This window comes from Oncorhynchus keta, chromosome 15 (genome assembly GCF_023373465.1).
Source record: "Oncorhynchus keta strain PuntledgeMale-10-30-2019 chromosome 15, Oket_V2, whole genome shotgun sequence".
NCBI lineage: Eukaryota > Metazoa > Chordata > Actinopteri > Salmoniformes > Salmonidae > Oncorhynchus > Oncorhynchus keta.
This window is the reverse complement of record NC_068435.1, coordinates 7,509,064-7,581,152: the sequence shown is the minus strand read 5'-3', so window position 1 is coordinate 7,581,152 and position 72,089 is coordinate 7,509,064. Positions and strand designations below refer to the sequence as shown.

General features: G+C 43.5%; 1 protein-coding gene and 1 pseudogene across 1 annotated transcript; both read right to left on the bottom strand.

The window, feature by feature from the left end:
- Nucleotides 1-4,149: 4,149 nt before the first annotated feature.
- On the bottom strand, nucleotides 4,150-21,045 carry LOC118376964 (inhibin beta A chain-like). Its single transcript, XM_035763770.2, has 2 exons — nucleotides 19,873-21,045; nucleotides 4,150-5,916 (listed from the first exon to the last, which is right to left on the bottom strand). The coding sequence occupies exons 1-2, from the start codon at nucleotides 20,378-20,380 to the stop codon at nucleotides 5,084-5,086; spliced, it is 1,341 nt and encodes a 446-aa protein (XP_035619663.1). The 5' UTR covers nucleotides 20,381-21,045; the 3' UTR covers nucleotides 4,150-5,083.
- Nucleotides 21,046-44,812: 23,767 nt separating this feature from the next.
- Nucleotides 44,813-66,598, bottom strand: LOC118376965 (myosin heavy chain, fast skeletal muscle-like; annotated as a pseudogene).
- Nucleotides 66,599-72,089: the final 5,491 nt, after the last annotated feature.

The window sequence follows — 72,089 nt, the reverse complement described above, 5'->3', positions numbered from 1 at the left end:
AGGCCCGAGAAAACGAGAATAAATCCCCCCCGTTATGTGTAGGCCTAAGGCCCGAGAAAAGGCCCGTAGGCCTAAAGAAAACGAGAATAAATAGGCCTAAGGCCCGAGAAAACGAGTTATGTGTAGGCCTAAGGCCCGAGAAAACGAGAATAAATCCCCCCGTTATGTGTAGGCCTAAGGCCCGAGAAAACGAGAATAAATCCCCCCGTTATGTGTAGGCCTAAGGCCCGAGAAAACGAGAATAAATCCCCCCGTTATGTGTAGGCCTAAGGCCCGAGAAAACTAGAATAAATCCCCCCGTTATGTATAGGCCTAAGGCCCGAGAAAACGAGAATAAATCCCCCCGTTATGTGTGGGCCTAAGGCCCGAGAAAACGAGAATAAATTCCCCCGTTATGTGTAGGCCTAAGGCCGAGAAAACAAGAAAAAATTCCCCCGATATGTGTAGGCCTAAGGCCCAAGAAAACTGGAATAAATTCAACCACACCTTTGTTTCATCACAAAACCCGAGAGCAACATCTGTCCGGTGGAGTCCACAAAGCACATTGCATGTTACAAACAGTTACATGACCTACAACACTGTCAATCAAGTTAATGTTTCCTACATTATCTTACTACTAAACAAATATTGACTTAGAAGACCAGAGAGTTACCGCAAGTCACAAAGATAACAGGCGCTGCCTCCACTATTCCAGCACCATTTCAATTTCAACATATCAATATCATCAAATCACCTATGCTTAGTCTAATAGTTACAACTATTTATTTCAATCAACGTAAGTTAAATATCATGTGTCTGTCCATGGTTGTCCATGGTCCATGGTTGTCCATGGTCCATGGCTGTCCATGGTCCATGGCTGTCCATGGTCCATGGCTGTCCATGGTCCATGGCTGTCCATGGTCCATGGTTGTCCATGGTCCATGGCTGTCCATGGTCCATGGCTGTCCATGGTCCATGGCTGTCCATGGTCCATGGCTGTCCATGGTCCATGGCTGTCCATGGTCCATGGCTGTCCATGGTCCATGGCTGTCCATGGTCCATGGCTGTCCATGGTCCATGGCTGTCCATGGTCCATGGCTGTCCATGGTTCTGATTTATGTGTGTGTTGACTCATCCTAGAGAAACGTCAATGACATCCTATTCTTTCTATTGGTTAAACAGTCTATGAGTCTGTCATACAGTACACCCTTTTAGTTTTTGTTATCCTCGGCTACCTGGCTAAAATACTTGCTCGCTAGCCTACCTTCCTTTCATAGGCAACGATGAGCCAGCTCGTTAATATTAACCTTCTCCATCTAGCTACATATTAAACGTCCATCCTCTCAGGCCAGGGGAACAATTTCTGAATTTATGGTTGGATCAGAATCCCCTTTATAATCATTGGCCAGTATGGAGAATGAAGTAAAACATCCAAATCCCTATCTCCATCCATGGCTAATTTAAAAAAGGGAACATTTTAGCTAGCTAGCTAGCCACGGGAGAACACCAACACAATGAGATGCAGAAGTTCAAGTTCTTTCTGTCAATGATGTCATGTGATTGGTGTGAAGCCTTTTAAACTTTTTTTTTTTGGTGCACAAGGACCCTTCAGTTATTTTTTAAATGTTTTAAACAAGGGAGGCCAAATGCTCACTGGCTTCCCTTACATTCAGTGCTACAGGTGGCAACAATGTAATACTTAATTTCACCAGACAGCATCAGATACATGGGCTACACATACAGAGACAGATGGGCGCTGTTTCCCTTTCTCGGATGCTTTCTCTGTTGAGATACATTATGAAACACAGAGAGACGAAAGATAAATGATTTTACATGTTTTTTTCTTGGTATTTCTTTGTGGAGGGGGGCTATCTTCCTTTGATATCCATGAATACACCCCACTTCTTACTAGGCTTCACCTGTGTTTCGGTACCTGGCTTTATGAGTACAGCCCAGGACCTCCACATCCGGCTTCATCACCTGCGGGATCGTCTGAGACCGGTCACCTGGACAGCTGATGAAACTGTGGGTTTGCACAACTGAAGAATTTCTGCACAAACTGTCAGAAACCATCTCAGAAGCTCAACTGCATGCTAGTTGTCTTCACCAGAGTCTTGACCTGACTGCAGTTCAGCGTCATAACCGACATCAGAGGGCCAATTCTCACCTTCGATGGTCACTGGCCTCGTCATGGATGAATCCCAGTTTCAACTGTACTGGACAGATGGCAGACAGTGTGTATGGTGTTGTGTGGGCAAGCGGTCTACTGATCTCAATGTTGTGAACAGAGTGCACCATGGTGGCGGTGGGGTTATGATATGGGCAGGCATAAGCTACGGACAACAAACACAATAGCATTTTATGGCAATTTGAACACAAAGAGATACCGTGACGAGATCCTAAGGCCCATTGTCGCGCCATTCATCCGCCACCATCACCTCATGTTTCAGCATAATGCACGGCCCCATGTCGCAAGGATCTGCACACAATTCCTGGAAACTGAAAATGTCCCCGTTCTTCCATGACCTGCATACTCACCAGACATGTTACACATTGAGCAGGTTTGGGATGCTCTGGATTTATGTGTACGACAGCATGTTCCAATTCCGGCCAATATCCAGTAACTTTGCATAGCTTGAAGAGGAGTGGGACAACATTCCCCAGGCCACAACAGCCTGATCAACTCTATGCGAAGGAGATGTGTCGCGCTGCGTAAGGCAAATGGTTTGTCACGCCAGATACTGACTGGTTTTCTGATCCACACACCTACCTTTTTAGTTGATTTTTTAAAACTTCTGTGACCAACTGATGCATATCTGCATTCCCAGTCATGATGAAATCCATAGATTAGGCCCTAATGAATTTATTTATCAATGTATTGATTTCCTTGTATGAACTGTAACTCAGTAAAATCTTTGAAATTGTTGTTATATTTTTTTTGTTAGAACCATTTAAAAAACGAAAGCATTCTGGTGTTTCCATGACTGCGTTATAGATCCATTTCCGGGATGCTTGAAGTAAAGTGTTACTGAAAATGTAAATTAAACACAATACAGAACTTGTACAACTCATTGTGTTTAATAATGAAGCAACAATTTCTGCCAAATAAATTATATAAAAACATATCCACAAGTGACATTTGTGGTTTGTACAACAAAGTAAAATAACACCTTATGTTCAGTAACTTAAGAGTATGTAAAGTTGTCCAAATGTTTTCAGAGTCTTCTCTTTTGTCAATGGAAGAATAATTCACCAAATTAAAACACATTCAATGATCTTTATATATTTGTTATTTATGACATTTCATGTTATACAGTATGTTTATTATCATATTTGTGACATGTCTACAACTACACTGTTCTCCAATTTCAATTTTGTCATTTAGAACAAGAAAATGGCAGTGAAAGAATTGTTGAAGAAAGAAAATTATGGGGAAAAATAATAATTTAACCGTCGGATTTTTAAATTTTTTAAAAAACGTTTAAGTGTAAGTTTCATGGTGTTCCTACATCAAAGTGTTGTTTGTCTTTGTCATCACTAGTTGTTAGGAATATTAATCGAGACGCTTCAGTAGAGATTGTCCTTCTGGTAAACTGCTCAACTTGAAAGCTAATGGTGCTCCTATCTTTGGTGTTACTTTGATTGAGAGACTATGATCCGTAACTGTAGTGTGTATATGAAGAGTTTATTTCCCCCCAAAAAATGTCCACCAATTTTTTCACATTTGTGTTTTTTTTTTCATCAGAAATGATTGTTTATGGGTACCTTCACGTGTGTGTAAAACAATAACTGTTCTCAGATGTTTCATTAAAATATTTTAAGTGTTTATGAATATATATATATATATATATATATATATATATATATATATATATATATATATATCCATTGTTCAGCTGGAATGGAACTTCCAGATCCTGTATATTTGACTGTGATATGTGGTTGTCTCACCTAGATATCTTAAGATGAAGGATGAAAGTATCTAAAAGGTCAAATGTAAATGTTTTACATCTCATATTACTCTACTGATTTGTATTGTTTCATATATTTAAGTATTGATGTCATACGTAACATGTGTACAGTTCATTATATATATATATATATATATATATATATATATATATATATATATATATATATATATATATATATATAAACATAGTTATTTGTTCCATTTGACTGTGTAAAACCTAGCAATACTACTTTTAGCTAAACTACATGATTATTTGTCACTGAAATAAATCATCAAGTGATAGATTTCTGTCATGGAACTCCATGCCATGATTAGGATAGACTCAACCGCATTTCTTTCAGAAGTTCTTTCAAATATACAACTTTTTTTTTACAGTGTTGGAAAAAAAACTCTTCTTGAGAAGTTCGTAGCGGTTCTTTTCATCTGTTTGGTGTTTTACCGTCAATGTGATCAAGTTGGCAAGAATGTTGGTATAGTGCAAATTTCACCATTAATAATTGTTTTTCATGTAAAAAGACAAAATAGTTCAGAAATATTAATAATAATTAAAAAAAACTTGTTATTAATTATAAAAGTGTTTGGCTCCAGTAGCTGGTCAAACCTATTTCTTTCAAGTATCTCTCAACAGTAACAATACAAAACAACTGAAACATAGACGCGCATTTGAACAAAAACAACAACAAAATTAGCAAAAAAAAAAAGTCTTCCTTTTATACAAATGAAAAAATAAATCAAAACACCAATAATGTGTAAAGAGACATTAAAAAGACCACACGGTAATACTTGATCAGTTGCATAGTTTTTTCTTTCAGGGAAAATTGTTCCCAAGTTCATTGTAGTGCAGAGAAGCAGGAATCACATAAGTAGTCCCACTCTTGCTCTCCATTCAACAAAAATATATTCTGTATTCCCTTTTTTTAAATCTGAAAGAGAAGTTCACAATTTCCCATCCGATAATCAGACAAAACGGACAGATCAGTCAGTCAACACATTTTTTACATGACTCCCCCAAAAAATGTATTGTTTTTGTTTGAAGGGATAAACGGCCCAACGGGTGTCTTCTTGTTATTGGTGAGTCTATAAAGATATATATATATATATATATATATATCTGCTCTCTATCACTGTCTCTTATGAGCAGCCACACCCGTCCACAATCATGTTCTGGATATCCCTCTTGATGATCTTCTGCTCCTCGTTGTAGTAGAGCATAGACATGGCGCGTAGCCGCGTGGGCACGCAGCACGACTGGGTGTTCTGGAAGGGCGCGTAGCCCCGCATTCGGTAGTGGTTGATGACAGTGGAGTGGAAGGACATCGAGGAGCCCGTGATGCTGGCCACGTGGCTGGGGCAGTCGCCCTCGCAGTAGTTGGCGTGGTAGCCCGGCGGCGCGATGATCCAGTCGTTCCAGCCGATGTCCTTGAAGTTGACATAGAACTGCCGCTTGCAACAGATGTGCATCTTTCCATCGCACTCCAGGCCGCGTTTGACGCGTCGGCGAGCGTGTTCCTCCATGCCGGGCCGCAATACGACCATGAGGAAAGGCCGGTGGGATTGGTCCCTCTCCCGTCCCGGTTGCTCGCCCTCGGTGTGGACCAAGATGGGTGTGGCCCCCGCCTCGGTGCACTGCGGGCAGGAGACTCGCAGATCGATGACGCTGCCACCGGTGTCCAGGAGGGACTGGATGCTGTGTGACACGGGGAGCGTGTGCCAGCCGCTGCGCCTCGTATCCACCATCTTCTCAGACACCAACTCCTCCTCCTCGCCCTGGGTCTCGTTGAAGGCAAAGCCTGGTGCTTTGGTCTTCTGCTGGCGGTGCTGCAGAAGCTGTATGTTCACCTTGCCCCTGCCTCGCCCTTGCCCCTTGGCCAGCTTGAGGAAGAGCCACATGTTGGCCTGCTCCACCACTGAGAGCTCACTGCCCTCCTTGGAAATGTCAAAGGTCACAGCGGATGTAGTGTCGCCTAGAGGAGAAGAGGGAAAAGGTTGTTTATTCATCACAATGAGAGCAATGCTTCAAATGTGCATAATCATTTTTGGTTAGACGACGCAGGTTTTTCTTTGCTCTTCTACAATAAAATCTAGTATGTTTAAAAGAGGCTGTACAGGAATGTAATTGCTGACTGGAGGTGTGCCCCTCTTTGTCCAAAAATGTAATTTCTGGACGAATCTGTGTGTCTGTCCATTTAGGGGACTTCTTTTGGCTTAAGAGCACCCCTAGAGGCAAAAGCCCCATAGCCTCCTTAAATATATTCAAATGCTTACTCTAAGTTTCAAATAGAGCTATAGACTGAAGGAGAGATATTGCACATGCTTTTGACCATGGACAGTCCATTCTATTCCAAATCCATACTCTGTTTGTACAAGAATGCATTTGTTCAAGGTCTGCCGTGTCTGACTAGGTTTGGCTCGGCTTTATCTTCCCCAGTCACTCTGTTTAGTTAGGAAAGCAACGGGCATCAGGTTACACTTTATAATAACCTCCTCGTGACTTTCATTAATACGTCTTTACAAATACTTGTGTAGAATTGAGTCCTGGAGATGCAGTGATTGGACTAGTGTATGATGTTCATATTAGGACATCCTCATGGATACCAGACATTTATTGTCTGATATTGTACACAGTTGCCCCTAATAAAAAATTAAAAAACTTTTTTTTTTATATCGGTTATAATAAATGTTTCCAAAAAATATATAATATAGAGAGCTACCATGAAGTCTCTCTGGCCAATGGTCAATGTTGTGCAATCCATCACCTAATAACACACATCTCCAACACACCCTCATTGCTCATTAAGCTCATTAAGAAACGCTAGCGGCCATGACTGAAGTCAAACGAGAGTTGTCTTGGGGGTGTGGTTTGATGTGGGTGTGTTATTTGCACATATCGTACCCTGGCGGAGACTGTTGTTTGTCCCCCCCTGAGTCACCGTAGCAACAACATAGCCACCTCCTCAAAATAGTCACTTCCATAAAATAGTCTGAATTAATTTAGGATAAATTAAGAAGTCTGTAATTACAATAATTTTGACGCTTTTGCACTTTTGCAGTGGTCTTAGTCTCGCAATTTTACACTTAACTAAGGTGTTTGGTTTCGTATTTATCATGCTAAAAAATATGCATGCAGTCTAGTCAAGTCTGGAAAGTCGGGAAAATCTGTCTGCGCTCTCAGGACTGATTTCTGAGAACAATAACACATCTACAACTTCCTCATCAGCTGTCCAACTATCGTAAATAAGCACAAGCTTCAGGCCGTTTATCAGTGCCCAAAATCACTAGCTCGCTAGCTAAGTTCCAACTCAATAAAGCTAGCAAGTAGTAGTTACTGTAGCAGACACATTGAACAGCCAGGCCACGATCAGTTTATCAAGTCACTGGCGAGTAACGACGTGTGTGCTGAGGTGACGTTTTTTAAATATATTTTTTTACAACTTTTTCACTATCTATTACCAAAGTGTGCGTCTGTCTGGCAGTGTTCGTGCATAGCTGGTTCTCTGTGGTTTTTGTCGGTTTTGGAGAAACATGTCCTGGGAATCTCATTGAATTCAATCACAAACAAACAGGAGTGTAGTGTAACACCTAGTGTAACTAAACAAAGACAAACAGTCTGTCAAGGTTGGTCGGAATTATTCATTACTTTTGGGGGCTTTATCTGTTAATTAGGCATCATAAACCATAAATATATTGAAATGGGAGCAACTCATATCGCATATGCATATGCATGTACAGAAAAGCCCACCAACACTAAATTACATTCATACAATTCATTCACACGCTACCCTCTCTATCTCTTCTCCTCCTCTATCTCTTCTCCTCCTCTATCTCTTTTTCTCCTCCTCTATCTCTTCTCCTCCTCTATCTCTTCTCCTCCGCTATCTCTTCTCCTCCTCTATCTCTTCTCCTCCTCTATCTCTTCTCCTCCGCTATCTCTTCTCCTCCTCTATCTCTTCTCCTCCTCTATCTCTTCTCCTCCTCTATCTCTTCTCCTCCTCTATCTCTTCTCCTCCGCTATCTCTTCTCCTCCTCTATCTCTTCTCCTCCTCTATCTCTTCTCCTCCTCTATCTCTTCTCCTCCTCTATCTCTTCTCCTCCTCTATCTCTTCTCCTCCTCTATCTCTTCTCCTCCTCTATCTCTTCTCCTCCTCTATCTCTTCTCCTCCTCTATCTCTTCTCCTCCGCTATCTCTTCTCCTCCTCTATCTCTTCTCCTCCGCTATCTCTTCTCCTCCTCTATCTCTTCTCCTCCTCTATCTCTTCTCCTCCTCTATCTCTTCTCTTCCTCTATCTCTTCTCCTCCTCTATCTCTTCTCCTCCTCTATCTCTTCTCCTCCTCTATCTCTTCTCCTCCGCTATCTCTTCTCCTCCGCTATCTCTTCTCCTCCTCTATCTCTTTTTCTCCTCTATCTCTTCTCCTCCTCTATCTCTTCTCCTCCTCTATCTCTTCTCCTCCTCTATCTCTTCTCCTCCTCTATCTCTTCTCCTCCTCTATCTCTTCTCCTCCTCTATCTCTTCTCCTCCTCTATCTCTTTTTCTCCCCTCTATCTCTTCTCCTCCTCTATCTCTTTTTCTCCTCCTCTATCTCTTCTCTTCCTCTATCTCTTCTCCTCCTCTATCTCTTCTCCTCCTCTATCTCTTTTTCTCCTCTATCTCTTCTCCTCCTCTATCTCTTTTTTTCCTCCTCTATCTCTTCTCTTCCTCTATCTCTTCTCCTCCGCTATCTCTTCTCCTCCTCTATCTCTTCTCCTCCTCTATCTCTTCTCCTCCTCTATCTCTTCTCCTCCGCTATCTCTTCTCCTCCGCTATCTCTTCTCCTCCTCTATCTCTTCTCCTCTGCTATCTCTTCTCCTCCTCTATCTCTTCTCCTCCTCTATCTCTTTTTCTCCTCTATCTCTTCTCTTCCTCTATCTCTTCTCCTCTGCTATCTCTTCTCCTCCTCTATCTCTTCTCCTCCTCTATCTCTTCTCCTCCTCTATCTCTTCTCCTCCTCTATCTCTTCTCCTCCTCTATCTCTTCTCCTCCGCTATCTCTTCTCCTCCGCTATCTCTTCTCCTCCTCTATCTCTTCTCCTCTGCTATCTCTTCTCCTCCTCTATCTCTTCTCCTCCCCTATCTCTTTTTTCTCCTCTATCTCTTCTCTTCCTCTATCTCTTCTCCTCTGCTATCTCTTCTCCTCCTCTATCTCTTCTCCTCCTCTATCTCTTCTCCTCCTCTATCTCTTCTCCTCTATCTCTTCTCCTCCTCTATCTCTTCTCCCTCTATCTCTTCTCCTCCTCTATCTCTTCTCCTCCTCTATCTCTTCTCCTCCTCTATCTCTTCTCCTCCTCTATCTCTTCTCCTCCTCTATCTCTTCTCCTCCTCTATCTCTTCTCCTCCTCTATCTCTCTTCTCCTCCTCTATCTCTTCTCCTCCTCTATCTCTTCTCCTCCGCTATCTCTTCTCCTCCTCTATCTCTTCTCCTCTGCTATCTCTTCTCCTCCTCTATCTCTTCTCCTCCTCTATCTCTTTTTCTCCTCTATCTCTTCTCTTCCTCTATCTCTTCTCCTCTGCTATCTCTTCTCCTCCTCTATCTCTTCTCCTCCTCTATCTCTTCTCCTCCTCTATCTCTTCTCCTCTGCTATCTCTTCTCCTCCGCTATCTCTTCTCCTCCTCTATCTCTTCTCCTCCTCTATCTCTTCTCCTCCTCTATCTCTTCTCCTCCTCTATCTCTTCTCCTCCTCTATCTCTTCTCCTCTCTATCTCTTCTCCTCCTCTATCTCTTCTCCTCCTCTATCTCTTCTCCTCCTCTATCTCTTCTCCTCCTCTATCTCTTCTCCTCCTCTATCTCTTCTCCTCCTCTATCTCTTCTCCTCCTCTATCTCTTCTCCTCCTCTATCTCTTCTCCTCCTCTATCTCTTCTCCTCCTCTATCTCTTCTCCTCCTCTATCTCTTCTCCTCCTCTATCTCTTCTCCTCTGCTATCTCTTCTCCTCCTCTATCTCTTCTCCTCCTCTATCTCTTCTCCTCCTCTATCTCTTCTCCTCCTCCTAATGAACAAATTAATAAACAAAGCGGGGAACAAACAATAGTTTGAATGAAAAGCGCTTCAAAATATATTCGGCTAGATCTAAAATAAAAATAAGAAAATAAGTCTCTTTCCCTCTCTGTCTCTCTGTTCTTTCCCTCTCTAGTCCTCTCTGTTCTTTCCCTCTCTAGTCCTCTCTGTTCTTTCCCTCTCTAGTCCTCTATGTTCTTCCCTCTCTAGTCCTCTCTGTTCTTTCCCTCTCTAGTCCTCTCTGTTCTTTCCCTCTCTAGTCCTCTCTGTTCTTTCCCTCTCTAGTCCTCTCTGTTCTTTCCCTCTCTAGTCCTCTCTGTTCTTTCCCTCTCTAGTCCTCTATGTTCTTCCATCTCTAGTCCTCTCTGTTCTTTCCCTCTCTAGTCCTCTCTGTTCTTTCCCTCTCTAGTCCTCTATGTTCTTCCCTCTCTAGTCCTCTCTGTTCTTTCCCTCTCTAGTCCTCTATGTTCTTCCCTCTCTAGTCCTCTCTGTTCTTTCCCTCTCTAGTCCTCTCTGTTCTTTCCCTCTCTAGTCCTCTCTGTTCTTTCCCTCTCTAGTCCTCTATGTTCTTCCCTCTCTAGTCCTCTCTGTTCTTTCCCTCTCTAGTCCTCTCTGTTCTTTCCCTCTCTAGTCCTCTCTGTTCTTTCCCTCTCTAGTCCTCTCTGTTCTTTCCCTCTCTAGTCCTCTCTGTTCTTTCCCTCTCTAGTCCTCTCTGTTCTTTCCCTCTCTAGTCCTCTCTGTTCTTTCCTCTCTAGTCCTCTCTGTTCTTTCCCTCTCTAGTCCTCTCTGTTCTTTCCCTCTCTAGTCCTCTCTGTTCTTTCCGTCTCTAGTCCTCTATGTTCTTTCCCTCTCTAGTCCTCTCTGTTCTTTCCCTCTCTAGTCCTCTCTGTTCTTCACCTCTCTAGTCCTCTCTGTTCTTCCCTCTCTAGTCCTCTCTGTTCTCTCCCTCTCTAGTCCTCTCTGTTCTTTCCCTCTCTAGTCCTCTCTGTTCTTCCCTCTCTAGTCCTCTCTGTTCTTTCACTCTCTAGTCCTCTAGCTCTCTGTTCTTTCCCTCTCTAGTCCTCTCTGTTCTTCCCTCTCTAGTCCTCTCTGTTCTTTCCCTCTCTAGTCCTCTATGTTCTTCCCTCTCTAGTCCTCTCTGTTCACTCCCTCTCGAGTCCTCTCTGTTCTTTCCCTCTCTAGTCCTCTCTGTTCTTTCCCTCTCTAGTCCTCTCTGTTCTTTCCCTCTCTAGTCCTCTCTGTTCTTTCCCTCTCTAGTCCTCTCTGTTCTTTCCCTCTCTAGTCCTCTCTGTTCTTTCCCTCTCTAGTCCTCTCTGTTCTTTCCCTCTCTAGTCCTCTCTGTTCTTTCCCTCTCTAGTCCTCTCTGTTCTTTCCCTCTCTAGTCCTCTCTGTTCTTTCCTCTCTAGTCCTCTCTGTTCTTTCCCTCTCTAGTCCTCTCTGTTCTTTCCCTCTCTAGTCCTCTCTGTTCTTTCACCGTTCTAATCCTCTCTGTTCTTTCCCTCTCTAGTCCTCTCTGTTCTTTCCCTCTCTAGTCCTCTCTGTTCTTTCCCTCTCTAGTCCTCTCTGTTCTTTCCCTCTCTAGTCCTCTCTGTTCTTTCACCGTTCTAATCCTCTCTGTTCTTTCCCTCTCTAGTCCTCTCTGTTCTTTCCCTCTCTAGTCCTCTCTGTTCTTTCCCTCTCTAGTCCTCTCTGTTCTTTCCCTCTCTAGTCCTCTCTGTTCTTTCCCTCTCTAGTCCTCTCTGTTCTTTCCCTCTCTAGTCCTCTATGTTCTTTCCCTCTCTAGTCCTCTAGCTCTCTGTTCTTTCCCCTCTCTAGTCCTCTCTGTTCTTTCCCTCTCTAGTCCCTCTGTTCTTTCCCTCTCCTCTATGTTCTTTCCTCTAGTCCTTCTGTTCCCTCTCTAGTCCTCTCTGTTCTTTCCTCTCTAGTCCTCTGTTCTTTCCCTCTCTAGTCCTCTCTCTCTGTTCTTTCCTCTCTAGTCCCTCTCTGTTCTTTCCCTCTCTAGTCCTCTCTGTTCTTTCCCTCTCTAGTCCTCTCTGTTCTTTCCTCTCTAGTCCTCTCTGTTCTTTCCCTCTCTAGTCCTCTCTGTTCTTTCCCTCTCTAGTCCTCTCTGTTCTTTCTCTAGTTCTTTCTGTTCTTCCCTCTCTAGTCCTCTCTGTTCTTTCCCTCTCTAGTCCTCTCTGTTCTTTCCCTCTCTAGTCCTCTCTGTTCTTTCCTCTCTAGTCCTCTCTGTTCTTTCCCTCTCTAGTCCTCTCTGTTCTTTCCCTCTCTAGTCCTCTCTGTTCTTTCCCTCTCTAGTCCTCTCTGTTCTTTCCCTCTCTAGTCCTCTAGCTCTCTGTTCTTTCCCTCTCTAGTCCTCTCTGTTCACTCCCTCTCTCTTTTTTCCTTTCCCACCTTCCTCCCATATCTCCCCCTTTCCATATCCTTCTCCCACTTTGCTCAGGCTCTTTCAAAGACCTCTCCATCCAACCCCATCTCCACATATAGCTTCCACACTGCCTAAAAGTAATTATTGGGGCTCATATTTGGATGAATGAAGTGATTATACACGGCCAGGAGCCCCTCCGATTCGCCTCCATGCCCCCCACCCCACACAATCGTTAACACCCCCCTAATTCCACCAACTCATTATTGTCCCTTTCTTTAATCGAAGGTTCATTCAAAAGGGTGGTTATTTATAGTGCCAAGCCATTATGATGCACATTTATGTAAGCAAACAAGCCAGGGAAGAATGCGCTTATTGCACCGCTCTGCAGTATACATTGGCCGACCCTCAATCAAGAAAGCCTCCAGAATCGGAGCACCCACCCCCCTCCCTCGTTGGGTTGGCGTGCAGCGCGTGACAGCGTGCTGTGGTACATGGATACATGTTGTGGATACATGTTGTTGTTCCGATGCATTATATTAAACCTTTTGCATCTTTGTCTGATTATCATCTTTGATTCACCCACTTCACACCTGAATATGACAATTCTTTCCAACACTAGATATGTACGTGGTTGATGTACACTATATATATATATATATATATATATATATATATATATATAAAAGTATGTGGACACCCCTTGAAATTAGTGGATTTGGCTATATCGGCCACACCATTCCGTTGCTGACAGGTGTATTAAATCGAACACACAGTAATACAATCTCCATAGACAAACATTGGCAGTAGAATGGCCTTACTGAAGAGCTCAGTGACTTTCAACGTGGCACCGTTACAGGATGCCACCTTTCCAACAAGACAGTTTGTACAATTTCTGCCCTGCTAGAGCTGCCCCGGTCAACTGTAAGTGTTGTTATTGTGAAGTGGAGCAGTAACGTCTCAGCCGTGAAGTGGTAGGCCACACAAGCTCAACAGAACGGGACCGGCCAGTATTGATGGGCGTAGCACTGAAATATCGTCTGTCCTCAGTTGCAACACACTACAGAGTTCCAAGCTGTCTCTGGAAGGAAAGTCAGCCCAAGAACTGTTCATCGGGAGCTTCATGAAATGGGTCTCCGTGGCCGAGAAGCCGCACACAAGCCTAAGATCACCATGTGCAGTGCCAAGAGTTGGCTGGAGTGGTGTAAAGCTCGCCGCCATTGGACTCTGGAGCAGTGGAAACGCCTTCTAAGGAGTGATGAATCACGCTTCACATTCTGGCAGTCCGATGGATGAATCTGGGCTTGACGGATGCCAGGATAACGCTACCTGCCCCAATGCATAGTGTCAACTGTAAAGATTGGTGGAGAAGGAATAATGGTCTGAGGCTGTTTGTCATGGTTTTTAGCTAGGCCCTTTTCCCTTAAGGGAAATCTTAACGCTACAGCATACAATGACATTCTAGACAATTCTGTGCTTCAAACTTTGTAGCATATGTTTGGTGAAGGCCCTTTCCTGTTTCAGAATGACAATGCCCCCGTGCACAGAGCGAGGTCCATACAAAAATGGTTTGTCGAGATCGGTGTGGAAGAACTTGACTGGCATGCACAGAGCCCTGACCTCAACCCCATCGAACACCATTGTGAATGAATTGGAACGTCGACTGCGAGCCAGTCCGAATCGCCCAACACCAGTGCCCGACCTCACTCATGCTCTTGTGGCTGAATGGACGTAAGTCCTCGCAGCAATGTTCCAACATCTAGTGGAAAGCCTTCCCAGAAGAGTGGAAAGGGGGGGAGGGACTACTACATATTAATGCCCAAGATTTTGGAATGAGATGTTCGACGAGCAGGTGTCCACATACATTTGGTGATGCAGTGTATCTGAAGCAAGAAGGCTGCAAAGTCGAAGCGTATTAAGCTATCCCTGATGCAGTGATAATAATAATCATTTAAAAACAGTTATGTAAGTTTTATGCAACATATTTTTGAGGGCGGACCATCACACAGAAAACGGTTATCTAAATGTACGGGTTTTACTCACCAACCTTCTGGATGGTGCCTTTTGATGAACCGCTCTTGTAAAAGGATGAAAACCGAGGCCTGAAATCCAACAACTTGGTCTACTTTCAGTTCCTCTGAACATAGAGACATTAGGGTACAGTTGTACAGTGCAGTTTTCTGCGTTGACACAAAGTGCTTGAGAGAGAGAGAGAGAGACACAGCTGGGGAACACGTGTCTCTGCTACTTCTCTGCTACTTCTCTGCTACTTGTCGGAGGATACAGTCTCTCTCTCTCTCTCTCTCTCTCTCTCTCTCTCTCTCTCTCTCTCACTCTGTGTCTCTCTCTCTCTCTCTCAAGCACTTTGTGTCAACGCAGAAAACTGCACTGTACAACTGTACCCTAATGTCTCTCCTGGAACCAAAAAGAGTTCTACCTGGAACCAAAAAGGCTTCCATGGGGACAGCCGAAGAACCCTTTTTGGAACCAGAGTGTAGAGCTGACAACTCCTGAGTGCACATTCCCCCTCACATACGAACCCCAGACCTGTCAAATACCTGTTTGTGTGTTCCTCTCTACTGTCATCATACCTCTCTGTGTGTTCCTCTACTGTCATCATACCTCTCTGTGTGTTCCTCTCTACTGTCATCATACCTCTCTGTGTGTTCCTCTACTGTCATCATACCTCTCTGTGTGTTCCTCTCTACTGTCATCATACCTCTCTGTGTGTTCCTCTACTGTCATCATACCTCTCTGTGTGTTCCTCTCTACTGTCATCATACCTCTCTGTGTGTTCCTCTTTACTGTCATCATACCTCTCTGTGTGTTCCTCTCTACTGTCATCATACCTCTCTATGTGTTCCTCTCTACTGTCATCATACCTCTCTGTGTGTTCCTCTTTACTGTCATCACACCTCTCTGATGTGTGCCCATCTCCCTCTCTAACTTCCTACTTCCTAAACCCATTTGGTGCGTTCACTCTAGAACGTCAACCTCACTATAAATATACAGTAGTATGGGGTTTCTGTGTGTTCCTCTCTACTCTAGAACGTCAACCTCACTATAAATATACAGTAGTATGGGGTTTCTGTGTGTTCCTCTCTACTCTAGAACGTCAACCTCACTATAAATATACAGTAGTATGGGGTTTCTGTGTGTTCCTCTCTACTCTAGAACGTCAACCTCACTATAAATATACAGTAGTATGGGGTTTCTGTGTGTTCCTCTCTACTCTAGAACGTCAACCTCACTATAAATATACAGTAGTATGGGGTTTCTGTGTGTTTCCTCTCCTCACTCTACAGTAGTATGGGGTTTCTGTGTGTTCTACTCTAGAACGTCCTCACTATAAATATACAGTAGTATGGGGTTTCTGTGTGTTCCTCTCCTCTCTACAGTAGTATGGGGTTTCTGTGTGTTCCTCTACCTCTACTATAAATATAGTATGGGGTTTCTGTGTGTTCCTCTCTCCTCTCTACAGTAGTATGGGGTTTCTGTGTGTTCCTCTCCTCTCACTATAAATATACAGTAGTATGGGGTTTCTGTGTGTTCCTCTCTCTCTCTACAGTAGTATACAGGGGTTTCTGTGTGTACCTCTCCTCTCTACAGTAGTATGGGGTTTCTGTGTGTTCCTCTCTAGAACTCTCTACAGTAGTATGGGGTTTCTGTGTGTTCCTCTCCTCTCTACAGTAGTATGGGGTTTCTGTGTGTTCCTCTCCTCTCTACAGTAGTATGGGGTTTCTGTGTGTTCCTCTCCTCTCTACAGTAGTATGGGGTTTCTGTGTGTTCCTCTCCTCTCTACAGTAGTATGGGGTTTCTGTGTGTTCCTCTCCTCTCTATAAATATACAGTAGTATGGGGTTTCTGTGTGTTCCTCTCCTCTCTACAGTAGTATGGGGTTTCTGTGTGTTCCTCTCACTATCTACAGTAGTATGGGGTTTCTGTGTGTTCCTCTCTACTCTACAGTAGTATGGGGTTTCTGTGTGTTCTCTCCTCTCTACAGTAGTATGGGGTTTCTGTGTGTTCCTCTCTACTCTACAGTAGTATGGGGTTTCTGTGTGTTCCTCTCTACTCTACAGTAGTATGGGGTTTCTGTGTGTTCCTCTCTACTATACAGTAGTATGGGGTTTCTGTGTGTTCCTCTCCTCTCTACAGTAGTATGGGGTTTCTGTGTGTTCCTCTCCTCTCTACAGTAGTATGGGGTTTCTGTGTTCCTCTCCTCTCTACAGTAGTATGGGGTTTCTGTGTGTTCCTCTCCTCTCTACAGTAGTATGGGGTTTCTGTGTGTTCCTCTCCCTCTACAGTAGTATGGGGTTTCTGTGTGTTCCTCTCCTCTCCTCTCTACAGTAGTATGGGGTTTCTGTGTGTTCCTCTCCTCTCTACAGTAGTATGGGGTGTCTGTGTGTTCCTCTCCTCTCTACAGTAGTATGGGGTTTCTGTGTGTTCCTCTCTACTCTACAGTAGTATGGGGTTTCTGTGTGTTCCTCTCCTCTCTACAGTAGTATGGGGTTTCTGTGTGTTCCTCTCCCTCTCTACAGTAGTATGGGGTTTCTGTGTGTTCCTCTCCTCTCTACAGTAGTATGGGGTTTCTGTGTGTTCCTCTCTTCTCTACAGTAGTATGGGGTTTCTGTGTGTTCCTCTCTACTCTACAGTAGTATGGGGTTTCTGTGTGTTCCTCTCTACTCTACAGTAGTATGGGGTTTCTGTGTGTTCCTCTCCTCTCTACAGTAGTATGGGGTTTCTGTGTGTTCCTCTCCTCTCTACAGTAGTATGGGGTTTCTGTGTGTTCCTCTCCTCTCTACAGTAGTATGGGGTTTCTGTGTGTTCCTCTCCTCTCTACAGTAGTATGGGGTTTCTGTGTGTTCCTCTCCTCTCTACAGTAGTATGGGGTGTCTGTGTGTTCCTCTCCTCTCTACAGTAGTATGGGGTTTCTGTGTGTTCCTCTCCTCTCTACAGTAGTATGGGGTTTCTGTGTGTTCCTCTCCTCTCTACAGTAGTATGGGGTTTCTGTGTGTTCCTCTCCTCTCTACAGTAGTATGGGGTTTCTGTGTGTTCCTCTCCTCTCTACAGTAGTATGGGGTTTCTGTGTGTTCCTCTCCTCTCTACAGTAGTATGGGGTTTCTGTGTGTTCCTCTCCTCTCTACAGTAGTATGGGGTTTCTGTGTGTTCCTCTCCTCTCTACAGTAGTATGGGGTTTCTGTGTGTTCCTCTCTACTCTACAGTAGTATGGGGTTTCTGTGTGTTCCTCTCCTCTCTACAGTAGTATGGGGTTTCTGTGTGTTCCTCTCCTCTCTACAGTAGTATGGGGTTTCTGTGTGTTCCTCTCCTCTCTACAGTAGTATGGGGTTTCTGTGTGTTCCTCTCCTCTCTACAGTAGTATGGGGTTTCTGTGTGTTCCTCTCTACTCTACAGTAGTATGGGGTTTCTGTGTGTTCCTCTCCTCTCTACAGTAGTATGGGGTTTCTGTGTGTTCCTCTCTACTCTACAGTAGTATGGGGTTTCTGTGTGTTCCTCTCTACTCTACAGTAGTATGGGGTTTCTGTGTGTTCCTCTCCTCTCTACAGTAGTATGGGGTTTCTGTGTGTTCCTCTCTACTCTACAGTAGTATGGGGTTTCTGTGTGTTCCTCTCTACTCTACAGTAGTATGGGGTTTCTGTGTGTTCCTCTCTACTCTACAGTAGTATGGGGTTTCTGTGTGTTCCTCTCCTCTCTACAGTAGTATGGGGTTTCTGTGTGTTCCTCTCCTCTCTACAGTAGTATGGGGTTTCTGTGTGTTTAGCGTTTCTCTCCTTTACCTTTCTCCTGTAATGTAGTGACTGAAAAGAGACAGCAACCAGGCTCGGGGTTTCCCCCATTCTCAACCAATTTGAAAAATAAAATTGACTTTTTTCGTGAGGCGACAGTAGCTAAGGCTGATTCATTTAGTCTACAGACATATTCATTTAGTCTATAGTCCATATTCATTTAGTCTATAGTCCATATTCATTTAGTCTATAGTCCATATTCATTTAGTCTATAGTCCATATTCATTTAGTCTATAGTCCATATTCATTTAGTCTATAGTCTATATTCATTTAGTCTATAGTCCATATTCATTTAGTCTATAGTCCATATTCATTTAATCTATAGTCTATATTCATTTAATCTATAGTCTATATTCATTTAGTCTATAGTCCATATTCATTTAGTCTATAGTCCATATTCATTTAGTCTATAGTCCATTTTAATTTAGTCGACAGTCCATATTAATTTAGTCTATAGCCATATAGTCCATACACACAATTGGCATGTCACATAATTTACAATTCCTTTTTCTTAATCTCATACCAACCTTTCATTTAACCTTTATTTAACCCGGCAAACCAGCTAATAACAAATAATTTATTTTCAATGACGACCTCCCAGACATATATTGAATGTGCCCCTCCAGCAGCTGCGTTTGTAATGTCTCGCTGAAATCATCTAGTCAAAGCTGCAGTTGACATTCTCTGAAGCGTGGGGAACTCGTGCTAGCTGAGGATGCACATAACCCCCAAACTAAGAAACTGAAAAGGGATGTCAATAAGTTTCATCTAAGCCTTGTTGACCATAAGTTCGAAGGAATCCTCAAGAGAAAGCCATAAGCACCACAGACACTTGTCAACTTAAAAATGTTTCCAGACCTAGGCAGACCACACATTTCAGACACGCAGGTAGTGTGGGTTTCAGGCAGCGTGGGTTTCAGGCAGCGTGGGTTTCAGGCAGCATGGGTTTCAGGCCGCGTGGGTTTCAGGTAGCGTGGGTTTCAGGCAGCGTGGGTGGGTTTCAGGTAGCGTGGGTTTCAGGCAGCGTGGGTTTCAGGCAGCATGGGTTTCAGGCAGTGTGGGTTTCAGGCAGTGTGGGTTTCAGGCAGCGTGGGTTTCAGTCAGCGTGGGTTTCAGGTACTGTGGGTTTCAGGCCACGTGGGTTTCAGCAGCGTGGGTTTCAGTCAGCGTGGGTTTCAGGCAGCGTGGGTTTCAGGTAGAGTTGGTTTCAGGTAACGTGGGTTTCAGGTAACGTGGGTTTTAGGCAGCGTGGGTTTTAGGCAGCGTGGGTTTCAGGTAGAGTTGGTTTCAGGTAACGTGGGTTTCAGGTAGCACGTTATTTTACACTACACGCCTAGACAAAAAGCTTCTATTTAGAACCTAAAAGGGATCTTCGGCTGTTCTCATAGTAGAACCCTTTTGGATTCCTCCCTTTCCACAGAGGGTTCTACATGGAACAAAAAATGGTTCTCTTATGGGCTAGCAACATATAACAGCTGAAGAACCCCTTGGGAACCTTTGTTTACTGCTGGTATTTAAATGAAGAGGAAACAGGGGGTAGTTTCTGGTTCTTTTTCAAACCATTCAACAGGAGTGATAACTACCTTGTACCTTACCACTACCGAGTGGTGTTTAAATCAACCAAAACATACCCAGAAAGTAATTCATGTTATTACTGTATAATTAACATTTTACCATGTCATTTCTTAGTACCTAGGAATACACTTTAAATGAAACGCTATACACACCTGGCTCGGCAAAGGTGATGATCTCGGAGGGCGGCTCGGGTGGCGGTGCCGCCCCCGCGCCGCCCCCCGGCCCCTCCTCCTGGATCTCCACGCTGCCATCCTTGCCCACGCGGCCCACGTGTAGTTTCTTGATGGCGTTGAGCAGGGCGGCGCGCGGCACCGGGTGGGTGACGTTGGGCCTCGCGCTGAGATGGAGCATGTCGAGGATGTGCTGCTTCACCGCTTCCACCATGTCTGTCTGAGCCGACGTCTGAGCCGATTCAGATGCTGACTCAGATCCAGGAGGGGCCGGGACAGAACCCGGGTCCGAGCCCAGGTAGTCACTCCTCATCTGGGCCAGCACACAGGAAGGACAGGGGGTCACCTGGATCTCCTCCACCTGCTCCTGTCCCCGTGTAGCTCCATCCACCGCCGCAAGTGATCCCGCTACCGTAGCGGAACCACATCCTGTCTGCAGCCCAGGGAGAAGCAACGCCAGCACCCGAGCCAACGCGGCTAACGAGGGCATCCTGTGCTACAAAGCGCAGACAACTCACAGACACACACACACACTCACACATACACACACTCCCTGGAGAGGGTGATGAGAGGACTGCGGCAAGGGGTGACTGAATGAGAAGCAGCACACCGGAGAGCTCTCTTCACCTTACCTCTGTTTCCCTGAAATAACAAGTTTGAGAAAAGTACAATCCTTCTTTGAGAGTGGTACTATAGCTTCTTCTTTGAGAGTGGTGCTATAGCTTCAAAAAGTTGGATGTTGGAAAGTGGAGATGGAGGTTTTGAGACCAGGCTCTTTACTTTGGTCCTCATAAAACCAGGTCTTTGCTGCAGTCCTTGTAAACCACTTATCCTATCAAGTCCAGGAAAGCAGGTGTCTCCTCTCAGTTTTGTCTCCTCTCAGCTTTGTAAAACCATTCCTCTTCTTTTTGTCCAGTTAGTAATGTCTCTTGTCCACTCTCTCCAGTCTCGTGTTAGGTAGAGAGTGTCCACGCTACTTTAGTCCTTGAACAAAGTGACTGGGAGACAGAGCAGTGTGTTGAGCTGCAGTAGTGATGGTGTCCTTTCCTGCTGATGTACACAGAGCACTGGAGAAGCCTCACTATGTCGGAGTTGAATGGCTTTGTAAAAGTGGGCAGGGTTAGAGTGCTCTCTCTCTCTCTCTCTCTCTCTCTTTCTTTCTTTCTTTCTTTCTTTCTTTCTTTCATTCTTTCTTTCTTTCTTTCTTTCTTTCTTTCTTTCTTTCTTTCTTTCTTTCTTTCTTTCTTCTCAACTCTCTTATTTTATCCCTATTTCACTACTTCCTCCTCTCTATTTTACTACTGTATATTTCACTACTTCCTCCCTCTCTACCCCCCATTACTACTGTATATTTCACTACTTCCTCCCTCTCTACCCCCCCATTACTACTGTATATTTCACTACTTCCTCCCTCTCTACCCCCATTACTACTGTATATTTTACTTCCTCCTCTCTACCCCCCTCATTACTACTGTATATTTCACTACTTCCTCCTCTCTACCCCCCCATTACTACTGTATATTTCACTACTTCCTCCCTCTCTACCCCCATTACTACTGTATATTTCACTACTTCCTCCATCTCTACCCCCATTACTACTGTATATTTCACTACTTCCTCCCTCTCTACCCCCCCTCCCCATTACTACTGTATATTTCACTACTTCCTCCCTCTCTACCCCCCTCCCCATTACTACTGTATATTTCACTACTTCCTCCCTCTCTACCCCCTCCCCATTACTACTGTATATTTCACTACTTCCTCCCTCTCTACCCCCCATTACTACTGTATATTTCACTACTTCCTCCCTCTCTCTACCCCCCATTACTACTGTATATTTCACTACTTCCTTCTACCCCCCATTACTACTGTATATTTCACTACTTCCTCCTCTCTCAACCCCCATTACTACTGTATATTTCACTACCCTCCCTCTCTACCCCCCATTACTACTGTATATTTCACTACTTCCTCCCTCTCTACCCCCCATTACTACTGTATATTTCACTACTTCCTCCTCTCTACCCCCCATTACTACTGTATATTTCACTACTTCCTCCATCTCTACCCCCCATTACTACTGTATATTTCACTACTTCCTCCTCTCTACCCCCCATTACTACTGTATATTTCACTACTTCCTCCCTCTCTACCCCCATTACTACTGTATATTTCACTACTTCCTCCCTCTCTACCCCCCCACCTGTATATTTCTACTTCCTCCCTCTACCCCCCATTACTACTGTATATTTCACTACTTCCTCACTACTTCCTCTCTACCCCCCATTACTACTGTATATTTCACTACTTCCTGGTTCTTACTACATGTATATTAACATCTACTTCCTCCTCTCTACCCCCCATTACTACTGTATATTTCACTCTTCCTGGGGTTCTCTACCCCCATTACTACTGTATATTTCACTACTTCCTCCTCTCTACCCCCCCATTACTACTGTATATTTCACTACTTCCTCCTCTCTACCCCCCATTCTACTTCCTCCATCCCCCCCATTACTACTGTATATTTCACTACTTCCTCCCTCTCTACCCCCATTACTACTGTATATTTCCTAGTCCTCCCTCTCTACCCCCCTCCCCATTACTACTGTATATTTCACTACTTCCTCCATCTCTACCCCCCCCATTACTACTGTATATTTCACTACTCCTCCCTCCCTCTCTACCCCCATTACTACTGTATATTTAACTACTTCCTCTCTCTACCTCCCCCATTACTACTGTATATTTCCTTCCTCCTCTCTACCCCCCCATTACTACTGGTATATTTCACTACTTCCTCCTCTCTACCCCCATTACTACTGTATATTTCACATTCCTCCTCTCTCTCCCCCCCATTACTACTGTATATTTCACTACTTCCTCCATCTCTACCCCCCATTACTAGTATATTTCACTACTTCCTCCCTCTCTACCCCCCCATTACTACTGTATGTTTCACTACTTCCTCCCTCTCTACCCCCCATTACTGAGTATGTTTCACTACTTACTCCTCCTCCCCATTACTCTTACCTACCCCCCATTACTACTGTATATTTCACTACTTCCTCCCTCTCTACCCCCCATTACTACTGTATATTTCCACTACTTCCTCCCCTCTCTACCCCCCATTACTACTGTATATTTCACTACTTCCTCTCTACCCCCCCATTACTACTGTATATTTCACTACTTCCTCCTCTCTACCCCCATTACTACTGTATATTTCACTACTTCCTCCTCTCTACCCCCCCCCATTACTACTGTATATTTCACTACTTCCTCCCTCTCTACCCCCCCATTACTACTGTATATTTCACTACTTCCTCCCTCTCTACCCCCCTCCCCATTACTACTGTATATTTAACTCTTCCTCCATCTCTACCCCATTACTACTGTATATTTCACTACTTCCTCCATCTCTACCCCCCCATTACTACTGTATATTTCACTACTTCCTCCATCTGGGGCTACCCCCCCATTACTACTGTATATTTCACTACTTCCTCCCTCTACCCCCATTACTACTGTATATTTCACTACTTCCTCCCCAACCTCTAAGGCCCCTCCATCTCTCCCCCATTACTACTGTATATTTCACTACTTCCTCCCTCTCTACCCCCCATTACTACTGTATATTTCACTACTTCCTCCATCTCCCCCCCCATTACTACTGTATATTTCACAACTTCCTCCCTCTCTACCCCCCCCATTACTACTGTATATTTCACTACTTCCTCCATCTCTACCCCCCCCATTACTACTGTATATTTCACTACTTCCTCCCTCTCTACCCCCCATTACTACTGTATATTTCACTACTTCCTCCCCTCTACCCCCATTACTACTGTATATTTCACTACTTCCTCCCTCTCTACCCCCTCCCCATTATTACTGTATATTTCACTACTTCCTCCCTCTCTACCCCCATTACTACTGTATATTTCACTACTTCCTCCCTCTCTACCCCTCCCCATTATTACTGTATATTTCACTACTTCCTCCTCTCTACCCCCATTACTACTGTATATTTCACTACTTCCTCCTCTCTACCCCCTCCCCATTATTACTGTATATTTCACTACTTCCTCCCTCTCTACCCCCTCCCCATTACTACTGTATATTTCACTACTTCCTTCCTTTCCTCACCATGGAGGAGGAGGAAGAGTCACTGTGTCACCCTGATTCATTCTTACCACACACCAACACACACACACACACACACACACACACACACACACACACACACACACACACACACACACACACACACACACACACACACACACACACACACACACACACACACACACACAGGGATACAGTAAGCTATACCCATGACTCAGCATGACATCATCGTGAGTTAAAGCATGTCATCACACCGCTGATATACACATGGTGGAATGGATTCTCTTGGGAATTTCTCTTCACCCCCAGAGTCACTTTCTTGGGCAGTGGTTTCCTGATAAACGTGACCTGTTGGACTGTTGACTTGGGACTAGTGGCGGTCAGATAAAACAGTGAACACATCACATGGTAACATCTGTGGGGTTCTTACAAGTCCAGTGTGCTGAGTGAGTTGTTGTTACATCTGTGGGGTTCTTACAAGTCCAGTGTGCTGAGTGAGTTGTTGTTACATATGTGGGGTTCTTACAAGTCCAGTGTGCTGAGTGAGTTGTGGTAACATCTGTGGGGTTCTTACAAGTCCAGTGTGCTGAGTGAGTTGTTGTTACATCTGTGGGGTTCTTACAAGTCCAGTGTGCTGAGTGAGTTGTTGTAACATCTGTGGGGTTCTTACAAGTCCAGTGTGCTGAGTGAGTTGTTGTTACATCTGTGGGGTTCTTACAAGTCCAGTGTGCTGAGTGAGTTGTGGTAACATCTGTGGGGTTCTTACAAGTCCAGTGTGCTGAGTGAGTTGTGGTAACATCTGTGGGGTTCTTACAAGTCCAGTGTGCTGAGTGAGTTGTTGTTACATCTGTGGGGTTCTTACAAGTCCAGTGTGCTGAGTGAGGTGTGGTAACATCTGTGGGGTTCTTACAAGTCCAGTGTGCTGAGTGAGTTGTGGTAACATCTGTGGGGTTCTTACAAGTCCAGTGTGCTGAGTGAGTTGTTGTTACATCTGTGGGGTTCTTACAAGTCCAGTGTGCTGAGTGAGTTGTTGTTACATCTGTGGGGTTCTTACAAGTCCAGTGTGCTGAGTGAGTTGTTGTAACATCTGTGGGGTTCTTACAAGTCCAGTGTGCTGAGTGAGTTGTGGTAACATCTGTGGGGTTCTTACAAGTCCAGTGTGCTGAGTGAGTTGTTGTTACATCAGTGGGGTTCTTACAAGTCCAGTGTGCTGAGTGAGTTGTTGTTACATCTGTGGGGTTCTTACAAGTCCAGTGTGCTGAGTGAGTTGTGGTAACATCTGTGGGGTTCTTACAAGTCCAGTGTGCTGAGTGAGTTGTTGTTACATCTGTGGGGTTCTTACAAGTCCAGTGTGCTGAGTGAGTTGTGGTAACATCTGTGGGGTTCTTACAAGTCCAGTGTGCTGAGTGAGTTATGGTAACATCTGTGGGGTTCTTACAAGTCCAGTGTGCTGAGTGAGTTGTTGTAACATCTGTGGGGTTCTTACAAGTCCAGTGTGCTGAGTGAGTTGTTGTTACATCTGTGGGGTTCTTACAAGTCCAGTGTGCTGAGTGAGTTGTGGTAACATCTGTGGGGTTCTTACAAGTCCAGTGTGCTGAGTGAGTTGTGGTAACATCTGTGGGGTTCCAGTCCAGTGCTGAGTGAGTTGTGGTAACATCTGTGGGGTTCTTACAAGTCCAGTGTGCTGAGTGAGTTATGGTAACATCTGTGGGGTTCTTACAAGTCCAGTGTGCTGAGTGAGTTGTGGTAACATCTGTGGGGTTCTTACAAGTCCAGTGTGCTGAGTGAGTTGTGGTAACATCTGTGGGGTTCTTACAAGTCCAGTGTGCTGAGTGAGTTGTTGTTACATCAGTGGGGTTCTTACAAGTCCAGTGTGCTGAGTGAGTTGTTGTTACATATGTGGGGTTCTTACAAGTCCAGTGTGCTGAACGAAACATCTGTGGGGTTCTTACAAGTCCAGTGTGAAAGAGTGCTAACATCTGTGGGGTTCTTACAAGTCCAGTGTGCTGAGTGAGTTGTGGTAACATCTGTGGGGTTCTTACAAGTCCAGTGTGCTGAGTGAGTTGTGGTAACATCTGTGGGGTTCTTACAAGTCCAGTGTGCTGAGTGAGTTGTTGTTACATCAGTGATTGGACCTTTAAAATGCAATATCTAGCACAAACTGTTCAAAACGAAATACCTATTTACAAGAGCTAGGTAAAAAAAAGAAAGAGGCTATCGGGTTTAAGGTATGACCCATGTGCAGACTGTGTTGAAGTAACAATGTTTATTGTACCAACAGGGGACGGCAACTGACAGGTCAAGGCGGGCAGGAGTCGGTAAACCACAGTAGGGGGCAAAGGTACAGGACGGCAGGCAGGCCCAGGGTCAGGTCAGATAGAGGTCGGTAAACCAGAGTAGGGGGCAAAGGTACAGTCGGCAGGCAGGCCCAGGGTCAGGTCAGGTCAGATAGAGGTCGGTAAACCACAGTAGGGGGCAAAGGTACAGGACGGCAGGCAGGCAGGCAGGGTCAGGCAGAGTGGTCAGGCAGGCGAACTCGGAGTCAGGACAGACTGGGGTGAAAACCAGGAGGGCTAGAAAAGAGAGACAGGAAAAAACAGGAGCTGAGACACAAAACGCTGGTAGGCTTAAACAAACATGACGAACTGGCATAGACAGATGGAAAACACAGGTATACATACCCAGGGGATAAGTGGGGAAGATGGGCGACACCTGGAGGGGGGTGGAGACAAGCAGCCCTCTAGGGGTGCCACCCGGCGTTCTACCTGGGCGCATACCTGGCTGAGCGGGGTGCTGGCGCTGGAACTCAGAGATGTGGCCTGGGTCCAGGATGTCCCTAGCGGAGACCCAGCACCTCTCCTCCGGGCCATAACCCTCCCATTCAAAACAGGTACTGGAATCCCCTGCCCCGAGGTCGAACCTTCAGGAGACGTCTCACCCTGTATGCCGGTCGGCCGTCGATGAGACGGGGTGGGCCTGGAAACAGGAGACAAGGGGCAGTCAGACATGGCTTTAACTCTAGATACAGAAAAGGTAGGAACAATATAGAGGGTAAGGGACAACAGAGGACAAACAGCAGAGGGGATAATTATCTTGGAGCACGGGGGAAAAGGTCTCGGTTTCGGGGGATGTAGGACAGGTTCCAGCCCACGATGGCACCAGTAGCCCAGTCAATGGAGGGATTGTGTTGCTGGAGCCAAGATAATCCCAATACCACGGGAATCTGCGGAGACTCAACCAGCAGGAATTGGATCGTCTCGCTGTGGTTCCCTGACACTCGTAGGTTGACCAGGGTGGTCTGGTGGGTGACCCGTCCTACAGAGTGCCCGTCCGGCACTTAAACACCCATGGGAATGGAGAGGGGTTGAGTTGGGATGCCAAGCTTGGACGCCAGGGTAACATGCATGAGACTCACATCGGCCCCACAGTCAATGAGTACCTGGAGAGACTTGGACTGGTCGCCCCACCGCAGGATGGCACGGAGAGGGGGCGAGCAAGAGGAGATGAAAAATGAACTTTAAGACCCACCAGAGGTGTACTCACTCCAAGGAATGAGCTAGGACTCTCGAAGGGAGCGATAGACACATAAGGACAGACAGTACCGCAATACAGACGACTCTGGGTCTCAAGTCTGCGTACGCCTTTGGCTGGAGACAGCCTAGCCCTGCCAAGCTGCATCGGCTCGGGAAAAGGTGAATCGGCAGTCTCCGGAGACTCTTGGAAGGACTCAAGTAAGCTTGGGTACTTCCAGAGTTCATCAGATGCAAGGTGGGATCCCTGAGAGAGCGATGCGGACCGCAATCGTACCTCTTCTCCCTCCAACGTTCCTGTAGCTGACCATCGATCCGGGTGGTTAAAGCGATGAGTGAGTCGGGATCGGTTGGTAGTTCTCGGGCTGCCAGCTCATCCTTTATCTCCTCCGATAATCCGTGCAGGAACATGTCGAACAGCGGTTCCAGGTACCCTCTGCTGCTAGCGTGCGGAACTCCACCGCATAGTCTGCCACACTGAGGGTGTCCAGCCGAAGCTGGAGTAACTTCCGGGCAGCATCTCTCCCACAGCTAACTACTGTATATTAATGTCAGTCTTATTGAATATCTGATCTGTAATAAACCATATCAGGTCTTTTCTACTAGAACGGGATCACAGCTAACTACAGTATATACTGACCTACGTCTAGTTGTAATGGTATAAATCTCAGAGGACTATGAACAGATGTCCAGGTTTGAGGTCAATTACCCTTATTGCTTTTCATGAAGGAAAATTTGACAAATGTTCATTTTTTTTTGTTTACTTCCTGAACATGACTAAAATGGAATGGAATTGGCCCCAGCCCTGATTTCATATCTCTATGATTTTGCTATGTTCTCTCACCCATACGTAGAATGTATGCACACATGACTGTAAGTCGCTTTGGATAAAAGCGTCTGCTAAATGGCATATATTATTATATTATTATATTATATTATATTATTCTCTTAAATCATTCTCTGTAAGCTGACATGACTTTTCCCTCTTTGATTTTATATTTTTTTCTTTCTTACTTTCTTTTCTTCTTTTGTTTCTTTCCCTTTCTCCTCCACGTTATTAGTCTCTTCACCTCCTGTACCCTCTCTTTCATCCCAAGCATTTTTGTCTCTCCCACGTTTTGTCTTTTCCTTCTCCGTGTAACATGATGAACAGCTTTTCACCTCTGTCTGTATTATAACGATGAATTGGTTTTGTGTAACGTGATACCTAAAGCTCTCTACCGGAGAACAGCGTGTTTTCCTTTATGTCTATCCACTGTGGAAAGATACAGCTGGTCATTGTCGGTGTTACATAATCATCAAGGGGGGGGGGGGATTGATGTTAAGAATCGTACCACTGTCAAAGGTTATACGGTGACAAATAAGACACAGGTCCAAGGACCTCTTACCAAAACAGAAGAAAATGCTCCAAAACAGAGTAAAGTTGGAAGGTAATGAACTCACTGCAGCACCCATCAGTGTATCTTCAATTGAACAGACCCTCCACTACCTCACACCAATAAGAAGAGAGGAAATCAGACACTCCACTACCTCACACCAATAAGAAGAGAGGACATCAGACCCTTCACTACCTCACACCAATAAGAAGAGAGGAAATCAGACCCTCCACTACCTCACACCAATAAGAAGAGAGGAAATCAGACCCTCCACTACCTCACACCAATAAGAAGAGAGGAAATCAGACCCTCCACTACCTCACACCAATAAGAAGAGAGGAAATCAGACCCTCCACTACCTCACACCAATAAGAAGAGAGGAAATCAGACCCTTCACTACCTCACACCAATAAGCGGAGAGGAAATCAGACCCTCCACTACCTCACACCAATAAGAGGAGAGGAAATCAGACCCTTCACTACCTCACACCAATAAGAAGAGAGGAAATCAGACCCTCCACTACCTCACACCAATAAGAAGAGAGGACATCAGACCCTCCACTACCTCACACCAATAAGAAGAGAGGACATCAGACCCTTCACTACCTCACACCAATAAGAAGAGAGGACATCAGACCCTTCACTACCTCACACCAATAAGAGGAGAGGAAATCAGACCCTTCACTACCTCACACCAATAAGAGGAGAGGAAATCAGACCCTTCACTACCTCACACCAATAAGAGGAGAGGACATCAGACCCTTCACTACCTCACACCAATAAGAAGAGAGGACATCAGACCCTTCACTACCTCACACCAATAAGAAGAGAGGACATCAGACCCTTCACTACCTCACACCAATAAGAAGAGAGGAAATCAGACCCTTCACTACCTCACACCAATAAGAAGAGAGGAAATCAGACCCTTCACTACCTCACACCAATAAGAGGAGAGGAAATCAGACCCTTCACTACCTCACACCAATAAGAAGAGAGGACATCAGACCCTCCACTACCTCACACCAATAAGAAGAGAGGAAATCAGACCCTTCACTACCTCACACCAATAAGAAGAGAGGAAATCAGACCCTTCACTACCTCACACCAATAAGAAGAGAGGAAATCAGACCCTCCACTACCTCACACCAATAAGGAGAGAGGACATCAGACCCTCCACTACCTCACACCAATAAGAGGAGAGGACATCAGACCCTTCACTACCTCACACCAATAAGAAGAGAGGACATCAGACCCTTCACTACCTCACACCAATAAGAAGAGAGGACATCAGACCCTCCACTACCTCACACCAATAAGAAGAGAGGACATCAGACCCTTCACTACCTCACACCAATAAGAAGAGAGGACATCAGACCCTTCACTACCTCACACCAATAAGAAGAGAGGACATCAGACCCTTCACTACCTCACACCAATAAGAAGAGAGGACATCAGACCCTTCACTACCTCACACCAATAAGGAGAGAGGACATCAGACCCTAAGAAGAGAGGACATCAGACCCTCCACTACCTCACACCAATAAGAAGAGAGGACATCAGACCCTTCACTACCTCACACCAATAAGAAGAGAGGACATCAGACCCTTCACTACCTCACACCAATAAGAAGAGAGGACATCAGACCCTCCACTACCTCACACCAATAAGAAGAGAGGACATCAGACCCTATTCACTACCTCACACCAATAAGAAGAGAGGACATCAGACCCTCCACTACCTCACACCAATAAGGAGAGAGGACATCAGACCCTTCACTACCTCACACCAATAAGAAGAGAGGACATCAGACCCTCCACTACCTCACACCAATAAGAAGAGAGGACATCAGACCCTTCACTACCTCACACCAATAAGGAGAGAGGACATCAGACCCTCCACTACCTCACACCAATAAGGAGAGAGGACATCAGACCCTCCACTACCTCACACCAATAAGGAGAGAGGACATCAGACCCTTCACTACCTCACACCAATAAGAAGAGAGGACATCAGACCCTCACCACAATAAGAAGAGAGGACATCAGACCCTCCACCTCACACACCAATAAGAAGAGAGGACATCAGACCCTCCACTACCTCACACCAATAAGGAGAGAGGACATCAGACCCTCCACTACCTCACACCAATAAGAAGAGAGGACATCAGACCCTTCACTACCTCACACCAATAAGAGGAGAGGACATCAGACCCTTCACTACCTCACACCAATAAGAGGAGAGGACATCAGACCCTCCACTACCTCACACCAATAAGAAGAGAGGACATCAGACCCTCCACTACCTCACACCAATAAGAAGAGAGGACATCAGACCCTTCACTACCTCACACCAATAAGAAGAGAGGACATCAGACCCTTCACTACCTCACACCAATAAGAAGAGAGGACATCAGACCCTCCACTACCTCACACCAATAAGAAGAGAGGACATCAGACCCTCCACTACCTCACACCAATAAGAAGAGAGGACATCAGACCCTCCACTACCTCACACCAATAAGAAGAGAGGACATCAGACCCTTCACTACCTCACACCAATAAGAGGAGAGGACATCAGACCCTTCACTACCTCACACCAATAAGAAGAGAGGACATCAGACCCTTCACTACCTCACACCAATAAGAAGAGAGGACATCAGACCCTTCACTACCTCACACCAATAAGAAGAGAGGACATCAGACCCTCCACTACCTCACACCAATAAGAAGAGAGGACATCAGACCCTTCACTACCTCACACCAATAAGAAGAGAGGACATCAGACCCTCCACTACCTCACACCAATAAGAAGAGAGGACATCAGACCCTCCACTACCTCACACCAATAAGAAGAGAGGACATCAGACCCTCCACTACCTCACACCAATAAGAAGAGAGGACATCAGACCCTCCACTACCTCACACCAATAAGAAGAGAGGACATCAGACCCTTCACTACCTCACACCAATAAGAAGAGAGGACATCAGACCCTCCACTACCTCACACCAATAAGAAGAGAGGACATCAGACCCTCCACTACCTCACACCAATAAGAAGAGAGGACATCAGACCCTCCACTACCTCACACCAATAAGAAGAGAGGACATCAGACCCTTCACTACCTCACACCAATAAGAAGAGAGGACATCAGACCCCTTCACTACCCTCACACCAATAAGAAGAGAGGACATCAGACCCTTCACTACCTCACACCAATAAGAAGAGAGGACATCAGACCCTTCACTACCTCACACCAATAAGAAGAGAGGACATCAGACCCTTCACTACCTCACACCAATAAGAAGAGAGGACATCAGACCCTCCACTACCTCACACCAATAAGAAGAGAGGACATCAGACCCTTCACTACCTCACACCAATAAGAAGAGAGGACATCAGACCCTCCACTACCTCACACCAATAAGAAGAGAGGACATCAGACCCTCCACTACCTCACACCAATAAGAGGAGAGGACATCAGACCCTCCACTACCTCACACCAATAAGAAGAGAGGACATCAGACCCTTCACTACCTCACACCAATAAGAAGAGAGGACATCAGACCCTTCACTACCTCACACCAATAAGAAGAGAGGACATCAGACCCTCCACTACCTCACACCAATAAGAAGAGAGGACATCAGACCCTTCACTACCTCACACCAATAAGAGAGAGGACATCAGACACTCAGACCCTTCACTACCTCACACCAATAAGAAGAGAGGACATCAGACCCTTCACTACCTCACACCAATAAGAAGAGAGGACATCAGACCCTTCACTACCTCACACCAATAAGAAGAGAGGACATCAGACCCTTCACTACCTCACACCAATAAGAAGAGAGGACATCAGACCCTCCACTACCTCACACCAATAAGAAGAGAGGACATCAGACCCTCCACTACCTCACACCAATAAGAAGAGAGGACATCAGACCCTTCACTACCTCACACCAATAAGAAGAGAGGACATCAGACCCTTCACTACCTCACACCAATAAGAAGAGAGGACATCAGACCCTTCACTACCTCACACCAATAAGAAGAGAGGACATCAGACCCTTCACTACCTCACACCAATAAGAAGAGAGGACATCAGACCCTCCACTACCTCACACCAATAAGAAGAGAGGACATCAGACCCTTCACTACCTCACACCAATAAGAAGAGAGGACATCAGACCCTTCACTACCCTCACACCACACCAATAAGAGGAGAGGACATCAGACCCTTCACTACCTCACACCAATAAGAAGAGAGGACATCAGACCCTTCACTACCTCACACCAATAAGAAGAGAGGACATCAGACCCTCCACTACCTCACACCAATAAGAAGAGAGGACATCAGACCCTTCACTACCTCACACCAATAAGAAGAGAGGACATCAGACCCTTCACTACCTCACACCAATAAGAAGAGAGGACATCAGACCCTTCACTACCTCACACCAATAAGAGGAGAGGACATCAGACCCTTCACTACCTCACACCAATAAGAGGAGAGGACATCAGACCCTTCACTACCTCACACCAATAAGAGGAGAGGACATCAGACCCTTCACTACCTCACACCAATAAGAAGAGAGGACATCAGACCCTTCACTACCTCACACCAATAAGAGGAGAGGACATCAGACCCTTCACTACCTCACACCAATAAGAAGAGAGGACATCAGACCCTTCACTACCTCACACCAATAAGAAGAGAGGACATCAGACCCTTCACTACCTCACACCAATAAGAGGAGAGGACATCAGACCCTTCACTACCTCACACCAATAAGAAGAGAGGACATCAGACCCTTCACTACCTCACTAAGAAGAGAGGACATCAGACCCTCACTACCTCACACCAATAAGAAGAGAGGGCATCAGACCCTCCACTACCTCACACCAATAAGTGGAGAGGACATCAGACCCTCCACTACCTCACACCAATAAGAAGAGAGGACATCAGACCCTTCACTACCTCACACCAATAAGAAGAGAGGACATCAGACCCTTCAATTCCTCACAGCAATAAGAGGAGAGCACAGGGTGCATCTTAATAGTCTCAAGTGGTTTCCTCTGCTCCTCTCCCGTCTCTCATCTTCACCGAGCTGAAAACACACAGTGGGACAGGTAAAAGCAAGATGGCCGATGCCTTCACTACAATGGAAATGTGTTTCCTCTGTCTTGTTATATTCCTGATCAGACCTGTGACAACTACTAATGGAAAGGAGACTTGGAGAGGAAGCCGTTTTTAGACTGTTGAAATGCACCCTGGGCCCATTCATCCTGTTGTTAATGGTACCAAATTGTCCATAAAGATCTAAACAGACCAATCTAGACAATTTTGTTGATTGTTGGCGGTGATGTGCTACGTGATGGACACGGTTCACTCAAGTGCTTTGTCACTTTGAAAGACAGCGGAGCTCGGCAGGAGGCGCTAGTTTATAGCTACGCTACGCCGTAAAACAGTCCATGTGGACCAAAGCCTGCAGCTGCACTGGTCCCCCCTTCAGCAGTGAGGTAATGGGAGCTGTTACCTGACTAAAACCTCGGATAAACCGCCGGTAGTAGTTGGCAAACCTTATGAACCGCTGCACCTCCTTTACCGTGGTGGGATTCGGCCAATTACGCACGGCTGAAATGCGGTCACTCTCCATCTCCACCCCTGTGGTGGAAATGCGATGCCCTAGGAAGGAGACGGACTGTTGATAGAACAGGCATTTCTCAGCCTTGGCATACAGGTCACGCTCCAACAGTTTACCAAGCATCCTGCGCACCAGGGACACATGCTCGGCGCATGTTGCGGAGTATATCAGAATGTGGTCGATATACATTACTACACCCTGCCCATGCAGTTCTCATGCAGGTCCCGAAAAATCTCATCACAAAGGTCTGGAAGACTGATGGAGCATTCATCAACCCGTACGGCATGACGAGGTACTCATAGTGCCCTGAGGGATACGCACCAGATTGTAAGCGCTCCTGAGATACAATTTTGTGAAGAAGCCCTGTGCATTGACTCTATCACACTGGCTATGAGAGGCAGCTGGTAGCTCTACCTCACAGTGATCTGATTGATCCCTTGATAGTCAATACACGGGCGCAGACCCCCATCTTTATTCTTCACAAAAAAGAAACTTGAGGAGGCAGGTGAAGTGGAGGGCTGAATGTATCCCTGCCCCAGGGATTCTGAGACATATGTTTCCATAACCACCTTCTCCTCCTGTGACAGAGGATACACGTGACTCCTGGGAAGTGCTGTGTCTCATCCCCCGTTGATGAGGTGGTAATTTAGTCGCCCTCTTCTTACAGAAGGTGAGAGCCAAATCGGCATATTTTAAGGGGATGTGCATGGTGGAGACCTGGTCTGGACTTTCCACCGTAGTCGAACCGATGGAAACCCCCGCACACCTCCCTGAGCACCATTGTGACCACCCCTTGAGAGCCCTCTGTTGCCACAAAATTGTGGGGTCATGACAGGTCAACCATGGGAAACACAGGAGAATCAATAAGGAAGAGATTGATTCTCTCCTTATGACCCTCCTGCGTAACCATGTCAAGTGGAGTGGTGGCCTCCCTAATCAACCCTGACCCTAATGGTCAACTATCTTGCACGTGCACAGGGAAGGTCATATCCACAGGAACAAGGGGGATCCCTAAACTATGAGCAAATGAACGGGCAATAAAATTCCCAGCTGCGCCTGAATCTACGAGCGCCTTATGCTGGGAATGCGGGGAAAACTCAGGAAATGAAATAAACACATACATGTGAGCAACAGGGGGTTCTGGGTGAGCCTGGTGCCGACTCACCAAGGCGAAATCCTGCGCGCTCCTCGTCCCCTGTCTCAGGTGGAACACTCCAGGGCTTTGCCTGAGATGCAGGAGATGAGGGTAGACACACTCTCACGCCCCGAAGGAGCCGGGTGGACGGTCGCCAGGTAGAGCTCCAGCTGTAGTAAAAAAAAACCTGGCATCCGGCAACCGTTCCATCATATTCCTTCGGGAGCGCGAGTCAAAGACCAGGTGAAAGAGGGGTGGATAGTGGGACCTGTTGTAGTGGGGCTGGTGGAGGCGCTGAATTTCCTCCTCCTCTCCCTCAACAATCCATAGTCTGCAGGACACGATCCGTGGCTGTGCCCAAACGTTTCAACGTGGTTGCGTGCTGCTGAACGCGCTCCTCCACTGCAAATAATCCATCGTATATAGACTTGTTTATAGTGTATCATCGACTGTATGTTTGTTTTACTCCATGTGTAACTCTGTGTCGTTGTATCTGTCGAACTGCTTTGCTTTATCTTGGCCAGGTCGCAATTGTAAATGAGAACTTGTTCTCAACTTGCCTACCTGGTTAAATAAAGGTGAAATATATATATTTTTTTTAAACTAGGTCTGCTCCAGCTGACTGCATTCTTGAGGTGAGTGATTCTGTAATGCGTGTATAAGTGCCAAAAACACGGGCTAAAACAAAAGTGCCACAATCATCCAAATAACAAATAACAATCACTCACAAATACAACATGGGGAAGAGAGGGTTAAATAATAAACAATTGATTGGTAAGTGAATCCAGGTGTGGTAAAACAGATGATAAGACAAAGACAGAACAAATGGAAAATTAAAAGTGGACCGGCGGTGGCTAGAAAGCCGGTGACGTTGACCGCCGACCGCCGTCTGAACAAAGAGAGGGACCGACTTTGGCGGAAGTCGTGACAGTCATGTGCAAAACAAAAAGTTTACGGTTTGTTGGTGTTCAAAACATTGGCGTCTCTAGACAATGGATGGAGAGAATATCCTTGCGAGCGAGAAACCTCTGTGAAAGAAAGAGAAGGAAAGTGTGTTTGTAGACCTACAGATGTAGGCTCTTAATTTGATCACCCTGTTGCAGGCAAACTTTCCTGCAATGCAGAAAATTAAAAACTTGTAGCGTATTTTAAAAAACTTCTGAAGTTTGTAATTTCGAATTTGAAATCAAACTTTTATCAACACCTACAAAAAAAAGTATATTATTTACAATCCCCATAATAATTCACGTTCTCTTTTGCTGCAGGATTATTTCCCTGCTGTAGTAAACTGGCTCAAATGAAGATCCTACATCTGTATACTCCTATGTGAGTGTAAAGCTCTGCTCCAGGATCTGATCCCACCCGCATATGTGCGGCATATATTTCCCTCAAGGAGCAACCAAACTATCATCACTGTCTGCTATTGAAATATAATGAATAGTATTTATGTGTGTGTAACTGTGTGCGAGGGAGAGAGAGAGAGAGAGTGAGATAGAGAGCGAAAAAGAGAGAGCAGAGAGAGAGAGAAAGAAAGAGAGAGAGGAGATAGAAACCAAAGAAGGCATATGATTTGAAGCACATTGGCTGACCTACTTTAGTCCTCCTGATTAGTCTGTGTGAGAATGTCTGCTAAATTACTAAAATATACATCCGTTTCACACCCTTACAGCTTCTCTCTTAATGCTTTCAGTCTTGGCTGAAATCTCTGGTTGCTGGTTGTTGTGAGTTCGGTGTCCTCGATGCAATTGTTTTTGCTACAATTTTGAAGTACATTTCTGCTTCTACCAGTCTTACATCTGAGACTTTCCTGTGAAATTCAAGCACAATAACTGAATTTTCCCACTTGTGTTTGTTCAGTATTGAATTGTCCATAAGAAACAGTGACTCGTGACATGACATCTACAGGCCTACTTTAGGCTAAAGCAGAGGCTCTCAACCTTCCCCATTCTGAGAGCCACTTTCCCCCTGATTTTTCCAGGAACCCCTTCCCTTGAAAGCTCACTGAGGTCCCCCAGGGTTCAGTCCTAGGTCCCCTGGTTTAGAATCACTGGGTACCAGAGTGTGCTTCCCTGATTCCTTGTTCAGAGAGTTTCAGCTCTGTGTACAGTAGAACACGGTGACATTCTCCAGGGATAGCCTTTGTAGAAGAGGATCATAGCCTTTGTGAAGCCCGTATGAATGCAGTCACTGTGCCGCCTCACTCGTATGACTGTCCGCCTTGTCCAAAACCACGGAGTCCGACACAGCTCCCAGCCCCAACCAGGTTGGAGCTCTCTGAAACTAGCAACTAGCAAAATTGGTTGAAATGACATCACCAGAACCATTCTGGTTGACATTACGTCATGACGTCATTGTTTAAATTATATATATGTTATGAATTTAAAATACATAAATGTTTACAAATTCCAATTTGTTGTGGATAATGTTAGCTAGGCTAGGGGTTATGGGTTAGGGTTTATGGTTAGGCATTAAGGATTAAGGTTAGGTTTTGGGAAGTGTTAGCTAATATGCTAAGTAGCTGAAAAGTAGTAGTGATTTGAACATGCAACTGTTAGGTTGCTAGGCGTTTGTGTTAGGACTTCATTGACATGTAGCTGTAGCCAGAAGACAACATCATGCGTAGTGGACATACCAGTGTTTAATTCCATCGTCTTTCGAAACACAGAGGGTGTCTCTTCAATTCATGCATCAACTTGATTTACTAAGGTGATTGCTCACGAAAAAGGACAAAAAAAAATGCAAAAATACCATGATTTTTTTGGTGGGGGGTTTATAGAACTTTGATCCAATAGAATGAAAGGATTGTTGACATTTGACATTTGTATCTAGAATCATGAAAGAGAAATAATTAATAGAAGTTGGCCTTACACAGACTTCGTTTAAGACACCAAATGTTTAATCTGTAGGTGCAACAAAGCATATATTGGTTTAATATGAAGCGTTAGCCTTTACTCTGTAATATGAGTAGTATTTTGATTTCAAGAACAATTTTCTTACGTAAAGTTTTTAATACTGAAAAGAATAAACATGAATATTGAAAATATGTTTTTTGGGGGGGATTTTGCTTATTTGTCAATATATTGTTGAACATAATATATTATAATAATATAAACATTATAAATAAATAAATATATACAAATAATATAACATAATATAATATAATAATATACTCCACGGGTATACTACAGTTCCAGAGTGGGATATCTGCGTTGGAAGTTTTCAAATGCATCCTGTCATTACTAAATGTGTGCTGTGACTATTACTGTTTTTTTACACAAAATAACATTCGATTAATAAAATCTTTAATCAGATATCTTCCTCATGGAATTATAGATACACTTCTCCTTAATGCAACCGCTGTGTCAGATTTTTTTTTTTTTTTACAGAAAAAGCACACCATGCTATGATCTGAGTACGGCGCTCAGAGACCAAAACAACCCAAACAGATATCCGCCATGTTGTGTAGTCAACAGAAGTCAGAAATAGCATTATGAATATTAACTTACCTTTGATGATCTTCATCAGAATGCACTCCCAGGAATCCAAGTTCCACAATAAATGTTTGCTTTGTTCGATAATGTCCATCAGTTATGTCCAAATACCTCATTTTGTTAGCGCGTTAGGTAAAAAAAAATGCAAGTCCAGCGGAAAGTACGGACGGAAAAAAGTTATATTACAGGTCGTAGAAACATGTCAAACAAAGTATAGAGTCAACCTTTTTAACATAAACCTTCAATAATGTTCCAACCGGATAATTCCTTTGTCGGTAGAAATGCAATGGTACAGAGCTCGCTCTCACTTGAACGAGCGTGGTCAGCTCATGCCTCTCTGCTAGAGCCCTGACTCATTCCCCTCTCATTCACCCCCACTTCACAGTAGAAGCATCAAACAAGGTTCTAAAGACTGTTGAGTGGAAGCCTTAGGTTGTGCAACATGACCAATATTCCACTGTGTATTAGATAGGCTAAGAGTTGAAAAACTACAAACCTCAGATTTACCACTTCCTGATTGAATTATTTCTCAGGTTTTTGCCTGCCATAGGAGTTGTGTTATACTCACAGACATCATTCAAACAGTTTTAGAAACTTCAGAGTGTTTCCAATCCGAATGTGCTGATAATATGCATATGATAGCTTCGGGGACTGAGGAGCAGGCAGTTTACTCTGGGCACCTCTGGGCACCTTATTCATCCAAGCTACTCAATACTGCCCCAAACCATAAGAAGTTTAACAAACAGTACATAAATAACCCCCTCTCCACCAATCAAGGAGTGGAACATGGGAATGAGAATACAATAATATCCACTGGCCTACATCACTTCCATTCATGATCTTGAGCTCTAACAGCTCTAACAGCTTTAACAGCTCTAACAGCTCTAATAACTCTAATAGCTCTAACAGCTCTAGCAGCTCTAGCAGCTCTAGCAGCTCTAACAGCTCTAATAGCTGTAACAGCTCTAATAGCTCTAACAGCTCTAACAGCTCTAATAGCTCTAACAGCTCTAATAGCTCTAACAGCGCTAACAGCTCTAACAGCTCTAATATCTCTAACAGCTCTAACAGCTCTAATATCCCTAATAGCTCTAATAGCTCTAGCATCTCTAGCAGCTCTATCAGCTCTAACATATCTAACAGCTCTAACAGCTCTAGCAGCTCTAGCAGCTCTAACAGCTCTAATAGCTCTAATAGCTCTAATAGCTCTAACAGCTCTAATAACTCTAATAGCTCCAAGAGCTCTAACAGCTCTAATAGCTCGAACAGCTCTAATAGCTCCAACAGCTCTAATAGCTCTAGCAGCTCTAATATCGCCAACAGCTCTAACATATCTAGTAGCACTAATTCTCTAACAGCTCTAATAGCTCTAACAGCTCTAACAGCTCTAATAGCTCTAATAGATCTAACAGCTCTAAGAGTTCTAACAGCTCTAACAGCTCTAATAACTCTTATAGCTCTAATAGCTCTAATAGCTCTAACAGCTCTAATAGCTCTAACAGCTCTAATATCTCTAACAGCTCTAATATCTCTTACAGCTCGAATATCTCTAACAGCTCTAAGAGCTCTAACAGCTCTAACATATCTAGTAGCACTAATTCTCTAACAGCTCTAATAGCTCTAACAGCTCTAACAGCTCTAATAGCTCTAATAGATCTAACAGCTCTAAGAGTTCTAACAGCTCTAACAGCTCTAATAACTCTTATAGCTCTAATAGCTCTAATAGCTCTAACAGCTCTAATAGCTCTAACAGCTCTAATATCTCTAACAGCTCTAATATCTCTTACAGCTCGAATATCTCTAACAGCTCTAAGAGCTCTAACAGCTCTAACATATCTAGTAGCACTAATTCTCTAACAGCTATAACAGCTCTAACAGCTCTAACAGCTCTAACAGCTCTAGCAGCTCTAGCAGCTCTAATAGCTCTAACAGCTCTAACAGCTCTAACAGCTCTAATAGCTCTAACAGCTCTAACAGCTCTAACATATCTAATATCTTGATTTGATTTGATGTGATATCTCTAACAGCTCTAATAGCTCTAGCAGCTCTAGCAGCTCTAACAGCTCTAACAGCTCTAATAGCTCTAATAGCTCTAATAGCTCTAACAGCTCTAATAGCTCTAATAGCTCTAACAGCTATTTTTTTTAAATAAATTAGCAAAAATGTCATTCTAAAACCTGTTTTCACTTTTGTCCTTATAGTAAATGGATGAGCTTTAAAAATAATTAATCAACTTTAGAATAAGGCTGTAATGTAACAAAATGTTGTTATAGTCAAGTGGTCTGAATACTAGAGAATACTGACGGCCTGGGGTGTGCTGAATGACAGCTATCTACTGGAGAAGTTACTGGGGAGCCGGAAAGAGATCTTAAACACTGACAGAGCAAACTGGTACAGAACCGTCTGGGAGTCAACCTCTCCTCCTCACCCGGGTCTGTAATTGTGGAATTACAGACCCGGGTGAGGCCCATTAACGTGTAGTAAGCATTGTGGAATTACAGACCCGGGTGAGGCCCATTAACGCGTAGTAAGCATTGTGGAATTACAGACCCGGGTGAGGCCCATTAACGCGTAGTAAACATTGTGGAATTACAGACCCGGGTGAGGCCCATTAACGTGTAGTAAGCATTGTGGAATTACAGACCCGGGTGAGGCCCATTAACGCGTAGTAAGCATTGTGGAATTACAGACCCGGGTGAGGCCCATTAACGCGTAGTAAACATTGTGGAATTACAGACCCGGGTGAGGCCCATTAACGCGTAGTAAACATTGTGGAATTACAGACCCGGGTGAGGCCCATTAACGAGTAGTAAGCATTGTGGAATTACAGACCCGGGTGAGGCCCATTAACGCGTAGTAAGCATTGTGGAATTACAGACCCGGGTGAGGCCCATTAACGTGTAGTAAACATTGTGGAATTACAGACCCGGGTGAGGCCCATTAACGTGTAGTAAACATTGTGGAATTACAGACCCGGGTGAGGCCCATTAACGCGTAGTAAGCATTGTGGAATTACAGACCCGGGTGAGGCCCATTAAAGTGTCGAGTGGGTTTTGATTCCCCGCACCACCTTATGGAAAATGTATGCATGACTGTAAGACTGTAAAAGTGTCTGCTTCATGGCATATATTATAAATGAATGAATTATTATTATGTATTACTTGGATTTGCAGCAATGTGTTTGCCTCAACTCCAAATGAATGGAACAAATTAGCAACAGATTAAAACCAGGAAATTATATGGTGCTGGGATGTGGACTGAGGCGTATAGCTGGGATCTGAACAGCAGATGGCCTGGGATGTAAACTTCACCTACTCTTGAGGTATAAAACATCTAATCTCATGCACATTTAAAAAAAAATAATAAAATGTTTGAGTACATTCTGTATTTTTTATTGGTATAGATAGTTTTCACCACAAGAGTGACTGATAGAGACCAGAGTCACTAGTGGTCTCTGAAACATTCAGACCTTTTGATTTACCCAATGGACCAGTGATCGGCGGCCACATCCACGAGTTACGTTTTATTATGTCCTCACAGTTTATTATATATATTTTTTTTTTATAGGTGCTAACCTTTAAAGGAGGAAACTGACGCTTTCGCTATTTTAATCATCTGATCTCAGATCTCCACTATGCCACATACATAGTGGAGACTTCAGACATTTATGAGACAGCTAAACATAGAATCGAGTGAGGCAGGAAGAGATGGCTTCAAGGCCAAGCAGACAGTTGTAGTTAAAATAACACATGGTGTTTGAAGGTTGTTTTTTTATAGTTCACCTCGGTGTACATTGTTTGTGTGAGAACCATTGTGAGAACCTGTAACGTCGTTCTTCGTTTGTAGAAGGAGAGTCGGACCGAAATGCAGCGTGGTGGTTACTCATGATCTTTAATGAAGGATCGCGATACATGAAATAACTATTACAAAATACAAAACAACAAACGGAACGTGAAATCTAATTACAGCCTATCTGGTGAAACTACACAGAGACAGGAACAATCACCCACGAAATACACAGAGAAACCCCGGCTACCTAAATACGGTTCCCAATCAGAGACAACGAGAATCACCTGACTCTGATTGAGAACCGCCTCAGGCAGCCAAGCCTAACAACACCCCAACTCAGCCGCAATCCCAAATACTACAAACCCCAATACGAAAATACAATAACCCCATGTCACACCCTGGCCTGAACAAAATATAGAACGAAAACACAAAACACTATGACCAAGGCGTGACAGAACCATTGTTCACAAACACACAAACTCCACAAATAATTATCTTGGGGATCTAAGAAGATCAGAGAAGATCCTAATTCAGGGACATAAAAATGACGGTCTAATGTGGATGATGTCATTTCCACGTCAATTGGAAGTGTAGGTGGTAAGACTGACAAGTATAATGCATTATTATCTGTTATAAGCATGTATGAGCCTTTATAATGTATTCTTATAAATCACTAATCAGGATCATTAGGAGATGACAGTAAGACCTTATGAGGCGTTATAACCACATTATGATGCATTATACGTCATAGTTTCAGATACAGCTATCGGAGTGTTCAACTTGTAACTAGGAGGTAAGAAAATGTTTCAAAAGTTGAGAGGAAGCTTTTTATATTGATAACTTGAAATGCTATGTTGACAGTTATTATGTCAGTTTTAACAGTTAATGGCAGTCAGTCCCTCAGAAATTGGCTCTGTTCGTGGGGTGGATTTCAGGACTAAATAGATCCTTTCATCACATCTTCAGTCAAACTGGTATCCTCAGTGTCCAACAGAAACAACAGCTGCCATAGCGGTCAAGGCTATAGAACTATTACTGAACACACCAAGCACCCAGGGACAACTTCCTAGTCAACTCAGTTAAGAAATAACCAGTGGTAAAAAGTACTTAAGTAAAAATACTTTAGAGTACTACTTAAGTAGTTTTTTTGGGTATCTGTACTTTACTTTATTTTACAATCAATATTTTTTGACATCTTTTACTTTACAACATTTCTAAAGAAAATGTATTTTTTACTCTGTATGTTTTCCCTGACACCCAAAAGTAGTTACATGTTGAATGCAATATTAATGTGTAATGGTAGGGTGATATTAATGTGTAATGGTAGGATGATATTAATGTGTAATGGTAGGATGATACTAATGTGTAATGGTAGGACGATATTAATGTGTAATGGTAGGGTGATATTAATGTGTGATGGTAGGATGATACTAATGTGTAATGGTAGGATGGTATTAATGAGTAATGGTAGGATGGTATTAATGAGTAATGGTAGGATGATATTAATGTGTAATGGTAGGATGGTATTAATGAGTAATGGTAGGATGGTATTAATGAGTAATGGTAGGATGGTATTAATGAGTAATGGTAGGATGATATTAATGTGTAATGGTAGGATGGTATTAATGAGTAATGGTAGGATGGTATTAATGAGTAATGGTAGGATGGTATTAGCTGGCCTATTTGATAATATCTAAACAACGCTTCCTGCCATAGCAACACATAGACCGCATCTTTGCTTTTGGAATCTTAGATTGCGCCTTAAATTAAAGTACAATATTTGTACTATATAAAACAGCTGTTTGCTGAGTAATGAGTCCACAGTCACAAAGAGAGTGTACGTAAGCCGACACGTTTTTAATGCAAGTTAAACATTTCACTGTGAAAATCATATTTTATGCAACACAGGAAAATGATGTAAGACTTTGGTCTTGTTTACTCAGCAACTTCTTTGCCCTGTAAGGAAGACAGAAATAAAATAATGGATGAGTATTAATAATGGATATGTAAAATATATGAATATATGAACAGTTAGAGATAATGTAATGGATGAAGCATTAAAGGCTGAGCTTTGATTTTCAATGTTGAAGTACCAATTTAGTTTTGAATTCATCTATTTTGACCCTACCTGATATGTGCTTCTTAGAGGTCTTAAATACATTTTAGTGAGTGTAAAAGTTTGGTTTTGACCTCTGTGAGGACCGACTCATGAGTGGTGTTGATGTGGCCATATTTGAACATGAGTCAGGTTTAGGTTTAGTAGCAACTCTGTACCTTTCCAGTGTCGCGGGTCTTGGCTCTGAGCTTGTTGACTTGAGACTCAGCGATGTCAGCACGCTCCTCAGCCTCCTCCAGCTCATGCTGAACCTTCCTGAACTTAGACATGTGGCCGTTGGCTTGTTCCTCCTGGGTGCGGAAAAGAGAGGGGGAGCATAAAATCAGCATTCAAAGTTTGAAGCTTCAGGTAGCAAATTAATATTATAGGTATTTTAAAGTACTTTTTTATTGACAGATTTAGGAAAACAATGTATATAGGGAGATAGATGATCCAGCAGAGAGAATGAGTGGTGAAATGGGGGATCAAACCACTGCCTCCAGGGATGTTCAGTGTCTAAAACAAGTATTCACACCCCCTTGGATAACATCACATTTTATAGTGTTACAAATGCAGATTAAAATGGATTTAAATTCATTTTTTGTTGTCGTCAACGATCTACAAAACATACTCTGTAATATCAAAGTAGAAGAACAATTTAAAAAAAACATTGGTATTAATAAAAAATTAATAAATAAAAACTATATCAGGACTAGATAGGTATTCACATCTTTGGCTGTGTCTTTGTGTCTTTATGTCTAAATCTCTGGATTGTGCAATACTTTCATAATTATTCAAGATCTGTCGATTTGGATGTTGATCATTGCCATACAGACATTTTTAAGTCTCACCATCGTTTTTCAAGAAGATATAAGTCAAAAATCCTTCTCATTAGCTACCCACAGTTAATGCTACGCCACAGATAGCCTAGCGGTTAAGAGCGTAGGGCCAGTAATCGAAAGGTTGCTGGTTTGAAACCCCCCAGACGACTAGGTCAAAGTCTGTCGGTGTTCCCTTGAGCAAGGCACGTAACCCTAATTTCTCTGGATGAGTGAGTCTGTTTAAAGAATGTGTTTGGAGCGAGTATTTGTCTGTAAGCTATTTTATCTTAATTTATAGGCTGTTAAAAATGTTTTTTAGTTGAGTGTATCAACTGATGGCCTGTATTTGTCTCCCAGTGTCTGGTGAAAAGCAGACTGAATATGTTTTTTCTCTAGGATTTTGCCTTTGCTTTACACCATTCTGTTTTTTTCTTCATCCTGATAAACTCCCCAATCCTTGCAGATATAAAGCATTCCTTTAACAAGTTAATTCCTTTGCCATTTTTTTAACCTATCTACCAATCAGTGCTCTTCTTTGTGAGGCATTGGTTAAAGCCTAAACTAAACTGTATGGATATTAAGGTTTGTAATGTCTACAAGGGAAAAAATATGTTTATCAATGTACGCTGACAAAGTATGTGACTCACCGCTTCCTCAGCCTGCCTCTTGTAGGCCTTGACTTTCATCTGCAGCTTATCTACCAGGTCCTGAAGTCTGACAACATTCTTCTTATCCTCCTCAGTCTTTGGGACAAGATCAAAGAATCAATGTCACATAGTTTTATACACAAACCTGTCTGTGTTAGTGTCAAGTTTGGGATGAAGGCACTTTCTGTTACCTGGTAGGTGAGCTCCTTGACTCTGCGCTCATACTTGCGGACTCCCTTGACTGCATCTACACCTCTTCTCTGCTCAGCCTCCACATCAGTCTCGAGCTCACGAACCTTTTTGGACGCAACAAATCTTAGTACAACAGAGGTATATTCTTCTACCCAGTCAAGGAGGCACAATTGTTTTCTGTTCCTATGTACTTTCACAATTTAAATAAAGGGATCTGTAATGATACAATTTCATTATCTATGTGGGGTATTGAGAGAAAGTCATTACACAATGCTCCTGTGTATTTGTATGATTAAATACATTTCCAGCAATCAGTATTTCGATCCACCCTAATCCACCCAACTGTTAACTCACCCTGGACTCCAGTTTCTGGAGCTGCTTCTTGCCTCCCTTCATGGCCAGATTCTCAGCCTCATCCAGACGGTGCTGCAGATCCTTGACTGTGACTTCCAGGTTCTTCTTCATCCTCTCCAGGTGAGAACTGGTGTCCTGCTCCTTCTTCAGCTCCTCAGCCATCATGGCCGCCTGAAATCGTAGTTTGTTTAATTTCTGCACCATTTGGCACCAATCATATCGTTCCTCTGAGATCTTTGTTCTGTTAAACCATCCCAGATAGCATTGACCTTTGGATACAAATCAAGTGAATGCAATTGAACAGATCATAAGGACTCACGTCAGTGATGGCCTTCTTGGCCTTCTCCTCTGCATTCCTGGCCTCCTGGACAATGTCTTCCACCTCTCCCTGCACCTGCACCAGGTCAGACTCCAGCTTCTTCTTGGAGTTCAGAAGGCTGATGTTCTGGAGGAGAAGTAAGAAACAACATGTGACTCTCAAGACAACTTTCAGGTAACATGGCAGAAACGGTATGCTTGGTTGAGTTTCATTAGAAACGGATTTTGACCCATACCTGGGAGTGCAGCAGTCCAACACGCTCGCTGGCGTCTACCAGCTCCGTCTCAGCAACTTTGCGTCCTCTCTCTGTCTGCTCCAGAGCAACTCTCAGCTCCTCGATTTCAGCCACCATCAGACCGTTCCTGCGCTCCACCATGGCTGCCTGCTCCTTCATGTCATCTGCAGCGCGGACGGCGTCATCAAGGTGCAACAGGGCATCCTGGGGTTCACAATCACATGGGTTCATTAGGACTTGTGGAAGTAGAGGATCAGTGAAAGAAATGTTAATTGACAAGAATTTCCCCAATATCTCTTTCTACACTATATTAGTCAACTCAATTCAATTTCTCTGTTCTATTCATTCCTACAGATTCACAAACAAATCTCTCCCTAACCTTCAGATTTTTTTGCCTGATATCCCAGTCCCTTTACCTTGAGCTGTCCCTGGACGTTCCTTAGCTGTTTCTGGGCCTCAGCGGCCTGCCTGTTGGCGTGGCTCAGCTGAACCTCCATCTCGTTCAGGTCTCCCTCCATCTTCTTCTTCACCCTCAGGGCATCATTCCTGCTCCTGACCTCAGAATCCAGGGTGCTCTGCATGGAGTCAACCATCCTCTGGCTGTTCCTCTTGATCTGCTCCATCTCCTCGTCCTTCTCAGCCAGCTTCCTGTCCACCTCACCCTTGATCTGGTTCAGCTCCAGCTGCACACGCAGAATCTTGGATTCCTCGTGCTCCAGTGTTCCCTGGACAAAGAGAAGCAGTCAGGCCAATTGTGTTCAATACATTTGGATGTGTATAACACAAGGAATTAAATATATATGACTACAATAAACACCAATACAGGGAGTGTGGGACTGTAGCTGGCGTTGGATAGTGTACCACTTTAGTTGTATTGTTTGTATATCGTATTTTACATTTGTGTGACTGTCCTTGTCTATCAGTGTTTTGTTACTTGTTGTCTTGTGTTTTTTGTGGACCCCAGGAAGAGGAGCTGATGCTTCTGCATCCAAATAATCCAAATGATCAAATGAACACTGCTTTTCCCATCAAACAGCTGTAGTTTGTACCTCAGCCTCCTCCAGAGCGGTCTGGATCTCAGACTTCTCTGTCTCCACGGTCTTCTTGGCCTTCTCCAGCTCATGGATGCTCTTGCCAGTCTCTCCGATCTGCTCAGTTAGGTCACCGATCTCCTCTGCACACACCAAACACAGGAGCAGTTTAGACTTGGGAGATTTTCAATGGGTATTGTCAATGCAATGAAGTTGACATTGAATCATAATAATTCCTGGGGCCGAGCTTCCTGCCATCCAGGACCTCTATACCAGCCGGTGTCAGGGAATGCCCTAAATATTGTCAAAGACTCCAGCCACCCAAATCATTGACTGTTCTCTCTGCTACCGCATGGCAAGCAGTACCAATGCATCAGGTCTGGAACAGACAGGACCCTAAACAGCTTCTACCCCAAGCCATAAGTCTGGGTAGATATTGGTTACTATGTAACGATCTACACATCAACACATTGACTCGGTACTGGTGTCTTGTGTACATGGCCAAGTTATCGTTACTCATTGTGTATTTATTCCTCGTGTTATTTTTGTCACTATTATTTCCTTTTTTTCTCGCTGCATTGTTGGGAAGGGACGTAAGCACCTGTTTTCTACGAAGCAGGTAACAAATACAATTTGATTCATGAATTAATCAGCACTTCATAGGTTCTTGTAAATCTAAATGCCCCCACTCCTTTGGGTTGTTCAAAGGAATACCGATTATAAGTTGAAAAAAATGTAAATGTTGATGTTTACACTAGTCAAACATGAGCCCAATAGAACTGCTGTCAAATGCTCACGTTGCAGGTTCTTGTTCTCTCTCTTCAGAGTCTCCAGATGATCCAGAGCCTCCTCGTAGGAGTTCTTCATCTTGAAGAGTTCAGTGCTCATTGAGCGAACCTCCTTCTGAGCTCCTTCCAGCTCAGCCTGGCCCTCCTCATACTTCTGCTTCCACTCTGCCAGAACCTGGGGAAATCCATGGTATATTCATTAGGTCTTGATGAATATTTTAGAATCAGAAATATGCTAGAATTATGCTACATTTGATCATACAGTAGACATAAAATATCCCTCTAGGTTGAGGATAATTAATTTTCACCTTGTCAAAGTTCCTCTGCTTCTTGTCTAGGTTGGAGGCCATGGCATTGGCTCTCTCAACATCAATCATGAGGTCCTCCACCTCTCCCTGCAGCCTCTGCTTGGTCTTCTCCAGGGAGGCACACTTGGAGTTGGTCGCCTCAATGGTCTCCTCAGCCTCCTGCAGACGCTGGGCCAGCTTCTTCCTGTTTGACGACAGAGGGTTTACAAACGTTACAATACATCTCAACGTGACTTTTTTAAAAAGAGTTCCCTACCACTCACAATCCACACCCTATATTTGAGTTTTGCTGTTCCATGCGACTCACTTTGACTCCTCCAGCTCTTCTGTGCGCTGGATGGCATCAGTTTCATACTTAGTCCTCCACTGAGCCACCTCACTGTTGGCCTTGGACATGCCGCGTTGCAGCTCTGCCTTGGCCTCCTGCTCTTCCTCAAACTGCTCTCTCAGGAGGTCACAGTCATGGCGGGCAGACTGGACACCGTGGGCCAGTGCGTTTTTAGCCTTTTCGAGACAAATATAGAGAAATGTAAAGACTAAGAGAGATTGTAAAACATATGACAGTAGAAGTCTCTGAGGGTGGCCTGGTTACCGTCTATATCAGGTGTGGGCAATAATTTTGTCTCGAGGGACACATTGGGATTCCCTTACCTTGACCTCCTCCTCAATCTGCCTCTTCAGCTCCTCCACCTGCTGGGTGAAGGCCTGTTTGCCTCTGGTCAGCTGAGACACCAGAGATTCCTTCTCCTCCAGCTGGCGGCCAAACTCACCTGCAGGGACAGAGGGACATCTTGTTAAAAGGGTCTTTGTTCTCTAAGATTGAACATGTATTTCAACTAGGGCAATGTCAGGTGTTGAATATTCGGGGTTTGGTAGGTTACTTTCTAAATGTAGCCCATTACAGTTACTAGTTACCTGTCAAATTGTAATCAGTAACGTAACTTTTGGATTACCCAAAATCAGTAATGTAATCTGATTACTTTACATTACTTTTGGATTACTTTCCCCTTAAGAGGCATTAGAAGCAGACAAAAAACATCCATCAAACCCATTTGGTGTGTCATCAAAGTGGTCTCTGAATTGTGGTCAGACTCGCTCAGGTGGAACTAACAAACTTGCGAGAAAACAAATGAAGTCAATGTATTTTTTTGCCAAACATCATTTCTCAATTTAAAAGTAATCAAATAAGTAATCATCTAGTTTTTCAAAAGTATTAGTAATCTGAATAAAATATTTTTTTCTGATAATGTAACAAATGGCTCTAAAGTGAGACCATTACAGTTTAAGTCAGAACAGTAGAAACTCTGTGGACTGGAATACGTGGATACAGCCCCCAATACTTGTTATTGTGTTTTACTGGAGAATTCATTGGTTTGTTGTTCTTTGTTGATGATGGTACCATTTTCTGTCAGGAGTCTGGCCCTCTGTCCACCGATGTCGTTGATCTGGCGGACATTCTCCTCATTCTTGGTCTTGATCTCGCTCAGCTGGTCCTCAAGAGTACGGCACATCTTCTCCAGATTGCCCTGTTAGTGAAACATGTTCCATCATTACTTTATATATGAGAGTCCTGTCAACTTCAGTTCACTTGAATGGTAATGTCGTTGACCCTCCTCAACACTGCTTGATCAAAACATCACTACTCACCTTAGCCTTGGCGACGGCCTCCATGTTGCTGGAGAGGTCATCAATTTCCATCTTGTACTCACTCTTCTCCTTCTCCAGCTTCTGCTTGACACGCTGCAGGTTGTCGATCTGCTCCCGAGCTCAGCCACACTGTCGGCCTGTTTCTTGCGCAGAGCGGCGGCCGTGGACTCATGCTGCAGGGTGGACTCTTCAAGATCACGACGCAGCTTCTGGAACTCAGCCTCACGCTTCTTGTTCATCTCAATCTGAGCAGCAGTGGCGCCTCCAGCCTCCTCCAGCCTCTCGCTGATCTCCTCAAGTTCCCTGGAGAGATCGGCTCTCTGCTTCTCAACCTTAGCCCTGGCAGCACGCTCAGCCTCAATTTCCTCCTCCAGCTCCTCAATACGGGCCTAGAACAGGAAGCAGGAGCACAGTTGATGGATACTACAATACATAAAACAATAATAGTATATATATTTTTTAAATGTGTTCATACAAAACCAGTTACACTAATATATTCAGTAGATAGCATCCCATGCGGGAATCAAAACCACAACGGTAAGAAACCACATCTTCCAAAAAATGTGTGCTACCAGAATATTTTTTTTAGGAGATGTTTCAGCTGTGTGCTTTACTGTACTAGAGCTTAGGTCCTGTACTGTACCTGGAGTTCCTTGATCTTCTTCTGTAGCTGAGCTCCCAGAGACTGCTCATCGTCAATTTTACTGAGGAGCTGGGATGTCTCAAACTCCTTCCTAAGAAACACAAACATGTTGATTGCAAGGTTGGTTTCGGTTCAATAGAGTTAGAGTATAATAATAATAATAATATAAGAGTATCATACGTATCGCATGTAAATGCTCATTCGTAATTGCAAGAATTAGTCAAGAACAACCATTATTGTCAATATGGCAGGTATTGTTTGCTTACTTCTTGATTTTCTCATCAGACTGCTGCTTGTCATTCTCCAGGTCCATTATGGACTCCTGGGCCAGTTTCAGATCTCCCTCCAGCTTTCTCTTGGCTCTCTCAAGGTCCATACGGACCTTCTTCTCTTGCTCCAAAGAACCCTCAAGCTACAAGATAAAAACACACATGTATTGTTCAAATCTAAACAACAGAAGATAATAACATCCAAAAAGTCCAACTCCACTCACGTCGTCCACTTGCTGTTCCAGCTTGGTCTTGGCCTTGGTCAGAGTGTTGACTTTGTCCTCCTCTGCCTGCAGGTCATCCAGTGTCTGCTGGTGGGCCTCTTGGAGGGCTTTCTTCTCCTTGGTCAGCTTGGCAACACTCTCATCCATAGACGCCATCTCCTCTGTCAGGTTTTTAACCTGAAAACGGACACCACATAATTAGCCTTTTGTTACTTCACATAAATGGGAGATTTAGTTTCAAATGTATTGCATTCATTTAATTCAGATTAGAAATGTGTCAACAGGTACTGTTCTATAGATTCAACACTAGGTGGCAGTGTACTCCATGCCAGTGTACTGAATGGAAGTTATAAACGAGGGGCAGCTGAACATACAGTAAACGTGGGGAGTACCACTATTCTACTATTTCGTGTCTTCATGTTTCCGCCACCCACAATACATCTGGAATTCCATTTCTGTTGAGTTATGTTTTGAGTTGATTATGGTTTGGGTTATTGTTTGGTTAAACTGTCTTTGGTAAGACACAATACCTTGTTTTCAGTGGCGTGCTTCTCCTTCTCCACTTTGGCCAGGGTGAGCTCCAGGTCATCAATGTCCTTCTTCAGCTCAGAGCACTCATCCTCCAGCTTCCTCTTCTTGGCAGTCAACTCAGCATTCATCTCCTCCTCATCCTCCAGCCTCTCTGTCGTCTCTTTGAGTTTGGCCTCCAGCTGGATCTTGCTCTTGATGAGCCCCTCACACCTTTCCTCAGCATCATTCAGATTCTCTGATTCCTGATTTTAGAACAGGAGAAAAATCAGCCTCCTCACTTTATCAAAATATGGAATTTATTTAGTCATAGGGTAGCCTATTGGCAGGGTAGCCTATTGGCAGGGTAGCCTATTGGCAGGGTAGCCTATTGGCAGGGTAGCCTATTGGCAGGGTAGCCTATTGGCAGGGTAGCCTATTGGCAGGGTAGCCTAGTGGCAGGGTAGCCTAGTGGCAGGGTAGCCTAGTGGCAGGGTAGCCTAGTGGCAGGGTAGCCTAGTGGCAGGGTAGCCTAGTGGTTAGAGCGTTGGTCTCGTAACCGGAAGGTTGCAAGTTCAAACCCCCGAGCTGACAAGGTAGAAATCTGTCGTTCTGCCCCTGAACAGGCAGTTAACCCGCTGTTCCTAGGCCGTCATTGAAAATAAGAATTTGTTCTTAACTGACTTGCCTGGTAAATAAAAATAGAGTTCACAGCAAATTAATATTCATAAAATATGTGTTTAACATGTGCAATAAAAAAAATTGTGTATTCATGTGTATGAAAATATGACCTTATGAGGATCATGTCTCACTCACAGATGCAACTTGGAGTGCCAGGTCGTTCTTCTCTTGCAGAATGGACACCATCTTCTCCTCCAACTCCTTCTTCTTGGCCAGAGCCTTGGCCAGGTCTGTTTTCATCTTGTCAAAGTTCTCCTTCATGTTGGCCAGCTCCTTCTCCGTCTCAGCGCTCTTCAGCAGGGGCTTGATCTTGAAGTACACCTTCATCCATGGCCAGGTTTTCACATTCATGAATGAACGGATGTTGTACTGGACGGTGAAGATGGCATCTCTGGTCGACAGAGAGGATACAGTGACATGGTGAGTGACATGCTTAAAGCTACATTCTGGGATTTGAAGAACAACATCCCCCCCAACACTTTGAGTATACAGCTGAGGAACGGAGCTAAGGAAATGGAACAACTCATACATTCATAGACAGAGTTCTAGATGCAAGGACTGACAGGTCATGCTTAAATCAGGAGGCATTTTATGTTATTTAATAATGAATGGATAAATATCACCAATATAAATTACAACTGAACAGCTTTGCCAAATCCCAAACTGCAGCACTAATAGAGCATTATAAGACCTACTTTCTCTTTCTGATCAACTCACAGCATATACAGTATGTGATCATAATGCATTACATTCAGGTGGTTCACATAAAGCTTTGCCAAGATGTCTACTCTTCCTCACCTCCTCTCCATCATCTTGGTGAACTCTTTTCTCATGAGGAATCCACGGCTGAGAGCCTGGACCATGCCGACCAGAACAGCCAGCTTCTCATCTCTCATCTCCTCCAAGACACCCAGCAGACCGGCTTTGAAGAACACCTGAGACACAGGTCAACATGGCCATTGGAACCAGAGTCAGATGGTGACAGATAGAAAGGGTTGGATCAGAACAGGGGAACAACATCACTAGATTCATTTGAACAATATAAAGATTGCAGTGCAAACAAACAAACCATGGGACAGCTTGTTTAGAAGTTGGAAGTTATTGCAGAGGTGTAGATGAATAATGTACACAGATAACTGAAGCCATACCACTCTAACACAATGCACATGATAATGAGTTGAGTTTCTAAACTTTTTCCACCTTTTTCAGAAGTTTAAATGTCAATCAGCAGTTGAAGAAATAACAAAATGTACTCCCTGCCCCTTTTTCAGTAAAAAAAACTGTGATGGGCCTGGAGAAATGCAACAACTCTCAAATTCATAGACAGGATGCAAGGACTGACCATCCATGCTATTAAATGATAGGTTTAACCATTTTTTGAGGCTATATAGCGTTAGTTTACATTTACTTAGTTTAAAAACCATTAGAGTAAAATAAGCTTATCCTTCGGGTTCCACAGTTGAACTGAGCTCATGAGGCATTTATACGTTATATTCTTCAAGAATCAATGGGTCCATATCATTAATTTATCATTTAAAAAAATGGATGCAACTGCAGATTGACCCTTTAAATGAAGAAGAAATGATGGATAGATCAACTGGAGACATGTTGAATGGTTCATGTTTAAATGATCATTGAAGTTGTGTTTGGATGTCAGTATTTGCGGGAACAGGGGAGGGGGGTGGTATTTGACTGACCTTGGTGTGTCCAAACTTGTAATCGTCGTGATTTATATCAATGGACCCAAGCAGCTTCTCAGAAGCCTTCTTGTTATCCATGAACTGGCCCTCAGGGATGACACTGGCATTCAGTACTTTGTACCTGAATGAGGAGACATTTTTAACACATGTCAAGTTGTAATAGGTCGGTTATATTTACATAAAAGCTAAGCCTATTCTGATGCTGGGTAAACCCTTGGAGCAGGTGTGTGTGTGTGTGTTGTGTGAGTGTACCTCTGCTTGAAGTCAGCATAGATGATTCTGCTGGGGAAGCCCTTTCTGCAGATCCTGATACCCTCCAGAACACCATTACACCTGAGCTGGTGGATAACCAGGAAGTTCTCCATCAGACCTGGAAAAACAAACCATGTCTCTTTAATACTTATTAACAGATTAAAGGATTGGGCTTGTTAAGGTTACTGATACTGTACTGATAAGATGTCATATTTAACTCAGTATTTCTTGTACCTGGAGTCTTTGACTCGTTCGGGATCAGGCAGCGCACAAAGTGAGGATGAGTGCTCCTCAAGTTGGTCATCAGCTTTTGTAAGTTCTCCTGGAAGAGGGTTACAAACCATTTTCTCAGAAATCATTTATGTTAATCAATGCACCTTTTGGAGGACTGAATATACACATTTCAAAAGCTCACCCTGAACTGTGACGACACAGTCTGCATGGAACCACCCTTCTTCTTGCCTCCTTTCTTGGTCGTATCTGTTCAAATGTGAATAAATAAAAGATCATTAGAAATGAGAGAATCAAATGCTGCCAACGGGATTGTGCAAAATAACACCTATTGAACGAGTAAATGAACCCAGCAAATAACCCTGATAAATTGTGATTCATTCAAAGAATTCAAAGCATTGGTCACCAACATGTCGATCGGGATTTTAAACCGTTTCATGTCTGAAGGTAGAGAGCAAATCAACTGCACGTATAGGCCTACTGCTGACCAATCAGATAGCTCACAGCACCGTGCCTGTACAGTTTCCTCGAGCCATAGACTGTAAAAACAAGAATCGGACCCACAACAAAGTTACTACTTTGAGATGTAAAAACGATATAAACTATGACAAGAGAGAGACTCGACAACTACAGCAGAGCGGTGACTACAACCAGCACTGTAGCTGTAATGAATGACTACAACCAGCACTGCAGCTGTAATGAATGACTACAACCAGCACTGCAGCTGTAATGAATGACTACAACCAGCACTGCAGCTGTAATGAATGACTACAACCAGCACTGCAGCTGTAATGAATGACTACAACCAGCACTGCAGCTGTAATGAATGACTACAACCAGCACTGCAGCTGTAATGAATGACTACAACCAGCACTGCAGCTGTAATGAATGACTACAACCAGCACTGCAGCTGTAATGAATGACTACAACCTGCACTGCAGCTGTAATGAATGACTTCAACCAGCACTGTAGCTGTAATGAATGACTACAACCAGCACTGCAGCTGTAATGAATGACTACAACCAGCACTGCAGCTGTAATGAATGACTACAACCAGCACTGTAATTGTAATGAATGACTACAACCAGCACTGCAGCTGTAATGAATGACTACAACCTGCACTGCAGCTGTAATGAATGACTACAACCAGCACTGCAGCTGTAATGAATGACTACAACCTGCACTGCAGCTGTAATGAATGACTACAACCTGCACTGCAGCTGTAATGAATGACTACAACCAGCACTGTAATTGTAATGAATGACTACAACCAGCACTGTAGCTGTAATGAATGACTACAACCAGCACTGCAGCTGTAATGAATGACTACAACCAGCACTGCAGCTGTAATGAATGACTACAACCAGCACTGTAGCTGTAATGAATGACTACAACCAGCACTGCAGCTGTAATGAATGACTACAACCAGCACTGCAGCTGTAATGAATGACTACAACCAGCACTGCAGCTGTAATGAATGACTACAACCAGCACTGCAGCTGTAATGAATGACTACAACCAGCACTGCAGCTGTAATGAATGACTACAACCTGCACTGCAGCTGTAATGAATGACTTCAACCAGCACTGTAGCTGTAATGAATGACTACAACCAGCACTGCAGCTGTAATGAATGACTACAACCAGCACTGTAGCTGTAATGAATGACTACAACCAGCACTGCAGCTGTAATGAATGACTACAACCAGCACTGCAGCTGTAATGAATGACTACAACCAGCACTGTAGCTGTAATGAATGACTACAACCAGCACTGCAGCTGTAATGAATGACTACAACCAGCACTGCAGCTGTAATGAATGACTTCAACCAGCACTGCAGCTGTAATGAATGACTACAACCAGCACTGCAGCTGTAATGAATGACTACAACCAGCACTGCAGCTGTAATGAATGACTACAACCAGCACTGTAGCTGTAATGAATGAGTACAACCAGCACTGCAGCTGTAATGAATGACGACAACCAGCACTGCAGCTGTAATGAATGACTACAACCAGCACTGCAGCTGTAATGAATGACTACAACCAGCACTGTAGCTGTAATGAATGACTACAACCAGCACTGCAGCTGTAATGAATGACTACAACCATCACTACAGCTGTAATGAATGACTACAACCAGCAACAGCTGTAATGAATGCAACTAGCACTGCAGCTGTAATGAATGAGGACAACCAGAACTGCAGCTGTAATGAATGAGGACAACCAGTCTGCAGCTGTAATGAATGACTACAACCAGCACTGCAGCTGTAATAAATGACTACAACCAGCACTGTAGCTGTAATGAATGACTACAACCAGCACTGCAGCTGTAATGAATGACTACAACCAGCACTGTAGCTGTAATGAATGACTACAACCAGCACTGCAGCTGTAATGAAAGACTACAACCAGCACTGCAGCTGTAATGAATGACTACAACCAGCACTGTAGCTGTAATGAATGACTTCAACCAGCACTGTAGCTGTAATGAATGACTACAACCAGCACTGTAGCTGTAATGAATGACTACAACCAGCACTGCAGCTGTAATGAATGACTACAACCAGCACTGCAGCTGTAATGAAAGACTACAACCAGCACTGCAGCTGTAATGAATGACTACAACCAGCACTGTAGCTGTAATGAATGACTTCAACCAGCACTGTAGCTGTAATGAATGACTACAACCTGCACTGCAGCTTTAATGAATGACTACAACCAGCACTGCAGCTGTAATGAATGACTTCAACCAGCACTGCAGCTGTAATGAATGACTACAACCAGCACTGCAGCTGTAATGAATGACTACAACCAGCACTGCAGCTGTAATGAATGACTACAACCAGCACTGCAGCTGTAATGAATGACTACAACCAGCACTGTAGCTGTAATGAATGACTACAACCTGCACTGCAGCTGTAATGAATGACTACAACCATCACTGTAGCTGTAATGAATGACTTCAACCAGCACTGTAGCTGTAATGAATGACTACAACCAGCACTGCAGCTGTAATGAAAGACTACAACCTGCTCTGCAGCTGTAATGAATGACTACAACTAGCAGTGCAGCTGTAATGAATGAGGACAACCAGCTCTGCAGCTGTAATGAATGAGGACAACCAGCACTGCAGCTGTAATGAATGACTACAACCAGCACTGCAGCTGTAATGAATGACTACAACCAGCACTGCAGCTGTAATGAATGAGGACAACCAGCACTGCAGCTGTAATGAATGACTACAACCCATGCAGCTGTAATGAATGAGGACAACCAGTCTGCAGCTGTAATGAATGAGGACAACCATCACTGCAGCTGTAGTGAATGAGGACAACCAGCACTACAGCTGTAATGAAAGACTACAACCAGCACTGCAGCTGTAATGAATGAGGACAACCAGTCTGCAGCTGTAATGAATGAGGACAACCAGTCTGCAGCTGTAATGAATGACTACAACCATCACTACAGCTGCATACAACGAGTAAAGCAAAGTGTTCTGATACACTTGTGTTGTTATTATTAGTGGCTTGTGTCTTATTTAATATCGAGGAATATTTCAGTTTCTCTGGTCACCGCAGTAACAACAATGAATTGGTGTATGAGGCAGAAAGAATGCAGTGTGCGACTTGAGTTTCACCATCAGCTGGAAGACTGTGTCCCCTTTTCTCTTTACGGAGGGAGGGAGAGTGGAGGGACAGTGAGTCGGGGGAGAGGCAGTCTCACCTCTGCTCCCTCCCTCCCCTCAGACTGACCATCAGATGGAAGGCTGTCAGTCCATTAAAAAAAGGAAACTATTATTCTCACTCAGCTGTGGCTCACAAGTAACGACAAATGATCTATTACCAGTGTGATCATATACCTATTTTCTTTATGTAGATACAGAATTTCAAAGTCGTCTGAAAAACATCACATTGGCAGGGCAATTGAAGTATAACCTGTATACAGTGATAATGTATTGGGCCTATAGCCCACTGAACAAACCTCATTACTACAGAGCTGTTTTTAATTGGGTAATGTTGCATAGGATGTAATGTTCATGTTTAAAAGAAATCTGAGCAGTAGATCTTGGCTTGCATTTTGAATCAGAAAGTGATCTTGACTCTGACAAGGTTGGTGGCCAGTGCTTTAAAACCAATGTGGGTCTGAGTTGTAACTATTGCTTATTAATTTAATCTTTTGACTTGATGCTAGTCTTACCCTCAGGTGGGGCAGCGGGATACAGAGCAGCCAACAGTTTGACTGAGGACTTCCCGTACATCTGAATAACTGAGTCGTTCAGGGGGTCCTTGTTCTTCTCCAGCCAGCCAGTGATGTTGTAGTCCACAGTGCCGGCATAGTGCACCAGGGAGAAGTGGGCCTCTGCCTTGCCTTTGGCAGGCTTGGGTTTCTCATATGCCTTGGTTTTGCCAAGATGCTGATCGTTCAGCTTGTTCTTGAAGGTAGTGTCTGAAGCCTTGGGGAACATGCACTCCTCTTCAAGGATGGAGAAGATGCCCAATGGCTTTACAAAAAGAGATGTTTATCAAAAGAGTGTGATTTTACATTTAGGATAACATTTTATTTATTTAGCAAACATAATTTTATAGGATTATATTCATTTAGGGGGACATCATAGGAAACATATTGAGTTCTCAACAGTCAGAACATTTTTACCATTGTGATAATATCTCTCAATGTGCTCCCTATGAGCTTTGATGTTGCATCCCATTATAATCCTTACAGACAATTTACCTTCTCAATAAGCTCAATGCAGGCAGCCAAGTCCATGCCGAAGTCAATGAAGGCCCAGACGATTCCCTCCTTCTTGTACTCCTCTTGTTCCAAGACGAACATGGTGTGGTTGAAAAACTGTTGCAGTTTCTCATTGGTGAAGTTGATGCACAACTGCTCCATGCTGTTGTACTGTTGATGGAATTTCAGAAGGGTTAATTTCATGATACAAGGTTGTAAATCCTTCTCAATCACAACTAAATGTCTTGTTCTGGTCTCATACTCACATCAAAGATCTCAAATCCGGCAATATCGAGCACACCGATATAGAACTGTCTTGGATTCTTGGTGTCCAACATCTCGTTGATACGGATGACCATCCACAAGAACATCCTCTCATAGATGGACTTGGCCAGAGCCATGACTGCATTATAAACCTTCAATGATAATGCCTCAAATTAATACATGATATATTGACCATGTCCAGTGATAAGGTTGGGAAAAAAAGCAATGCAATTGTCCCCAAAATAATTCATGTTGTCAGAAAATATTTGATGCTGTGTTTAACCGCCTTACCTGAGGCACAGTCTGTCCCTTGGTCACGTACTCGTTGCCGACCTTCACTCTGGGGTAGCACAGACATTTCAGCAACTCAGCTGAGTTCAGGCCCAGCAGGTAGCCGATTTTATCAGCCACTGGAGAGAAAACCAACAACCAACAACAGATCGCTTGATTCTGACGTCTTTTATCGGTTCAGTTTTCATTTTCACCCACATCCATTATTCTAATCATTTCTGGAGGTTGGAATTTGATCTCCAAAATGTATATCCTGCCTGACGTTCATGTGGCACCGTCTGTCTTGGTCATTTCCTGTAAAAGGACCAATGAGCACCAACATGGGAAGTTCATAGGCACATCTCAAATTGGGTGTCAAAAGAAAGCAAAGAGTCTATATGTTCTAGAAATTAAGGAAAATATAAATACATATATATATTTGTTTTACCATTTGCCATCTTGAAAATGAGGAATAAACAAATGCTTTGATTTCTGGTCAAACAGATGAACATGAGTTTTATAAAACAGCAGAAAAAGTCTTAAACGCTATTAGAAATAATACTAATATCAACACTTATATTTTGTTTTGGAGAAATGTTTCTGCCTTCTCTATGTTTAAAAAACATTGCCTTGTGCATTAAAATTCTGTTACCTCATGAGGAGGGAGAACAATGAAAATTTACAGAATTAACAAGTAAAGGGAGACCTGCCAATTAGTTAGTGTTTTTACTCATATCAATTCAGTACAGTAGTGTATAGTTCAGTTCAGTAGTGTATAGTTCAGTTCAGTAGTGTATAGTACAGTACAGTAGTGTATAGTTCAGTACAGTAGTGTATATTTCAGTACAGTAGTGTATAGTTCAGTACAGTTGTGTAGTTCAGTACAGTAGTGTATAGTACAGTACAGTAGTGTAGTTCAGTACAGTAGTGTAGTTCAGTACAGTAGTGTATAGTACAGTACAGTAGTGTATAGTACAGTACAGTAGTGTATAGTTCAGTACAGTAGTGTATATTTCAGTACAGTAGTGTATAGTTCAGTACAGTAGTGTATAGTTCAGTACAGTAGTGTATATTTCAGTACAGTAGTGTATAGTTCAGTACAGTAGTGTATAGTACAGTACAGTAGTGTAGTGTATTTTTGCTATGGGTATTATATTATTCATTTGCTATGACTTTTCAAATCACCCAGTTGTGCTATTTGCAGACATTGTTGAATCTGAATTCAGAGCAGATATTTAAGAGTGTTTGTGGAAAACGTGGGCACAGAAAAAACTGAGGGAGATTTTACCAAAATTCTTGTTACCAAAATTCTTGTTACCAAACTTTGCACATCTGCACAGTAAATGTGTTTTCGTAATATGTTCCGTGTAAATTGTTAAAAGTGTTAATTGTGTATTGAGTTGAATGGTTTGCTAAACTGTAAAATGTATGATTTTTGTTTGTCGTACATTTTAAATTCAAATCTCAACACAAATCCGTTTCCGTGGAATGAACTTCTTACGTTGTTATTTCTACGTTGGGGAAAGGGACTAATGCTTTCCATATATTACGTCTTACGAGTGGGACTCACCCTCGGTTCCATCTGACTCGGCCTGCTCCTCACGTTGCTTCTGCTTGAATTTCAAGTTGCCATGGTGCATTACAGCTCCTGTCAGCTTGTAGATGGCCATTTTCTCATCGTTAGAGAAGCCCAGGATTGTAATTGCATCCTGGTATTAAAGAGGAAGTACAACAGTGAGGAACTGAATGGTAGTTTGCTCAGTTACAGTACACTACCGTTCTGTGTTCAGTCCAGAACAAATGGGATTGTTAGAATTAACTGGCTTCTCAGTTCCACATTGATTACTTTTGGCCAACACACTAGTATGTGACAGCACAATATGAGTTTTACACAGTTCCACAGGGGACTTAGTGGCAGTCTCTGATGTCTTACATGTGTATGCCTCAAGGTGAAGTGTGAAGGCATGAAGAATGGCCTTGAAGCACATGACTAACTAACACAAGGTGGCCAATTGCCATCAAGTTGGATTTTATCAATGCATTCAGTGTGTATTGTGGTCCTACCCATTCCATGTCTAGAGTTTGGTTCACACTTTGTATCACTCACATCGGTGGCATCCAGCTCGACCTTGTCGTCAATGCTGGCCACACTGATCTGACCCTGGCTGATCATGGGGAAGTCGTAAGGGTTGGTGGTGATGAGTGTCATTTCTGTGGACAACAGAGAATGGCTTGTCAGTTAAATCACTGAGAATTCTGCTGTCCGACCTTTACAGTATCTCTCCCTCCTTTACTCAATAGATGGACTCAAGGATACATGCAGTATATAATGCATAGCATCAAAAGAGGGGGACTGAGGCTCCTGGACTAGTGCATCACAGTGCATTAGTTGATCTTTCCCATGAAAGACCTTGAAAGACCTGACCCATGTTTAGATGCCTTGTTACCTTGGAAGTACTCATTATAATAACAGTGTGAACTATGAAAACATTTGAATAAGTTCCACAGAGGGCGGTGTTAATAATTTCACCTTAACCTGTACTTTGCCTTACCAACTAGCTCAGGTTTGTGGTTGGTCATCATCTGGTAGAAGATATGGTAGCCTCTCTCAGCGGGCAGCTGGAAGGCCACTCTGGACTTCTCTAGCAGGTCTGAGAGAGAGAGAGAGAGAGAGAGAGAGACAGAGAGAGAGACAGAGAGAGAGAGAGAGAGAAAGAGAGAGGGGGGAGAGAGAGAGAGAGAGAGAGAGAGAGAGAGAGAGAGAGAGAGAGAGAGAGAGAGAGAGAGAGAGAGAGGGGGGAGAGAGAGAGAGAGAGAGAGAGAGAGAGAGAGGGGGGAGAGAGAGAGAGAGAGAGAGAGAGAGAGAGAGAGAGAGAGAGAGAGAGAGAGAGAGAGAGAGAGAGAGAGAGAGAGACAGAGAGAGAGTGAGAGAGAACATAGGATAACATTACATTTAATGATTCAATCTCCAACAAGTATTCTGTGTGATTTATTGAAAGTATTGAGAAACAAGGAAAACCAACTCACAGGTCTCAATGTCAGCTTTAGCCAATTTTCCTCCTTGGAAGTGAATCCTGATGAATTTACCCTGTTGTAAAAGCATGGGGGTTAGAAATAGGTCAACTAAATGAATCTTACATTTTAAGTGTTTCTAAAATCCCCTATGGGAGAAATAAAAGGTGGAAAAACAATTGGAAGCATTTCCCTGTTTTTACTGCAAGGTTTTATGGGTATTATGACACCTATAGGGAGCCACTAAAAAATGTTTTCCAATTGAAGGTCACTTCCACAGTGTGCCCTTCATACTTACAAAGCGAGACGAGTTGTCGTTCCTCACTGTCTTGGCATTACCGTAAGACTCCAGCAGAGGGTTAGCTGCAATGATCTGATCTTCAAGAGAGCCCTGATTGAGACAAACACAAGTTGCTCAGAAACTAGAAAACACTTAAATTAAAACACTATTCACCGCATGAAAAACAAAGTTTACACAGAACACCAAACTAAAATGTGTTACCTTCATTTTGCTGGGGTCTACTTCCTTCTTGACACCAGAAACAGCAATGGTGGCGAAGTACTGGATGACACGCTTGGTGTTGACAGTCTTTCCTGCACCGGATTCTCCACTGGTTTATATAACAGAGAAAGATTGGTTTAGTCACATGTTTGAATGTCAGACATGTTTGAATGGCAGATTGCATTTCACTAAGAAATTGCTTTGAAAAATACACTGGAGACACGTTTTCTAACATAAGTAAATAATTAAAGAATATTCCCACTCATCGAGTCATTGTTAAGCATAGTCTAATCCATTCATAATGTCCTGTATTTTATAACACCCAGTCGTTACTACAGAAAGTCTAATCCATTCATAATGTCCTGTATTTTATAACACCCAGTCGTTACTACAGAAAGTCTAATCCATTCATAATGTCCTGTATTTTATAACACCCAGTCGTTACTACAGAAAGTCTAATCCATTCATAATGTCCTGTATTTTATAACACCCAAGTCACCCAATATATTAGAATAGAAACACCTTCTCAAGTGAAATGATAGAAAACAACTTACGTAATCAGGACGGACTGGTTCTCCTTATCTGGAACCAAAAAACATGTTGCTTATTATAACCAATCAACATTTGGAGTACATCATTGTATTCATAAGCATCATCATGAATTTCATTTTGGAAATGTTCCATTCAAGGCTAGAGAAATGAGAGATTCCCAGCAAACTGTTCTAACTTAGACTCGAAGACAGTAGATTCCATCCATGCATCCATCCATTTCTCCATGAGAGCTCGTACCAATCATCATGAACTGGAAGGCGTTGTCAGAGACAGAGAAGATATGGGGTGGAGCCTCCATCCTCTTCTTCCCTCTGTAGGCGTTGACAACCACTTCGTCGTACACGGGGAGCCACTTGTAGGGGTTCACCGTGGCACAGAAGAGCCCAGAGTAGGTCTGGATGAAAGGGATTTCAATTAGGAGCTTAGCAAAGTTAGATTGACTTTTACCTGGATTTATGTGAGGATGTGGGTGTACTATGGTATACTAATGTGGGTCTACTGTATTGGTATGTTTTGGTTTCTACTATTCATTTGAGTGTAGTGCTTTACGTGTGTATTTCTCATGTTCATGCATGTAGGAATTTCTTATGTTCATTTACAATATGTGTGTATGTTTATGCAGGTTTCTTACATAGATCATCCATGCTGCATAACGCTCTTTGAGGTTATACAACACAGAGGCTTCATTCAGGTAGGTCATCATGGCCATGTCCTCAATCTTGTCGTACTTAGGGGGGTTCATCTGGTAGATGTCTGCTTCTTTGAACTCTTTGTCCTGAAACAGTCAGAAATCTAGATTTCACACGGATCGAACTGGTCAAGACTCAATGCTTTTTGCTCATTAAAATGCTTACCCCCATTTAATCCAACTACTTTGTAATCACGCGCTGACAAATACATTGTGATTCTTGACTTGTCATTATCAATAATTCCATGACAGTTTTGAATAGCAGCAATAAAAATGCTTTGTTTGAAGGTTATATTTTGCTTAAAAAAGAACAAAGAAATGCTTCTTAATCTTTTTTTTGTTACTGATTTCATATTTAGCTTTTGGCATGTCTTTGACAATATAGATAATGTTTTAACTTCAATACTTTTCAGGTAAGACTTACCATTGTAGTGCCGTCAGCATTTGTGACTTTGACAGTACACTTTCCCTCTGTCCTGCCAGTGATCAAACCCTTAAGGTACAGCTCCTTGACATCTGTCACATAGCAGGCGTTCTTTGAATCAAAGGGTGTGGCTTGTGCCTCCATCCTCTCCCTCTCGGGTTTACGAAGGTACAAGGCTGCCTTGCCATAGATTTCCATCTCCGCGTCCGTACTCATGGTGACGGTTCACTAGGAAAGAGATTAAACAAGAAACATGATTGACTCTGTGGTGCTTCCTCCACAGTCAACAGAGTGAGCGGTACTGTATCTCACACATAATTATTTTCAGCACTTTTTATGTGAAGACAAACCATGTCTCACCTTTTTCCCCTCCTACAGTTTAATTTGTATGTCTTGGAGGATCCTGTGAAACATCAGGGTGTTGTGAATACGCACAAGTCTAAAACCTAGTAATTTGGCCCCTGAAGGGCAAGAAACATTTGGAATGGCATCATTCAACTCCACCATTACAGCAATGTACTATTCAACTACTGTTGCAACTGGTAACCTTCATTTTCCTACTTTACTGTACATTCTGTCAAGTAGCCCTGACAATCCAGCTACATTCTCGACCACCCCCTGAATTTACAAACAAATACAGGTGCAGCACTTTTCACCTTGAATGAAAGTGACAGATTTGAAGCAAAACACATTTAAAGTACATTTTAAATCAATGCCACTTGATTGAATATTGTAAAGCCTTACAATACATTCAATTATGAACTCAAACAATGCAGTTAGCTACCGCCTCAGATGCTGAGGACAAATATGAGACAAATGTAAAAATCTAAGGAGTCTTACCACAGAGGAAGAAGGTATCTGACTCATGGATACAGGGGCCTCAGCCTCCTTATATCTGGTTGGAAGGGACAACCAAGCAGAAGTTAATTATGGACACCTCTGGTAAAGGAAATGGATTGGATGAGAGGCCTCTGTGTGTCTGTGTCTCTCTAGCCCCACCCACTTCGAGGAGCACCACACTCCTTATTCTTTTACCATGGATTGTTCTAGACTATTTTGAGACCTTAAGGAGGATCAGGTTGCCTACTGCAGGAATGTCTACAAATGACATGTCCATCTAACTTGCTCCTAGAGTAGAGCTCTGTGGCTGACCTTGAGCTGCTGTACATACTAAACATGTACACACTGTCATTTACATAAATAAAACACAATAATTTAGTTTAGAACTTGGCCTACTGGTTCCATGTAAATCTCAGACTGGGAACAATGTGTTCTCCCGCTATCTGCAAGTTTGGCCAATGGCATAACACCTCTTTGACATGTAAATTCAACCAACCAATCTGAATACATAAATGTTAGAATGCATATTTCTGAAGAGTCTAGTAGAAGCAAAACCTACCCTGTTACACTACCCCAGCCGGTTGACTGAAAAGTGTGTCTGTCAGGGTGTTGGGTACACAGACTTTAAAATGACACATTTTCACCATGTAAATAAAGACTTGTATTTTGAAGATTCCTTATGAATGACGCTGAATTCATGTGTTTTGATTGTTACAGTGAATGGTACTACAACACAGGTTTAAAGGTGTAATGAATGGTACTACAACACAGGCTTAAAGGTGTAATGAATGGTACTACAACACAGGCTTAAAGGTGTAATGAATGGTACTACAACACAGGCTTAAAGGTGTAATGAATGGTACTACAACACAGGCTTAAAGGTGTAATGAATGGTACTACAACACAGGCTTAAAGGTGTAATGAATGGTACTACAACACAGGCTTAAAGGTGTAATGAATGGTACTACAACACAGGCTTAAAGGTGTAATGAATGGTACTACAAAGGTGTTATGAGCCTCTTCAAATAAAGTGTTACCAAAAGAACCACTAATACTGAAACAATTAATTTGTTTCTCCAAATTGGAGATTACATGTGAGATGTATCCTTAACATTATATATACTTCAGAGTTTTGTAGTTGTTAAAAGACATAGGTTCTTGGTATCAAATCAACACTTATTTTTTTCAAGTCAATCACGTCACAGCTTTTAATATCCATTGTATATTTTCTGTCAAACATCTGCAATCAATTGTTGTGTAAAAGTTATTTATTTCCAATTGGTTCAGATGAATTAATGTGTTATTCTGATTATTTCAGATGCAGCGTCTCATTCCATCCCCCTACGAGCAAAATGAAGATGTCACAATGTTCTCCCAACTTATTATCAACAATGTGACAATGTCCTGTATTAATAAAGTCACTGTTGGAAACATCACAGGGGGCGTTGCAGGAGACACATGATGAGTAGGCAAAGCAAACAATCTTTTAATTTCTTAGGCTATGCTATTCTCATCTCAGCAGTCGGGGCTTATTGTTTAAAGCCTTTGAAGTGATTGAGTATCGACCAACTCTTCCAAACAGCTGCCACAACATATTTTCGAGACACGTTTCTGGGTAGAGAGAGTCTTCTTACAATGAAGGTTATTAAAAAGGAGTTCGTGACATTAAAGGTATTTTAATGGGCAGGAGTGTAGATATCTTACATGATATTTAACCACTTGTCATTGTATCTGCAGGACATGTTTCTCTTAGATCCACAGTTGGGTATAAGCTTTGCTTAGAATCAGTTTAACAAGTCCTCAACTTAATAATTACGGGGGAAATTATAAAAGAGATCATTAGAATGATTTTAGATCAATATCAAAGTTATTCTGTGCTTACCTGGCACTCCACGATAGAGGGCACACTTGTACATTCGGCCACAAAGGCCAAAGCTGAGGATTCTCATAATGAGGTGAGCACTGTATCTGAGAGGTAAAACAGTAGCTGGACAGGAAAGGGTTAAGGTGTGCTGTCGATGAAGGCTGTGGACCAAGCCCGGGCCTGGAGAGCTGCTGGCAGTGTGCACAGGCTTTTTTCACTAACACACCTGATTGGTTCGAATCAATGCTATGAGGAGTTCATGAGCTGAATCAACTGTGATAGAGCTGACACACCTGATTGGTTCGAATCAATACTATGAGGAGTTGATTTGCTGAATCAACTGTGATAGAGCTGACACACCTGATTGGTTCGAATCAATACTATGAGGAGTTGATTTGCTGAATCAACTGTGAAAGGGCTGACACACCTGATTGGTTTGAATCAAAACTATGAGGAGTTGATTTGCTGAATCAACTGTGATAGAGCTGACACACCTGATTGGTTCGAATCAATACTATGAGGAGTTGATTTGCTGAATCAACTGTGAAAGGGCTGACACACCTGATTGGTTTGAATCAAAACTATGAGGAGTTGATTCGCTGAATCAGCTGTGATAGAGCTGACACACCTGATTGATTGGAATCAAGACTATGAGGAGTTGATTCGCTGAATCAGCTGTGATAGAGCTGACACACCTGATTGATTGGAATCAAGAATATGAGGAGTTGATTCGCTGAATCAGCTGTTATAGAGCTGACACACCTGATTGGTTTGAATCAAGACTATGAGGAGTTGATTCGCTGAATCAGCTGTTATGGAGCTGACACACCTGATTGATTTGAAACAAGACTATGAGGAGTTGATTCGCTGAATCAGCTGTTATAGAGCTGACACACCTGATTGGTTTGAATCAAGACTATGAGGAGTTGTTATGGAGCTGCTGTGGAACAAAAGTCTGTACACCTTGCTGCTGCCCAGAACCGTGATGGTAACATCATAAGGACATCAACGATATCCCAGAGTGTCAACCCCTGATGCTATTGTTAACCACCAGCTGTCCAGAACTGTTGTCAAACCATGATGCTGTTGTTAAATGCCAGCTGACAATAACTGTGCTAAAAATTCTGAGCTTGTTTTCCAGGCAACATATCTCAGTGTTAAATCTTTTACAGTAGCCAATGTCAGCGATGTGAGGACAGGGTCGACATACATTTTCAAAATATTGCGGTGTCCTGCACCGGATTCTGTGTTCCACATATTTTGTCGGAGCTTTACTTTAACAGCAAGTCTATGAAAGGATGACATGTCTAATTTAAAAAATATTGCTTAAAAGTATAAAGAAATTCATATTTGTTTACGCCCAACTGGTGCACTCAGTTGTGATAGAGCCGGGGTTGAACAAATGGTGCAGCTGGCCCCAGAACACTGTTGCAACAGCTGCGTATCCTGTACATACGACTAACACAACTTGAAACGTGAAACTGTTTCTCTCCGTCCACAGTAACATCAAATGTCCGGATAGACAGAGAAGGGTAGATGGTGAAGAGATGTGGGTTGACGGATGACCCCATTGTTATCGAGAAGGACCTTCCCAAAGCTACACCACAGGACAGAACTGTCAGGCAAGAGGCCCAGGACCACCGACTAATACCTAGCTACACCACAGGACAGAACTGTCAGGCAAGAGGCCCAGGACCACCGACTAATACCCAGCTACACCACAGGACAGAACTGTCAGGCAAGAGGCCCAGGACCACCGACTAATACCCAGCTACACCACAGGACAGAACTGTCAGGCAAGAGGCCCAGGACCACCGACTAATACCCAGCTACACCACAGGACAGAACTGTCAGGCAAAAGGCCCAGGACCACCGACTAATACCCAGCTACACCACAGGACAGAACTGTCAGGCAAGAGGCCCAGGACCACCGACTAATACCCAGCTACACCACAGGACAGAACTGTCAGGCAAGAGGCCCAGGACCACCGACTAATACCCAGCTACACCACAGGACAGAACTGTCAGGCAAAAGGCCCAGGACCACCGACTAATACCCAGCTACACCACAGGAGAAGACTCTCAGATATACACAACAACTGCTGTAGCTACTAACATACTGAACCCCCAGCCAAACGTAAAACATTTATAGTATTCACTCATGCCTGTTGGCGATGGATTGATTTCTGACTGAGACACTTATACAAAGAGTTACAATAATACAGACATGAGGAAATAAAAGCATTTTACATGTTTCCCCAGATCAGTGACTGAGACAAAAGTCTTGACTTTCGTTATATTTCTTAGATTATAAAATCAAGATTGACTAACCTTCTTTACATGCAGCTCCAGGTTTAGGTCAGGGTCAAAGAAGACGCCAAGGTTTCTGGACTTTACATTGGTGGAAACAGTTCGAAGGTTATCTACAATCTGACTCCCTTCAAGGTGGGGACCAAATACAACAACCTCGGATGTCTTATCATTGAGCTGGAGAAAACTGTCAGACATCTAACATTTGATGTCAGCAAGATACTTATGAAGGGTAGCTACGCTAGCTTGGTCAATGGTGAAGGGTAGCTACGCTAGCTTGGTCAATGGTGAAGGGTAGCTACGCTAGCTTGGTCACTGGTGAAGGGTAGCTACACTAGCTTGGTCAATGGTGAAGGGCAGCTACGCTAGCTTGGTTAATGATGAAGGGTAGCTACACTGGCTTGGTCAATGGTGAAGGGTAACTATGTTAGCTTGGTTAATGATGAAGGGTAGCTACGCTAGCTTGGTCAATGGTGAAGGGTAGCTATGCTAGCTTGGTCAATGGTGAAGGGTAGCTATGCTAGCTTGGTTAATGATGAAGGGTAGCTACGCTAGCTTGGTCAATGGTGAAGGGTAGCTACGCTAGCTTGGTCAATGGTGAAGGGTAGCTATGTTAGCTTGGTTAATGATGAAGGGTAGCTACGCTAGCTTGGTCAATGGTGAAGGGTAGCTATGCTAGGTTGGTCAATGGTGAAGGGAAGCTAT

What these genes read in the sequence shown, in the direction of transcription:
- LOC118376964 (XM_035763770.2), bottom strand. Translation starts at nt 20,380, where the DNA reads ATGCCCTCGTTAGCCGCGTTGGCTCGGGTGCTGGCGTTGCTTCTCCCT. An exon ending in CATCACCTTTGCCGAGCCAG is followed by an intron (nt 5,917 to 19,872) that starts GTGTGTATAGCG and finishes CTTCTCCTCTAG; the next exon opens with GCGACACTACATCCGCTGTG.